The following is a 72,089-nucleotide window of genomic DNA, read 5'->3' on the forward strand; positions in this document are numbered from 1 at the left end:
CCCTGGGGACTCTTGCTACCTCTCAACAGAGAGAGGGATTGTTAATTTACCGACAAATAGCAAAGCGTAGTGTAATAAGATTGGGGTGAATGTGCATTCTAATCCCAAAAACACCACTTTGAAATGAGCCCAATCAGAGGTTTATCATCTTCTTTTTATGTAGATGGAACCCAAAAAACCCTTTTTGCTTTGGTTGGGGGTGATTCTGGTGCACACCCAAGAAACATCATGTGTATTGAAATAAGCCCAATCAAAGCTTATTCGTCGTCTTTCTATGCATATGGAGGCAAAAAGACGGTGTTGTGTTATTTTGGTCTCATTACACACACTTTGCGATTTCTGGGTCAATGCGCATTAACACCAAAGAACACGACTTGAAATAAGCGAAATCCCAGATTCTTCTTTCTATGTAGCTGGAACCCAAAACAACCTGTTTGGCTTTATTTAGGCTTATTACACTTTGCTTTGCTATTTGTGGGTGAATGAACACCGAAAGAACATTCCAAGCTTATTCGTCCTCTTCCTATTCAGATGCAACCAAAGCACGATTTTGGCTGATAACAAACATTTCACTCTGTGATTTTGGGGTGAATGTGCATTCTAACCCCAAAAACACCAATTTGAAATAAGACCAATCAGAGCTTTATCCGCTTCTTTTTATGTAAATGGAACCTACATCTCTCTCCAACCTACATCCAATCACCTACATCAGCAAGAAGTTACTGCCTAGAGAAAAGCACCTCTCGATGATTGAGAAAGAATCATTGGACATTGTGGCAGATGCCTTATCCTGAAAACCAGAGAGTGAAGGATGAACAAAGACAATCAATCATTTGCTTGTTTATGCATGTGTGTGTGTATATATATATATATATATATATATATATATATATATATATATATATAGATTAAAAAAACACACATACAAAACTGTTTGATCAGGAGTGCAACTTTAAGAAGTTAACCCTCCTGAATCGAAACTTCTTAAGGGGGGAGGTATGTGACGTTACCATATATGAGAGAGTGCTGGAGGGGAAATAGTTAAATAGGTTGCACAGACAGGACCCAGGGGGGTGGAATCAGTGGGTCTATAAAGGAGTTCTTGGAGGAGTCTGGGAGTTTGTTCATTGGGAGTTGTGGGTGGGTAGTTGGTTGATTTGAGTGGGTTGGCTGGTTGGGAAAGGCAGTTGGTAATAGAGAGACAGTTAGGGCAGTTGGTCCTTGAGTGTGGGGTGGTAGCAGAGATAGAGAGAGGAACATAAGACTAAGGAAGTAAAGAGGAACACTGTTTGGAATGCTGTAATAGTTTTGTTTTAAGTCTGAAATAAAATACACTCTTCTTTATGAATCAAAAAGCTGACTGAGACTGAAGTGATTTTACCAGGGAGGACCTGGTTGGTGGCAGCGGATTAGTGGTGTACGGGTCAATAGTTCGTGAGATGACTGGGGGCTCTGTACGAACGCCACAAAGGGTTGGTTGCAGGTGTGAGTAGTTTGGTGGCGAGCACTGGTGCTCGTGTGGCAGTTAGGCATTGGTTCAATGTGGAGGGGAGGGGAGGTTGTCACACCTGCCCCTCCAATGCGCGGAAGGGTATTCCGTTAAAGGAATCCAGCAGCTTACCTTGTTTTTGTCTGATCCCCTTCCAGGGGTTAGCGCCACGTTAGAGTCCCTGGGAGCATTTGGGGTGAGCTTGAGTCTTAGCCAGGTCCACAATGCTCCCCCACAATGTTTTCCCTTACTGACCTCTGCTGGAGTCCAGTTGTCAGTGCTGCCCTGCCAAGGTCAGGTGCAGCTAGTCGGGAACCAATGCCTAAGCAAACCACTCACAATCTGTAATCAATAAGTTGTGGCCAAAATTATGCCAATGTGTCAATTGTGTCTTTATTTATTGGGGGAGGTCTTGGGATCTTAACATGCAATGTAATAAATAAATAACAAAAATAATTTACTGAGAATTTTTCATTTACTGGTGCTGCTCCTATGTTCACTGCTCTTATAAGAAAAACTGCACTGTTGGGAAAAAATGTTTAATATCTGAGGGTATCTAGAATAAGACCTGCAAGGCTGACCTTTCCATTAGCTTTTTATAACCATCCTTACCAAGGACTGTAGATCTCATTTTGGCTATTATTATGTAGTTCATCCAGCTTTTCAGGGTTTTTTATTCAAGCACAAAGACTAGCTGCTTGGGATGAATTTCAATTGCTGTCTCTCTCCTGAGCTTTTTCTTAAATATTATATTTCCTGCTTTGCGTTAGAAGACTCTTCTCATACATTACAGAATGCCAATCAAAAATTCCTCAGGGCATTGAACAAGCTTTCCAAAGACCTCTTTCCCAAAGCCAAAAAGGCCTCTGGTCCACAGCATCCTTCCCCAGCACTTCGGATCAAATGATGGGCTGATAACTTAAATTGGAGGGTTATATTACTTGTCTTTGTTCCTGGAGATTGACGCTGAAGATTCTTACCCATTTGACACACACCAGAAGTGAGAAAAAAGAAAAACAAACACTGAGCTCAGAAAAAAGAAACTTTGGAAAAACATAATTCAAAATTCAATTTCTGTAATCTCAACTATTATCCAAGTAAAGAATTCAGTTTAACAAATAATCATTTGGTTTAATGTGCTGTGTTAAGGGCACTAAAACTCCAAAATGCAGGAAAATTAGAGGTGTTAAGGCAACCCCCACAGGTGTGTTCTGCATCAGGGATCTCTTACCACCTGAACAATTTTCAGCTGGTCATTATAAGAACTATTATTTTGGAACTTGTGCCTGAGTTTCCCTTACCTTCCCTGACCTGCTTTCCTTATGTGTTACATCTTTTATATTGGGCAGGAACTATCTCTGCAAGTAAATCACTGTGGAAGTCTTTTTGGCTGAATAAGCTATGAAGAAGGAAGGAAGGAAGGAAGGAAGGAAGGAAGGAAGGAAGGAAGGAAGGAAGGAAGGAAGGAAGGAAGGTTAGGGTTGTGGCTAGATGCTGCCGGAAAGAGAGTGCTGGATTCAGCAGCTCTTGGCATGATGCAGCAAGGCCATCCTTTCATTCCAGTAAGCAAATGTTTTAGCTTAATAAAATAAATTTTAGCAAAAATAATGAAGCAGGGCAGTTCTCGATTTATACCTCTAGATTTCTGCAGCATATATGGTTCAAATATTGTATCTTTTATTTGGTTATTCATAAGGTGTTTCTCAGCCCTGCTCCAAAAAAAATAATAATAACAGATGGAATATTTTCCAACATATAGTTTTGCATGGCAGATAAAATGACACTTTTATTTTACATTCTAGGTAAGAGAGATTCTCCCACCTACATGTTGCATCCATTGCTGGTGAACTTGTTTTAAAAGACTTTCCCTGTTCGGTTTCTATTTGTGCATTATAAAAGATGCACTTGGAGCTTGATTTATATGCCAAGGTCTACCAGAATTTATAAGGAGTCTTCTTTACATTTCTGTGTATGTCGTCCTTTCTCATTAGATAGAAAGCTTGCTTTATTTTTAAATGTACCTTTTCCTATCGTACTCATCCCTCCTTGCTCAAAGAACTCTAAGGATTTTTTTTTTAAAAAAAAGAAATGTCCTTTTGTGGTGCCCACCTAATATACTTTTCACCAGTTTTGGTTTTTTTGGCTGCCGCTGCTCATGTAATATAAAATGAAACATCAATATCCAAACACAGGGGCTTCATCAGGGCTGAAGATTCTTTCTCTTCTTTTTCAACACTCAAGGGGTCATCTCTCACATTTTTGAACCCACATTAACTTCATATTTCAAACTGTCTCTTCTGAGATAATAAATTAGTTGTGATTGTGATTAAACCAGGATTAGGGAGTTTTAAATTCACAGTGTTATGTGTTTTCCCAACTTTGGTATTTTGCAAGGCTTTTACTAGCTGTTTTTCCTTGGCTTTAGAGGACAGAATTCTGGTTTAGTGTAAGGTTACCAGATTTCTTTCTTTCTTTCTTTCTTTCTTTCTTTCTTTCTTTCTTTCTTTCTTTCTTTCTTTCTTTTCCCACAATGTATCCGGGGACACTTTAAATAAAAAAATACTACACATTCGGGACACGGGTGGCGCTGTGGGTTAAATCACAGAGCCTAGGACTTGCCGATCAGAAGGTCGGCGGTTCGAATCCCCATGACAGGGTGAGCTCCCATTGCTCAGACCCAGCTCCTGCCCACCTAGCAGTTCGAAAGCACGTCAAAGTGCAAGTAGATAAATAGGTATGACTCCGGCAAGAAGGTAAACGGTGTTTCCGTGCGCTGCTCTGGTTCGCCAGAAGTAGCTTAGTCATGCTGGCCACATAGCCCGGAAGCTGTATGCCAGCTCCCTCGGCCAATAAAGCGAGATGAGCGCCGCAAGCCCAGAGTCAGTCACAACTGGACCTAATTGTCAGGGGTCCCTTTACCTTTACTACACGTTCAGAACACTGATGCTGCAGTGATGGCGGTGGCAGAGGGGCGGCTACTGCCTTGACCTCAACCGCCATCTTCCCCCTTCCTCTGAGGCTTCTATCTCCTTTCTCCATGAGCCTAGGCAGCCCCTGAGTTGTTGGTTCTTTGGTGGAGGTGGTGGGTCAGGCATGGAAGGTGGAGAAGGAGGGCCGAGAGTGACGGTAGCGAGGCTCTGGCAGCATGATGCCTCCCTTCCCATCAGAGCAGCCCCAATCCCATTCCTACTTGCGTGCAAGCAGGAGGGGGTGGGGATCCCTCAGCTGGGAAGGGAGGCTTCCCGTTGCCTAACTGAGAGATCCCTGCCCCCTCCTGCTTGCACACAAGCTCCAATAGGCAGCATGAAGCCTCCCTTCGCAGTTTAGTTGCTGGGGTCAGGGAAGGTGGAGGCAGCCCGGAAGCTGCATCTTAGAGCCCCTGCGCCACCATCCTATGGGGACTTCCGAGCAGCTCCTGAAGCCAGCAAGAGCCAACTGCTCCAGACTGCTGAGACTGCCGCTGCTGCATTTCTGATGTAATAAATTCCAAAAGTAAAACCCTCTCTAATGCTTATCGCTTATCATCTCCTCCTCGACTGGGAAGTCGAGGAGAAGGAAGTTACATCAGCCATGATAAAGTGGTCATGTTATAACTTTGAGTATGTTATAACAATGTCCCAATGGGAGAACCTGTGGAAGAATAGCTGGAAATTTACTACGTGCTATGCCATAAAGGAAAACTTGTTTAAAATGCAACACCAGTGGTATTTAACTGCATGGAAATTAGCCAAAATGTACAAAGGAGCAAAAAGTAATTGTTGGAGATGTGGAGACCAAACAGGCTCACTGTACCATATATAATAATAATAATAATAATAATAATAATAATAATAATAATAATAATTTTTATTTATATCCCGCCCTCCCCAGTCGAAGCCGGGCTCAGAGCGGCTAACATCAAATGTATAACACATTAACATAAAATCAATCAATTAATCAATTAAAATACATCCTCAAATCAGATCAGGATCAGAATAAAATCCAATCAGATGGCAACCCGCAGATTAGGGTTGGGGACCTTAAATGCTCACCAGGCCCAACTATTTGTGCTGAACTTATATGGGCCTGTGAGAAAAATTGGGAGGCCACTTTCATGCAAGTTCTTATGAAAGGGGAGAGAGAGTCAGACTGAACCCTGACCAAAGGCCTGGCAGAACAGCTCTGTCTTGCAGGCCCTGTGGAAAGATGTCAAGTCCCGCAGGGCCCTAGTCTCTTGTGACAGAGCGTTCCACCAGATTGGAGCAACAGCCGAAAAAGCCCTGGCTCTAGTTGAGGCCAGCCTAACCTCTCTGTGGCCTGGGACCTTCAGGATGTTTTTATTTGAAGACCATAAGTTCCTCTGTGGGACATACCAGGAGAGGCGGTCCCATAGGTACGAGGGTCCTAGGCTATGTGGGTTCTATGTGGGTGATGACCATGCTTTCTGTCCTCAGCTTGGGGCACTGTGGAGAAAAAAAGCACGTGACAGGCACTATGATCATGATGACCACCACTGGAGACTTTTGGAGAAGAAAGGGGTGGAGGGCATGCAGAATCAGGGTGGGCTATGGAAGGGCCACCTCTTGACCACCCAAGGCCTATGTGCTCACTGAGGCCTGATGTTTGCTTTCTCATAAGGGAGTGTCCTGAATATTCTAACTATTTCATTCTGCTTCTATGCCATGTGTTGACACCCACTTTGCCCAATGTAGGACTAGACTGCTAGGACTGAGCAATGTAGGACTGAGTGCTGTACCACTTCTCTTTGGCTTAGCTTAGTTGGCACCTGCACCCGTGAACAGATTTAGATTTAGGGCAGCACGACCAGCTCCTCTGCATGGGGTGTCCCAACTATGATGTAGTGATTTGAGCAGATGGAAGGCAGGGAGATGGTGGGCTTGCACAGGGTGCTGTGGAAATTTGAAAGACTGAAGTCCGCCCCTGCTGTGAAGAGGTTTGGTCTTGGAGTATAAAAGGGCAGGGTTGTTGTTGTTTTTAAAGTCATTCTAATGGCCTTTGGAAAAGAAATAATATTTGCTTTCTATTTTGAAATATATTGCTGCTTGCCACCCTAATCTCCCAGTGGTAAGAGATTCCAGGGGTTCCAGGCACTTCCCCAGGGATTGTGTTTCCTTTGAGGAATAAGGCACAGCAGAGACAGTGGTATCTTTATGATATATGATTTATTCACACCTGTATACTACCTGAGCCTACAATGCAGGGGTTCACAGCATTAACACCCCCAAGAGGTGCTTCTCCCTTGGCCACAGCCTTGGATCCAAACAGACATCCAGCCTTGTGCTCTGCCTGCTGCTTTGTTTTTCTGCTAAATAACTTCTTACTCTAACCTCTCTAAGCTCTGGCTTCATCTGTGGAGGGAAAGTGGCCCCATCACTTTGCCATCTGACATGGATTCCCTTTTGATCCATCATCCAGGCTCCCAGCTCCAAAGGAAACTAGCCTGGTTTAATTGCAGATTCTAGCACAATTTAGCAACCCAAGCCTTAATTAAATTCTAATACCTACTGGAACCAAGAATTTAGGGCACTCGTTAACTCATAACAAGATACATAAGTTGTGGTCCTTGGTTGCTATTGCAACTCTCTTTCTCTTTGACACTAGCCAGGTGTCATCTGTGAACCTGTCATATTCATTGATTTTCTGGAGAAAATATACCCATCCTAACTCTCTTGTCTGGTCTCACATTGCAACAATAGACAGACAAAAATTCACACGAAAGGTGGTTACCATTCTCCCCAGTCCTAATAGCTAGAAGTATTTTACAATCAATACATTCTGTTATATAAATGTCTAACGCTACAGGGTCTTCCAAAATTGCAACCACTCATAGATAATTTTATTAAACCACTGAGAAGACTACAGTGCATGGAAACCAATTCTTTGAGAAAAGAAAAGTGGGGAATGGTTTTGAAGCCACTAACATTTCATCTTCTTTTCCACCCTCTTATTGAAAATAAAACACAAAGGAAGTTTCTTGGCTCTGAAATTCTTCAACGTATAACAGTAATTAATTGGCCTTGATCGTGAAGCAAATGTGAGAAGTGATTGTTTCAATTTGTAACAGCCTGAGTGGTGTTTTATGCCATTCAATAAAAAATGGATAATGGTGTGCTTCGCTTACATTGTTAGCAAACTGCATTGTTATAGGGGAGGAGGTATAGCTCAATAGTAGAGACATACAGAAGGTCCCATATTTCCATGTTGTCAGGGCTGCCACTCAGTCCCAGCTCACATAGGACCACGCTAGCCAGCGTTCAGGTTAAAAGAGTCTTTATTGGATTACAGGTTCCATTTCCAAACTGCAATGTGCAGCCCTACTTCTTCTAGGTCAGACCGGCGAAGACCCGTCTGAGTCTCCGCCTCTAGCACACCAGCTTAATACCCTAGCCTTGCTCCACCTCCTGCGCCTTTCCTTCCGTCTCTGGGTCCTTCTGCCCCCCGGGGTCTCTTCTTTCCTACTCTCTTCTGACGTGGACCCCCCTGACCCTTCCGCCTCCTTGCGGCGGGCTTTGGGACCTGGCTCACTCTCTGGGCTGCTTACTGCGCCAGCTTCCGCTACATTTGAACTTGGCGCGCGCGCCCAACTCTCCACCTTCCTCTTGATCATTTCGTCGCTCCCCGAGGTGGGCGTGACTACTCCTGACTCATGCCCTCCCTCCTTCTGAAAGCCTCCGGAACCCGATATCTGGTCCCCTTCCTCCCCGCTGCTCCCGGCTGGGTACGTGGGTCCCGATCTCCAACTGCTGCTCTCTGATCCCTCTCTGGACCCTTCTTCCTGGGGTGTCCCCCTGTTTTCCCCCCTTGCTCTGACCGCTGGCGCTCCCTTCTGGGAATCCTCGGACTCACTGGATAAGCTCGGCGATCTCGGTTCGTCATCCCCACTCATCTTTCCTTCGTATTCCTCCCCCTCGCTCTCTGTCTCCTCCCTTCTCTGCATCTCTGCTCCTGAACCCCTGACATCCATCCCCCCCTCGAAGCCCCCCCTTCCCCCCTCCCCGCTTTCAAGGGTGGTTGCTGGGTGCTCCATCATCACAGGAGTGAATGCCGGATACAGTTCGCTCCTCGTCGCTGGCCGCCAACTGAAGATCTCCGAGTCTTCCTCCTCGCGTTCGTCAACGTTGAGCTGCTCCGCCTCCATTTCAGTGCCGCCGTGCTCGAAACCGAGATCCTCCCCGCACACGTCCATGTCAGTCTCTGCGTCGGTCGCTTGACCTGGCATCTCCAGCCACCTCCGGCGCCACTGCTCCTCTGGCCGATCGTCCCACCAATACGAGGTGTCGGACGCCGAACCCTCCGGTGACCCCTCTGGGGAACGTGTGCGCTGTGCGGGCTCCCCGTCCGAGTCGAAGCCATGGAACGTGCTGGAGGAAAGTGTGGGTGTGAACAGCCAGTCGTCGAAGAAGCCTGCTGGCATGGGTCTGTGTGGGAAAAGGGCATGAAACTCGTCCTTGAGCAGGGGTTCCTCCAAAGCGTAGTCTGGCACCCAGCTATTAGCACTGGCCCGGGTGCCCTCTCTGGCTAGGAGGTATTCCACTCCGTCTTCCCCCCATCTGGAGTCCAAAATCTCCGTGACTTCGTTGATGGGGTCCTGCTGTGGCAATCTCCCCGCCTCCGTCCGCTCCTGAGACGGACTCGGTGCTGTTCCTGGTTCCTGGAACCTGTGAGGTGTCCTGTAGGGAGTGAGCACCGACCTGTGGAACACCGGATGCATCCTGGAACCCTCCGGGAGCACCAGCCTGAAAGCTACTGGGTTGATCTGCGCTTCGACTTGGTATGGACCGAGTTGCTTGTGCCCCAACTTCTTTTTGGCTAACGATCTGGTCGGCACTGCGTGGGCTGCCAACCAGACCCAGTCTCCCACTCGGATCTCTTCGCCAACCCGCCTGTGCTTGTCCGCTTGCACCTTGTAAGCGTGCCTCGCTAGCTCCAGCTGCCGTCGGAGTTGATCGTGGACCTCCTGCAACTCAGACGCGAAAGCGTCCGCTGTCTGCGGTTCCCCTTCCCCCACTCTGTCCAGTCCCGGGAAGGTTCTGGGATTCCTCCCATTGTTGGCGAAGAACGGCGTCACCCCTGTGGACACGTGCTTCGTGTTGTTGTAGGCGAACTCGGCGAGCGGCAGGTAATCCACCCACGTCGCAGGCTGTTGATTGGCATAGCATCTCAGGTACTGCTGCATGATGGCATTGACCCTCTCCGCTTGCCCGTTGGTCTGCGGGTGTCTCGCTGATGTCAGGTTGATCTTGACGTTCAGGAAGCCCATCAGCTTCTGCCAGAAATTCGAGATGAACTGGCGACCGCGGTCGGACAGTATAGACCGCGGCAGCCCGTGCACTTTGAACACGTGATCTATGAACAGTTTGGCTGTTTGTTCTGCCGTGGCCACCTTCGCACACGGTATGAAGTGTGCCATCTTGGTGAACAAGTCCACCACCACTAGTACAGCTGTCTTGCCTCTCGAGCTGGGGAGATCTGTGACAAAGTCCAGGGCCACCCTCTCCCACGGTTCAAACGGCGTTTGCAGCGGTTCCAGCAGTCCCGCCGGTGGTTTGTGTACTGGTTTGGCCCTCTGGCAGGTGTCGCACCTCGCGACGTAGTCCGCGACTTCCCCTCTCAGTCTGGGCCACCAAAAGTCCCTTGCGACTAATTCCACCGTTTTTTCCGTGCCAAAGTGCCCGGCCGTGGGTGCGTCGTGCAACTGCTGCAGTACCTTGGCGCGAAGTTCATCTCCCGGCACGTAGATGGCCCCTTTACGTAAGAGCAAGCCATCCCGTATCTGGAACTCGTCGCTCTTCGCTGTGCCCTTGTGCACCTCGGCCATCTTCGCCTGCGCGAATGAGTCGTCCTGCAACGCCCGCCGCACCGCATCCAGGTCTACTGTGGCTGAAGCGCACGCCCACGCAGCTGGCGCGAAGATGTGCATGGCTGCCGCTGGCGTCGCCTCTTCGAGGTATTGCGGTTTTCGGGACAGTGCATCCGCCATGATGTTGGTGTCGCCTGGGACGTACTCTATTCGGAAATCGAAGTCAGCAAAGAACTCCGCCCAACGTATCTGCCTCTGGTTCAGGAACTTCGCCGTGCGCCAGTGCTCCAGATTCTTGTGGTCCGTGCAGACCTGCACCGTGTGCTTGGCGCCGATCAGGAAGTGTCTCCACGCCTTGAAGGCTGCATGAATGGCAAGCAACTCCCTGTCCCAGATGGTGTAGTTCTGCTCCGACTTGGTGAGCTTTCTGGAGTAGAACGCTCCCGGCCTCCAGACCCCCTGTGGGTCCCTCTGCAGCAGGACAGCTCCCACTGCTCTATCGGACGCGTCTGTCTCTACCCGCATCGGTCTGCTGGGGTCGATATGCAGCAGTTGCTCTTCCGACGCGAAGAGACGCTTGAGTGCCTGAAAGGACTGCTCCGCCTGCTCTGTCCAGATGAATTTCTTTTTCTTGGAGCTTAGCATGTCCGTAATAGCCGCCGTCTGCATCGCGAACCCTTTGATAAACTTGCGATAGAAGTTGGCGAAGCCGACAAACCGCTGGACCTCCTTCCGGTTGCGCGGGCTCTTCCAATCCAACACCGCTCGAACCTTGGCGCTGTCCATGGCTAGCCCCTTGTCCGACAACTTGTAACCCAAGAAATCCACCTCCGTCGTGTCGAACTGGCACTTCTCCAGTTTGGCGTACAGTCTATGCTGCTGCAACCTCTCCAGCACCTCCCGAACATCCTGGTCATGCGCTTGCTGCGACTCGGAGAATATCAGGATGTCATCCAGAAAGCAGACGCACTTCTTGTAGAGGAGTCCCGCCAACACATGATGCATGAAAGCTTGAAAACAGTGAGAACCGTTTTGCAATCCAAACGGCATCACTCTGTACTCGTAGGTTCCCAGAGGCGTGAACATGGCTGTCTTCCACTCATCGCCCTCCCTCATGCGGATGAGATTGTACGCCCCTCGCAGGTCCAACTTGGTAAACACGCGTCCCTTGCGCACCGTCGCCAGTAGGTCGTCAATCCTGGGCATGGGGAAATCAGAGGGCTTGGTCATCTTGTTCAAGAGGCGAAAATCCACCACCAGCCTTTTTTGGGGCGTGTCCTTCTTCTTCACAAAGAAAACAGGACTGCCCCCTACTGCCCTGGACTCCCGGATGAAACCGCGCTCCAAATTGTGATCTATGAACTGTTTGAGTTCCTGTAGTTCATCCTCCGACATGGAATACAGCTTCCCCTTCGGTAGCGTCGCCCCTGGTAGGAAGTCAATCTTGCAGTCATATTGCCTGTGCGGTGGTAACTTGTCTGCCTCCTTCTCGCAGAAGACCTCCAGAAAGTCTGCGTATTTGTGGGGGACTGCTTGCAACGTTCCCAACTGCAGTTGTGATTCCTCCTCCTCTCCCTCCTGTTCGGGCAGGATGCAGTGTTCTGCGCAGTAAGAGGAGCCGAAGATCAGCTGTCGCTGGTACCAAGCCAGTGTCGGACTGTGCCTGTCCAGCCAACTCATGCCCAACACAATGGGTGTGTCCGACAGGCGGGTGACGTTAAAACTGATGACTTCCCTGTGGTTGCCAAGGCGCATCACCATTGGCGGCGTTTGCTTCACCACCTGCCCCCCCAGCAACTCTCTACCATCCACTGTGACGACTTGCAGGGGCAGAGTGGCCGGTAATAGCTGTATAGCGTGCTGCTCCACAAAATCCTGTGCTATAAAGTCTGCGTTGCTTCCAGAATCCACAGAAAGCGGCACTTCGATAGTGACGCCATCGGGCAGCTGGAGAGATGCTGTGAGTTGCACTACTGGTTTGGGTGGGAGGGGGTCCGTGGGTTGCAAGATTGCTGGGGACTGCTTCAGTGATGCGTCTGGCTGGGCCCCAGTGCCTCTGTCTCCAGCCAGACATCGTCGTTTCCCTGCTGTTGTTCGCTGTGTTGCGTGGCCGCTTTCACCGTTGCGGAGGCTGCAGTGTGCTTGGAGCTCCTCTGGGGACACTCTTTCGCCAAGTGTTGAGAGCTGTCGCATATATAACACTTCCTGGTCCCTCTAGGAGGTTTAGTCTTGACTGCCGCCGGTGCAGGGGCTCTGGTAGCTGACTGAGCCCTGGCACCTCCCACCTTCATAGGTTCCATCCCCCCTCCTGGCGGAGGTGTGGATTGCGCACGCGCAGCTTCCCTGGGAACGAAAGAGAAACTTCTCGCTGCTTCGCGCCCTCCACGTCCTTCGTCTCTGCACCATGGACGTTCTTCCAGCCTCACCCCCACAGTCAGCGCCCTTTGGACCACCTCCTGCGTGCTCCGGGGCCTCTCCCCCCTCGCAATTTCGTCTTTAACAGCACTGCTCAAACCTTCCCAGAAGAGGTCTCTGACTGGGGGCGAATCCCGGTCCCATTCTAAGGCACTGACCAGCGCAAAAAAGCGGGCGTGATACTGGCGTACGCTCGCCCTCCCTTGTTTCAGTCCATGAATCTCCCGTCGGGCAAGATCCACGTCAATGGTAGATAAAAAGCACGCATCCATCGCTTTGATAAAGGCATCTGCATTCTGAAGCGCCGGATCTTTATCCCTCCACAAATTGCGTAGCCACGCTTTCGCATCCCCATGCAAATGGGAGAGTATAAACCCCACTTTCTCTTCCTCATCCCTAAAGTCTTTCGCCAGCAGTTGCAGTGCGCACATTACGTCTGCTCGAAAATTGGGGTACTGTTGTAAATTCCCATCGAAGTGAGCCACAAGCCCTCCTGCTCTCCGTGCCAACCCAACCCCCTCCGGTCTGGGTCCTGGCTGCCCATGCTTAACCAATGCTTCAAACCTGGCGTGGAGATCTCTGTAGGCGGCTGCCGCATCCTCCTCCCTTTTCTTGGATGCCTGTACCTCCGCGTTCAATTGGGTCACTGCCTGTTGCAGCGCTGAAATTTTCTCTGCTTCCGTCATCTCTGCCAACCGTTGTGAGCTCGCTCCCAAACACCAATTTCCTCCTCTCGCTGCTTCTGCCTCCGCTGCGAGGTATCAGGTGTCCGAAGCTTTAAAGTGACGGGTGTTACTGTCAGGGCTGCCACTCAGTCCCAGCTCACATAGGACCACGCTAGCCAGCGTTCAGGTTAAAAGAGTCTTTATTGGATTACAGGTTCCATTTCCAAACTGCAATGTGCAGCCCTACTTCTTCTAGGTCAGACCGGCGAAGACCCGTCTGAGTCTCCGCCTCTAGCACACCAGCTTAATACCCTAGCCTTGCTCCACCTCCTGCGCCTTTCCTTCCGTCTCTGGGTCCTTCTGCCCCCCGGGGTCTCTTCTTTCCTACTCTCTTCTGACGCGGACCCCCCTGACCCTTCCGCCTCCTTGCGGCGGGCTTTGGGACCTGGCTCACTCTCTGGGCTGCTTACTGCGCCAGCTTCCGCTACATTTGAACTTGGCGCGCGCGCCCAACTCTCCACCTTCCTCTTGATCGTTTCGTCGCTCCCCGAGGTGGGCGTGACTACTCCTGACTCATGCCCTCCCTCCTTCTGAAAGCCTCCGGAACCCGATATCTGGTCCCCTTCCTCCCCGCTGCTCCCGGCTGGGTACGTGGGTCCCGATCTCCAACTGCTGCTCTCTGATCCCTCTCTGGACCCTTCTTCCTGGGGTGTCCCCCTGTTTTCCCCCCTTGCTCTGACCGCTGGCGCTCCCTTCTGGGAATCCTCGGACTCACTGGATAAGCTCGGCGATCTCGGTTCGTCATCCCCACTCATCTTTCCTTCGTATTCCTCCCCCTCGCTCTCTGTCTCCTCCCTTCTCTGCATCTCTGCTCCTGAACCCCTGACACATGTCTTACTTTGCTGCATATTTTGTGATTTTAAACCTCTGCTGGGGTTCCTTCACCAAAGAGTACTTGCCCCAAACTTGGATCTTGGCATCCAGAAATTCTCTTTTTGTGGCTATCTTTTCATTGCCAACCAACATTTATTCCCAGAAAAACAATGACCTACGATGAGACTTTATTTTTATAAATGAAAAGGTGCTTGATGTGGCAGAAATTATTCTGCATGGAGGAATTGCTGATGGAATTCACATGAAAATGGTTTGTAGCACCAGAGGACTAACCCAGTTCATCATTCATTGTAGCACTTGTATCAATAACAATCAAAGTGAATAAGCTTACTAAATTTATTGAGCATTAATCCTTGCTCGGGGACATGTGGGAGAATGAGCTAGAGACAAGAGAGAAAGTGTTGTAAGGCAGAGCTGTTTCAGTTTCTGTTTGGGAGAGAGGCATAGCCTGGTGCCCAAAGCTGTCTGTCACACTTGTGTTCCACTCTGTTTTGACAAAACAAAATCCTTAAAAAAAAACCCTGCCAAACAAACCAATATAAAAAAATATAAATCAAATAAACAAAACTATATTTGGACTATATACAGGCAGACAAGGTGGTGCAATATTGTGTGTGGGTGTCCCTCTTGCTGCAGACTGAGGCCTCCTTTGTTGTCAAGCCACAGGACATGATTGTAAACTCCTTCTATCACACTCAGAAGCCCAGCACTATTCACATTCTTCTTCTTCTTCTTCTTCTTCTTCTTCTTCTTCTTCTTCTTCTTCTTCTTCTTCTTCTTCTTCTTCACATTCCTGCTTTACAGCCCCTTCCAACTCTATTATTATTATTATTTCAATTTATATACTGCTTAATAAGAAGAGCTCTGTCAGATCAGATCCAAGGCCTGGAGGAGCAGCTGCCTTGATGCTGGAGGCAATGTAGACATCAGGATTAGTAGCCACTTGTCTTATCCTCCATGAGTTTCTTTAGCTATCCCTGTTCCTATATGGCAGGGGTGGCCAACTCCTGACGGACTGTGATCTACTTTCAGAATTAAAATCTGACCTTTTTTAGAGGTATGAAATACCCCTTATTATGCCCATTTTGTTAGGGTTCCGTTTTTTTTGGGGGGGGCTTTTAAGGGGGAATGGGATTAGTCACTCACCAAAACAGTGCTGTGAAAGCATTTTGCCTCATAGCAAAAACTCCATCTTATGTTACAGATATCAGGAGAAAATCAAGGCAGGGAGAGAGGGGCCGGGGCCGGGTGCTCTTAGGCAAAAGCAAAGGAAAATGAGTCCGTGATTGACAGCGATCGACTGCTCCTCCTGGGAATCGACCAGTCAATCCCAACCGATCTGTTGGACATCCCTGCAATATGGGACTCAGTGTGCAGTCGCTGTCAGATACAGGGTGACACATTCATAGGCTTCAACGGTCAGGATAGCTCAGTTGTTAGAGCATGAGATGCTTATTAATCTCAGGGTCATGGGCTCGAATCCCAAGTTGGGCAAAAGATTCTTGCATTGCAAGGGGTTGGACTAGTTGACCCTTGTGGTCCCTTCCAACTCCACTGTAGTAAAGTTATAACTGTCTAGAATAATCATTCCTTGGTCAAGTAAAAGAGTGTGGCATTGTGGGTATTTTATCAGCCGCAAGGACCCTGGGAAAGGGAGTTTTGTATCTTTAAACTCTAGACTCTCTGTCTCCCTGATCTGAGAGGTTTATGTGAGGAAAGGAATCCTTGATTTAATGAAAGGCCTGACACCTGGGTTTGGGAGTGTGAACCTCTTCCCCCCTCCCGGAGGTTATTTGTCTTTAAACTGTTGAGAATTGGGGATCTGGTTAATTTCCACAGATGGGAGGAAGATTCTTTGATTAGGGTTCAAACCTAAAATTGACCCAGCTGCAAAAGAGTAAATTAGGACTTTTGATTGGCTAGAAAGTTACGACGCCAAGTAAGAGTTGTAAATAAAAGGATCAAGGAATTGTTTGTGAGTTGCTCTCTGCCATTGCTCTGCAACTGCAAAGATGCCCGGCTGTAACATCAACTAATAGCCGTCGTTTCGTCCTTTGAGATGGAAATCTTCAAACACCTTCAATACGCAGATGCTTGAAAAGACTAATGACTATCCTAACTGTGTGTCTTTGTGAGTATGTTAAGTTAGTTATATTCCGCAATGTTTTTATTTTTTGTTTGTAAACCGTATAAGATGTGCCTGTTGATTTCAACATGTTTTCTGTTATCCTTTTAAAATAAATTTTTAAAGAAGAACCTGTTTGGTATTTGTGCCTTTTCCGAGGGAATAGCTAAATCCTAGCCTTCCGCTTAGTTACGCTCTACCGTGAGAATTTCTGTCTGCAAGTCTGTGGATTCAGCTTGTAGAGGGGGGGAATTGCCAGGTTAATGGGACACACCCTTCTCCCTGGATTGTGTCTCTGGGTTCCCCTGAACAAAGGGAGTGGTGGCAGCCCTACCGGTGTTATTTCGGCCTGTGTTTTTGAAAAGTAAACCTTTGCCAGCCAGTCTGCTCAAGAAACCTGTTCTTGCCGGAGAGCAAGGACAGGTGAGGGAGGGGCAACTGGGGGGAAGGGTTTACGCCATATTACTACATCCACAATTCTAGGATTCTATGACTGCCAATCCTATTCTCTCTTTTTAACAATTTTTATTGGTTTTTAAACAAATACAATAACAATAACAATAACCATTAAACACGCATCCAGCAATACATCTAGTGGTGTTTATTTTATTCATTGTCTCTAGACATACACTTACACATTCAACATTCAAACATACAAGAAAGTTCTGTACCTTTCTGTACACTCACCTATAGGAAAGAAAGGAAATAAACTAAAGAAAGAAAGAACAGAAGAAGAAACGACAAGCTTCCGGTTTGCCTGCAAAGGGAAATGGCGGCGCGGAACGGATCTTCTGCTTAAGGGACGACTGTTTCCAAGCTATCGGGACCTTAGGGGTGTGTGCTAGGGATAAGCACCCCCCTGAAAAAGCCCCATGGACATGTGGGGTCTTGAGGTGACCAGCTGGGCGCTATGAATCTCGCTACTCTCCTGGAACCCTGCCTCACCACTATATCTTAACTTTCTTTTTTTTAAAAAAAGATATTTATTAAGATTTTCAAAATATTACAAAAGAAAAAAAGAAAAAAGAAAAATACAAAATAAAAATAGTTAAAAACAATTCAGTCTTTCAATCACTTATCTTTCATTTGCTTATTTCCCGGACCTCCTCACGCCTCCCTTTTCTGTATTCCAATTCAGTTTGTTAATTCAGCAAATCCCTCCCCTCATTATTTATCCTAATCTTCAATCTTAAAGTATTGTAACATTAGATTTTTACCTATTAATAGTCCATTCTTTCATATTCCCTTATAACATTACAGCTAGAAACCACTTAGTTTCTATCCAACATCATTCTAACATTCATTAATTTTACAATATTTCTGTAAATAGTCTTTAAACTATTTCCAATCTTCTTCCACCGACTCTTCTCCCTGGTCTCGGATTCTGCCAGTCATTTCTGCCAGTTCCATATAGTCCATCACCTTCATCTGCCATTCTTCCAAGGTGGGTAGATCTTGTGTCTTCCAATACTTTGCAATAAGTATTCTTGCTGCTGTTGTGGCATACATAAAGTTCTATCCTTCTTTGGCACCAATTGGCCGACTATGCCCAGCAGGAAGGCCTCTGGTTTCTTTAGAAAGGTATATTTAAATACCTTTTTCATTTCATTATAGATCATCTCCCAGAAAGCCTTAATCTTTGGGCACGTCCACCAAAGGTGAAAGAATGTACCTTCGTTTTCCTTACATTTCCAACATTTATTATCCGGCAAATGATAGATTTTTGCAAGCTTGACTGGTGTCATGTACCACCTGTATATCATTTTCATAATATTCTCTCTTAGGGCATTACATGCCGTAAATTTCATACCTGTAGTCCACAACTGTTCCCAGTCAGCAAACATAATGTTATGTCCAACATCTTGTGCCCATTTAATCATAGCAGATTTCACCGTTTCATCCTGAGTATTCCATTTCAACAGCAAGTTATACATCTTTGACAAAATCTTAGTTTTAGGTTCTAACAGTTCTGTTTCTAATTTTGATTTTGCCACCTGGAAGCCAATTTTCTTGTCCAAATTGTATGCCTCCATTATCTGATAATAATGACGCCAGTCTCACACTTTATCTTTTAATTTCTCAAAACTCTGCAGTTTCAATTTGTCTCCTTCTTGTTCCAAAATTTCCCAATATTTCGGCCATTTGGCCTCCATATTGAGCTTTTTCTGAGCCTTTGCTTCCGTCGGTGACAACCACCTTGGGGTTTTATTTTCAAGTAAGTCCTTATATCTTATCCAGACATTTAACAATGCTTTCCTAACAATATGGTTTTTAAATGCTTTATGTGTTTTAACCTTGTCATACCACAAATATGCATGCCACCCAAAAACATTATTGAAACCTTCTAAATCCAAAATGTCTGTGTTCTCAAGAAGCAGCCATCCTTTCAGCCAGCAGAATGCTGCTGATTCATAATAAAATTTAAGGTCTGGCAGGGCAAATCCACCTCTGTCCTTCGCATCAGTTAATATTTTAAATTTTATTCTGGGCTTCTTGCCCTGCCAGACAAATCTAGAAATGTCTCTCTGCCACTTCTTGAAGCAGTCCATTTTGTCCAAGATTTGCAATGATTGAAACAAAAATAACATTCTTGGCAATACATTCATCTTTATAACAGCAAATCGACCTAACAAGGAAAGCTTCAAGTTTGACCATATCTCTAGGTCCTTTTTAACTTCTAACCAACATTTCTCATAGAATCATAGAGTTGGAAGAGACCACAAGGGCCATCGAGTCCAACCCCCTGCCAAGCAGGAAACACCATCAGAGCACTCCTGCCATACGGTTGTCAAGCCTCTGCTTAAAGACCTCCAAAGAAGGAGACTCCACCACACTCCCTGGCAGCAAATTCCACTGTCGAACAGCTCTTACTGTCAGGAAGTTCTTCCTAATGTTTAGGTGGAATCTTCTTTCTTGTAGTTTGGATCCATTGCTCCGTGTCCGCTTCTCTGGAGCAGCAGAAAACAACCTTTCTCCCTCCTCTATGTGACATCCTTTTATATATTTGAACATGGCTATCATATCACCCCTTAACCTCCTCTTCTCCAGGCTAAACATGCCCAGCTCCCTTAGCCCTTCCTCATAAGGCATCGTTTCCAGGCCTTTGACCATTTTGGTTGCCCTCCTCTGGACACGTTCCAGTTTGTCAGTGTCCTTCTTGAATTGTGGTGCCCAGAACTGGACACAGTACTCCAGGTGAGGTCTGACCAGAGCAGAATACAGTGGCACTATTACTTCCCTTGATCTAAATGCTATACTCCTATTGATGCAGCCCAGAATTGCATTGGCTTTTTTAGCTGCCGTGTCACACTGTTGGCTCATGTCAAGTTTGTGGTCAACCAAGACTCCTAGATCCTGTTCACGTGTACTGCTCTCAAGCCAGGTGTCCCCCATCTTGTATTTGTGCCTCTCATTTTTTTTGCCCAAGTGCAATACTTTACATTTCTCCCTGTTAAAGTTCATCTTGTTTGTTTTGGCCCAGTTCTCTAATCTGTCAAGGTCGTTTTGAAGTGTGATCCTGTCCTCTGGGGTGTTAGCCACCCCTCCCAGTTTGGTGTCATCTGCAAATTTGATCAGGATGCCCTTGAGTCCATCATCCAAGTCGATAAAGATGTTGAATAAGACCGGGCCCAAGACAGAACCCTGTGGCACCCCACTAGTCACTCTTCTCCAGGATGAAGAGGAACCATTGATGAGCACCCTTTGGGTTCGGTCAGTCAGCCAGTTACAAATCCACTGAGTGGTAGCATAGTCAAGACCACATTTTACCATAATTGTCTTTAAATAGGTTTAAGTTCTTAGCGGTCATATTAACCCCCAGGTATTTTACTTTCTTAACCAATGTTAAACCTGTCTCCTTCTGAAACCTCTCTTTCTCAATCGGTGTTAAATTTTTCTCAAGCACCTTAGTTTTTAACTTGTTCAACTTAAATCCTGCCACATGACCAAATTCCTGAATCAATTCTAATACTCTTTTAGTACTAGATTCTGGCTCCTGTAACGACAATACTAAATCATCTGCAAAAGCTTTCAATTTGTGCTGTTTGGCTCCGACCTGTATACCTTTGATCAGACGGTCCCTTCTGATCATATTTAGCAGAACCTCCAGGACCGAAATAAAAAGCAATGGGGAAATTGGGCAGCCTTGTCGTGTCCCTTTCTCTATCTTAAATTCCTCTGTCACCACATTGTTAACTATTAGTTTAGCCTTTTGTTCTGAATAAATTGCACTTATACCATTTTCAAACCCTTGACCAACCCCCATCCCCTGAAGATTTTTCTTCATGAAACTCCAAGAAATATTGTCAAAGGCTTTCTCCGCATCTACAAAAATTAAAACAGCTTTAGTATTAATATTCACTTGCAGCTTCTCTGAAATGTTAATTATATTTCTCATGTTGTCAGACAAGTGTCTGCCCGGGAGAAAGCCAGCTTGGTCTTTATGTATCTCCTCCACTAATACTTTTTTTAACCTTTTAGCCAAAACATCTGCAAAAATTTTATAATCCACATTAAGCAGGGATATGAGGGGGTAGTTCTTAGTTGTGTCTTTTCAGACTCATTTTTCAGTATTAGTGTAATATAAGCTTCCTTCCACGACTCTGGCGCTTTCCCCCCCCTCCAAAATTTCATTACAAACCTCCTTTAGTGGTTGAATTATCCAATCCTTCAAGGATCTATAATATTTTGAGGTTAAGCCATCTGGCCCTGGAGATTTGCCCAACTGCATGTTCTGGATGGCACCTTCCACCTCGTGTTATTTTGTAGTTCAACATTAACTTATTTTCTTGAGAGATTTTTTGAAGTCCATTTGTTTTTAAGAATTGGTCTAAATCAAACTCTTTCTGTGGCACATGTGTATATAACTGTTTAAAGTACCTCTGGAAGCATTTTCTAATTTCCACTGGATTCTGGATGTTCTTATCTTCCACTTCCAAGTTGGTAATTGTGTTAAGTTTTTGTATTTTTTTCATTTGCCAAGCTAACAGTTTTCCACATTTATTGGCCGATTCAAATGTCCTTTGTCTCATCTGTTTAATTTTCCATTCTATTTCCTGATTCATCATCTTTATATATTGAACTTGGTATAACTTTATTTCTCTCAGAATCTCTTGTGACTTTGGTTTCGCTCTCAGTTTCTTCTCACCCTCTTTTATTTTTTTCCAAAGTTTTATCTTTTTTCTCATTTTGAGTTCTCTTCTTTATTACATTCTGTTGAATTAGAAACCCCCTCATAACTGCTTTGCTTGCATCCCAGATTACTCTTTTTTCGATGGTAGTGTTCATATTTATCTCAAAATAGTCTCTCAATGTTTTTTGGGCCTTCTTGGTAACTTCTTGATCTCTAAACAAGGTGTCATTCATCCTCCATCTGAAGGAACCGGTAGGTGTTAATTTCATCTCCATTTTCACAGCATTATGGTCGGAGCAAGTTTTAGGGCAAATTTCCACTTTTCGAGTCTTAGGTGCCAGTCCTCTAGTTATCCAGATTTGGTCAATTCTTGTCCATGTCATTTTGGCTTCAGAGAAGAAGGTTCCCTCTCTGCCCAAGGGATTCTTTATTCTCCAAATGTCAATCAAGTCCATATTGTCAGTCATCTCAAAAAAGGTTTTTGGTAGTCTGCCATCTTTAGTAACTACCTGTCTCTGCGACTTGTCCATGTTTGTAGATACCACTCCATTCATATCTCCCATCATGATAATGTTGTAATCCATATAGTCTAACAATGTCTCATGCAACTTCTTTAAAAATTCAGATTTCCCCTCATTTGGTGCATATATTCCTACTGTCAAAAATTTTTCTCCTTGTGTTTGGATTTCAATTGCCACATATCTTCCTTGGTCATCTTTAAAAATAAATTTCGGTGATAGGCTGTCTTTCGCGTAAATTACTACTCCTCTCTTTTTAACCTTGTCCGATGAAATAAATTCTTGACCCAATCTTTTATTAATCAATACTTTCCTATGAAGCCTTATCACATGTGTTTCCTGCAAGCAAATCAAGTCCAATTGTTCCTTTTTCAATAGATGAAAGACTTTTTCCCTTTTCTCCGGGGAATTAAATCCATGAATATTCCAACTTAATAGTTGCAGGGACATGGTGTATTTATTTCGCTTTTCCTTCAACTGCGCCAAGTAATTGTTCTTGTTCTGTCGGTGGTATCACCTCTAACTTGTCCAATCCCAAAGGTAGTGGTACTATGTCTTGTATTCCTGGTTTTAAGGCTCTTGGCTCTTCTTCAGCTTCTTTTTGCAGGTCTTCTCCGTGTTCTTTCAGAAATTTTTCTTTATCTTCCACTGATCTTATTTTAAACTTTTTCCCTTGCCACCATATCTTAACTTTCATCGCCTACAGAGAAAGGCTCCCACCCTGGCTCACCCCTCTCTTCTCACAGCCTCTCACCTGTGAGATCTCTCCTGACCACCTCTCACACGGGGTCCAAACTGTCCTTCCCCTTCATCTGTATACAGTTCTTACTGTCCTAGGATCAAACAGCACTCTTGCCACATTAAATGTCAATGGGGTGCCCTTCAAATTCCTCATCTTTTTGGTCATACACACTCCAGCTCTTAGTAAGGGGCAAAGGCAAAGCTGGATTTATTAATAAAGCAATTTAAGTATATCCCAAATGCCACAAATTTGTAAGGCCTAAAAATCTAGGTCCTGTGCAAAAACTTAGCTGAATGTGCCCACTGGTAACTCCTATGGATCCCACAAAAGGTCTCAGTAAAATGTCTCCTCAAATATCCATAATATATAAGATAAGGAGCCACATCCTCACCATTTTGTGTTTCTCTCTCTTTTTCTGCTCCTTTAGATGTGGCCAGTGGCGTAGCATGGGTTGTCAGCACCCGGGGCAAGGCAAGTAATTTGCGCCCCCTAACCCGTGGATTTGCGCCCCCTAACCCTAACCCCCAGATGTTGCGCCCGGTGCGGCCGGCCCCCCCTGCACCCCCACGCTACGCCACTGGATGTGGCGGTCCTTTTGTTTTATGCCACATTCCATGGCAGCTATTTGTGTTACGCCACACACACACACAAAGCCATTTTGTGACTGGCCCAGAAAGGTTGGCAGCCCTCACCTCAGGGAATGAGGACTTCTTGATCATCCTTTGTATCTTGCTGGGGAAAGTACACACATTCACACAATTAAGTGTGATTTAACATGTTAAATAAATTGGGGTGGTAAATTGATATGACATGATGATGATGATGATGATGATGATGATGATAATAATAATAATAATAATAATAATAATAATAATAATAATAATAATAATAATAATAATTTATTTATACCCCGCCCATCTGGCTGGGTTTACCCAGCTACTCTGGGTGGCTTCCAACATAGTATTAAAATACAGTGGTCTGTTAAACATTAAAAGCTTCCCTAAGCAGGGCTGCCTTCAGAAGTCTTCTAACGAAGGAATGGGTTTCTGTGTAGTTAGTTTAAAAACTAACTCAACCCCCCTTTTGTTCTTTCCAAAGAGAGCAATTTTAAATGCGTAAAACTTGAACTGTTGAGCAAAACCATAATAAGGACACAACTGCATAAACAGTTCTGTCCTTTATCAGCACAGGCAAGGGATGGCCTTGGCTCTCCAGGGGAACAAAGAAAACATGTCAGAACTTTATCTTATGTGCTGACCATAAAATACGCACAAGACCAATGTCCGGGAAAAACGCCAAAAGCATGTTCCCGGAGATTATGAAAATCCTTTTATGGTTGAGAGTACCAGAGCAGGAACATATGTGATGTCAACCTGCGTATACAAGTTGACGTGGCTGGGGAAGGGGGAGAGGATGCCTGGAGGGTATATATACTGCATGAAACTTGTCATTTCTTTGGACTTGCTGTGGATTCACCACGCAAGTGCCTTCTGCTATCCGGAGAGCAGAATAAACTCTTTCTTTGAACCAACTTGGTGTCATTTTGACTTCCTTCCTCCTGTCACGGAGCAACGCAGACCCAATTGGTGAACTCCAATAAGGCTACACTAAAAGTCTGGTAGTTGTTCTTCTCTTTGACATCTGGTGGGAGGGCGTTCCACAGGGCAGGTGCCACTACTGAGAAGGCCCTCTGCCTGGTTCCCTGTAACTTGGCTTCTCACAGGGAGGGAACCGCCAGAACTGGACCTCAGTGTACAGGCAGAACGATGGGGGTGGAGACGCTTCTTCAGGTATACTGGACCAAGGCATGAGATCATACTCAGAATAAGGGTCTCACTTAGGAAAGGGACTCTAACCTGCATGGCCATAAATCTGAGCAGGGCAAAGGGAAAGATACCTACCCCGCATAATGGTGCAGACAGTAACTGGGAACCTCCTCTTCTCACTGTTCACCATGGGAAGCACACTTGTCATGTGCTTGTGGATCTAGTAGACACAGTTGAGCAGCCAATGGTGCCTCAAGTTCAACTCAAAAGAAATCCACTTAACACAGCAGGAACACCATCTGGGGAGACAGCTGACCTCTTCCTGCCCCCTCTTTCTCCATGCCAAATGAACATGATTATAAGCAACCAAATGCATGTAAAAGACTTCAATGATCCCAATAATTATTGCCCTATTTCAAATGAAGAATGGGGAGAATAAAAAATCCCTTCGCTTCACGCAGCACAGAATCTTAAGGCGGAGTCTTACAGTGTGATGAAGGTGAACACTTTTGCTTCTCTTCTTTCCCATTTATCTTGGAAGATAATCTCTCCATCACAGCTACCTCTCCTCTTAGACTCCTGTTTCATGTGGAGGGACTTCATAGTTTGCTCTCAAACAAGATTCAGGAAATGAAGAGTGCCATAAGGTTAGCGATTTAATCAGGGTGGGGGTGACTGGAAGGGGAGATCTGTGTGCTGTGTTTGAATTCAAATCTGACTTTATGTTGGTTTTCTAAGAGTCATTGGAAGTTGTGCAGTTGAGCTCTGTTCTGGCCGAGGCTGTGAGAGGAAAACTGACAGACAGGAGTTTTGTAGCAGAGCATGTGGGAGAGCATGTGGGAGAGGATGTATGGCAATTCTAATCTTCAGATAAGCCTTAGCAGGGTCCTCTATTGACACCTGCTGGGAGTACCCACTAGTCGCAGAGTTATCTGTGCTGGCTGCTTCACATATACAAATTGCTCCTTCAACCTTGCAAGGATACATCAACATTGTCAAGGCTGCTGATGTGTGATTTATGTAACTGTAATAATACAGAAGTCCCAAGAACATCTGTTAGCCAGCCAGGTGCTAGGAGTCATGTCCATTGTTGTTCAGAGGGGTCCCCAGCACCCAAGAAAGGGACATAACCTGTCTGCCTTTGCTTGGCTTTGCTCTTTGTTACTCCATCATATTAATAAAAGCTGTTTATCAAATAACAGACCAGGTGTGCTTTGTTGCCCTGTCAGAATCCCCAAAGCACTTCTGCCCTTGGGTGGAACAGAGGCCTCTAGGAAAGCAGATGTTCCTGCACTTCCAAGTTCTTTGTCTAGTGTGACTTGCAGGTCAACATGTTTATGCAACAATAATCAAACCACATGATGGAGAAGCAAAGCAGAAAGAGACAAGAATATGAGGGAGCACATTTGAGATAATGTATAGTTTTCCTACAGAAATTAATTCCTCTTGGACTACTGCAATGCGGACTACTACAGGGGGCTACCTTTGAAGGTGACTTGGAAGCTACAACTAATACAGAATGTGGAGTACTCTCCCTTCAGTTGTCAAGATGTCTGATGTCTTTCAATTTTTTATATATGCTATTAGCTGCCCAGATGGGTGGGGTAACAACAACAACAACAACAACAACAACAACAACAACAATTCCATGGAATGAAAAAATGAAACTGATGATAAAAGTGTTCCCATTAGTTTCATCCACTTCTTCATCCAATGTACTTAGTTGTGAATTAATTTGTTTACATGGGTTTTGAGGGCCAAACTAGGGTAAGTTGTATATGTATAGGTTTTTGCTAATGGGGCACACAGCTCTACTAGAGGAGCTGGTTTTCTTTAGGAAAATGGTTTGTGTGTGTGAATGTTCTTCCCTTGTGCTGATGTCCCTTGCCTTTAAATCCATAATCTTGTCTAGTATGGCTCTTAATGTGTGCTCCATCTCCTTATCTCTGGCTAGGAATGTTTGAGAAATGTGATCTTAGGAAATTCTGATGTGAACCTACCAGAACCATATGTACTTCTCTTAGTCTAATGTCTGGATCGGAACATAATTATCCTTTGAATGTCACATGTCTCCAACTTTTGCGGTGTAGTTTTCTCCTCTCAGAAACCATGCCAAAATTTATGTTTTTACAACACATTTAAAAATGAATACTTTGTAGGAAAGCGTTCAAAATAAGTATTTAAATATCTATTTTGTGCAGATTGAGTCAAAACCAAACATTCAAAGCAGAAACAGGACTGAACAGACTTCTTAATGATGATACAGACCAGGAAAAATCTGAGCCATCCATCACTATCTCTGGTTCTGCTCATGTCTCTCTTTAGTTCTTTGCTGCTTTCTTTCAAAAGACAAATGGGAAGTTCATGTTTGAAATATACTCGGAATCGAGAGTGGATTTAATGCTCTTTATTCAGCTCATAGTGGTGAGGAGGAATGGAAGTTCCCCCAGAATGTCCACTTTATATACATTTTTTACACAATGGGCCCCATGGTTAATTCTGGGATTCTCCTGTAGGCCAAGCAGGTTGCGGATTTACTTCCACCCAGAGCTGGATTGGGTGGCTCCTGTGGACCAATCAGACTGCTGCATTTTGGATCCTATTCAACTCAGTACATAACATCCCTCCCCTCTAAGTTCCAGTCCTGCCCGGGAGGTTGCATTCATAGTCCTCAAGGTACACTGGCCACCTAAGTGTGTGTTCGAAGGATGCTGGCCACGATGGGGCTGTTTGGTCTGGCGCAACCAGCTTTCTCAGTCATGGCTCTGGTTCCGGTGTCCTCTCAGCCTCGAGGGTCCTCTCTGTATTTACTGATTCTGCCTCCCCTGCTGGCCCCTCCTGCTCTATGGGCCTCACTGCCCCACTGTTCCCTTGGGACTCCTCTGACCTGTCCTCCTCCTGGTTTTCTCCTGGTGCCCTTGGGGGATCTGGGTGGGATTCTTGGCAGGCCTGGCAGTGTTTGACCCAGGCCTCTATCTCTCTGTCAACCCCCGGCCACCACACATAACTCCTGGAGAGGGCCTTCATTCTCACTACCCCTGGGTGTGTCTCGTGTAGGGCTGTGAGGACTCTTTTGCGGAGGGGATGTGGAACGATGACCCTGCTTCCCCACAACAGGCACTCCTTGTGGGCCGACAGTTCATGTTTACGGGTTGTGTAGCCTGCGATTTCTGGTCCAGGGCTGCTGCTGGGCCATCCCCTCCACACCCAGTCCAGGACCTGGGAGATGACCTTATCTTTTGTGGAATGGTGCGTAACTTCTTGTGCCTGAATGGGGCAGTCGGGAAGCAGCTCCAGGCTCATAACCTCTTGTGCGGGCACTGGGTCAGGGCCTGTTTCTGGTAGTGCTAGCCTACTGAGGGCGTCCACGTGGCCCATCGCCTTCCCAGGGTGGTGAATCAGTGCATACTGGTAGCCGGCAAGGAAAATTGACCACCTGAGGACGTGAGGAGACAGCACTTGGGGCGTCTGCTTTTCAGGGGCAAACAAACCAAGCAACGGTTGTGGTCAGTCACCAAGATAAAGGGCTGCCCGTACAAGAAACCATGGATGTTTTTTTACTCCCTTCACGATTGCCAGACCCTCCTTGTCAATTTGCGAGTAGTTCTGGGAAAAGTATGCTACCGGCACCTCTCTTCCATCCGGGAGTTGGTGTCCCAGGACAGTACTGATTCCGTAGGGCGAGGCATCACATGCTAGCACCACCGGCAGCCTCTCGTCGAAGTGTGCCAAGACTGAGGGACTTCCGGGTTAGCGCCTCTGGCAATGATGGATTTCCTCTGCTTGGGAGGAATCCGCTCCATGGAAATCAGGGTCTGGACCGCCACGGCGAGGCGGAGACCCACTAAAAACCACAGGCAGGAGAAGCCTGTGGACGTGGGATTCGGCTGGCACCTTTTGCGCGTCCCCTACTCGCGGGGAAACCCGGTTTCCCGGGGATCCGGAGCAACGTGGGGTGAGGGCGCGGTGCTTCGAATCGACTGCTTCTTTCACGGAGTGAAGCCGCATTGCTGTTGCTGGAGAGCGCTGACTTTTTCCTGTGGACAATTGGACTCTAAACAACTACCCGTGAGTAGAACGGAAAATTGGATTTCTAAACGTCTTAATTTGGCATCGAAACGGGAAGGTTTCAAACAGGAAGTCCATCTTCCTCTTTTGTAAATAGATTGAAGCAAAGATGTTGCAAGCTAAAGCCTGGAAAGTCTTTTGTAAAGGATTAAATCTCCATCGGCCAAAATTACTAAACCCCCCTTGGAAGCAGGAGAGGAGGGGGGAAATTTTAGATAATTTAAGCCTGCAGGAGAGAGAGTGAAGAAAGATAAATCACCACCGTTTCGAACCTGGGAACGGGCTGCCAGTAAGATTGACGTTTTGGGAAAGTTCATTGACTGTGAATAAAACGTATGTTGACAGATAGTTAAATAAGAGAAATATATTGTTTCCATTGTTTCCTTTTGCACTTAAAAAGGAGCAAAAAAGTAACTGAAAATCGAAACTAACTCTGTTGCTGGATCTGTGTTCAAAAGGATGGATACAAATAGAAATTGTTTCCCCTAGAGGGAGCTTTTGAAACTGTTGCAGGAGTGGAGCTGGGGAATTTTCCAGCTGCAGAGATTAAAGATCGTGAGAATCAGAGACTGACCTTGGACAAGAATGTTGACAGAATAAGCCTTAGTGATTGCATTTTGCAAGACAAGTGCTTTATTGGAACAGCTTCAGGAGAAGACGGATGTGATGATTATTAAAATTGACAATTTGGGACAAAAAATGACTGAGTTGGGACAAAAAGTGAATACCTATCAGAAATTACTCAGGAATTGACTCAGGAATCTGTTTTGACATGGCAAGCTGTGGAGAAGTCAAAGGAGAAAGTTGTTGTTGAACCTCAAGTAATTCAAGTGGAGAGAGCCCCGGCCTCACAGAGGCAATTTGATGAACATAAGCTGTTGCCCTTTATGACCGAATCTAGAGAAGGCCAGATTTGCTGGGATGGAGCCCTGCTTGGATTGGAGAAGGAAAGTTGGATAGATCCTTTTATGCAGGGATGCTCTGGTCTTTGGGATCTGGATTTGGGTCAGGGGGAGATTGGCACTAAAATATTATTTTTTTTTAAAAAAGAAGTGTGCCAAGACTGAGTTTGAGATGAGCAAAGGGGTCCGCTTGTCCCGGAGTCTGTGTAGGGGCTCCGCTACCTTCCTTATGGGGGAGGAAGGCTGGCCTGAGTCTGGGACCCCCACTAAGGCACAGTTTCCTTAAGGTCCTTGCCGAGATTATGGATAGAGTTGAACCCGTGTAGATGAAGGGAACGCAGTGGATGTAGCCTACCTTGATTTCAGCAAGGCATTCGACAAGGTGCCCCATGATATTCTTGTAAAGAAGCTGGTAAAATGCGGTCTTGACTATGCTACCACTCAGTGGATTTGTAACTGGCTGACTGACCGAACCCAAAGGGTGATCATCAATGGTTCCTCTTCATCCTGGAGAAGAGTGACTAGTGGGGTGCCACAGGGTTCTGTCTTGGGCCCGGTCTTATTCAACATCTTTATCAACGACTTGGATGATGGACTCAAGGGCATCCTGATCAAATTTGCAGATGACACCAAACTGGGAGGGGTGGCTAACACCCCAGAGGACAGGATCACACTTCAAAACGACCTTGACAGATTAGAGAACTGGGCCAAAACAAACAAGATGAACTTTAACAGGGAGAAATGTAAAGTATTGCACTTGGGCAAAAAAAATGAGAGGCACAAATACAAGATGGGGGACACCTGGCTTGAGAGCAGTACATGTGAAAAGGATCTAGGAGTCTTGGTTGACCACAAACTTGACATGAGCCAACAGTGTGACACGGCAGCTAAAAAAGCCAATGCAATTCTGGGCTGCATCAATAGGAGTATAGCATCTAGATCAAGGGAAGTAATAGTGCCACTGTATTCTGCTCTGGTCAGGCCTCACCTGGAGTACTGTGTCCAGTTCTGGGCACCACAGTTCAAGAAGGACACTGACAAACTGGAACGTGTCCAGATGAGGGCAACGAAAATGGTCAAAGGCCTGGAAACGATGCCTTATGAGGAATGGCTAAGGAAGCTGGGCATGTTTAGCCTGGAGAAGAGGAGGTTAAGGGGTGATATGATAGCCATGTTCAAATATATAAAAGGATGTCACATAGAGGAGGGAGAAAGGTTGTTTTCTGCTGCTCCAGAGAAGCGGACATGGAGCGATGGATCCAAACTACAAGAAAGAAGATTCCACCTAAACATTAGGAAGAACTTCCTGACAGTAAGAGCTGTTTGACAGTGGAATTTGCTGCCAAGGAGTGTGGTGGAGTCTCCTTCTTTGGAGGTCTTTAAGCAGAGGCTTGACAACCATATGTCAGGAGTGCTCTGATGGTGTTTCCTGCTTGGCAGGGGGTTGGACTCGATGGCCCTTGTGGTCTATTCCAACTCTATGATTTTATGATTCTAAGCTCCATGCGGCATGGGGCCCCCTCTCTCTGTACCTCTGCATGAATTTTCTCTATGTTGGGGTGGGGCAAGTGGTATACCTGGCAGTCCGTGATCTCCGTCGAGTTGCCTTGGTACGTTGGGCCCTGGGACCTAGGGCTCTTGGATCGGTCATCCGATGCCTGGCGTCAGGTGGGCCGAGTCCGACACACCTGGGCAATGTGTCCCAATTTTCTGCACTGCCTGCACTCTACGTTGTGGAAACAGCAGGTCCTCCTCTCTTGACTCTCCCCACAGCTTGCGTAGTTCCCTCCTTCTCATTGAGGCAGCTGTGGTCTGTGTGCTGCTTGAGTGTGTCACTGAACTCGGTGCACCTCCTCCCTGTCAGATCCTGAGTTGTCGGCGAGGTCTTCATGATGGACCCTCAGTTGGGGCGGCAGGCTCTGCCGTGCTTCCTGCGTCAACCTCTCGGCAGCTTCAGTTGCTAGGGCCTCCTCCAGAGCGACCTGGAACATTAGGTCCTTCTTGGCGTAGTGGCGTCATTGCAGCTTCTCATCCTTCAGGCCACTGATGAGGTGGTCATGAAGCATGTTCTCCACCTCTGAGAAGTTGCAGGTGGGTCCTGGGCCCGGGCGGCTTGGCGGAGGGAGGTCACAAACCCAGTTATGGTTTCCCCAGGGGCTTGCCACTTTGCATAGAAGGCATTTTGACGAGACACCACCGAGGGCTGCGGCAAGAAGTGCCCCTTTAGCCGTTCCATTATTGTTTTGTAAAGAACAGTAGCAACATCTTCAGGCGCAAGGAGAGCCTGGGCGATTTCGAACATCTCCTCTCAGCAGATGCTGAAGAATATCGCCCTCTTCTTGGCGTCTTCTTCATTGGTGACCCCTTTGGCTTCTAGGAGGAAGGTGAAATGGGAGGCGTACGCTTCCCAGTCTCAATAATGCTGTGTTGAACGGTGAGAAGCTGCTGTCGGTTGCCATTCTGAGTTCCTTGCGGTCTGGAGCTGAAGTCTGGGTACATGGTGCAAGGCAGCGGTGTGGCAGATGGTGGTGCTGTGGTGCTGTGTGTGGCGGTCAACTCAGCGGGATCCCACCTTTGTTGCCAGTGAAAAATACTCGGAGTCGAGAGTGGATTTAATGCTCTTTATTCAGCTCATAGAGTGAGGAGGAATGGAAGTTCCCCCAGAATGTCTGCTTTGTATACATTATTTACAGAATGGGCCCCATGTGATTGGCTAATTCCGGGATTCTCCTGTAGGCCAAGCAGGTTGCGGATTCACTTCCACTGGCAGCTGGTTTGGGTGGCTCCCGTGGACCAATCAGACTGCTGCATTTTGGATCCTATTCAACTCAGTACATAACAATGTTTCTCTTGAGTGGAAAACTCCACATGTGCCTCAACATTTTGCTTCAGGTACAATTTAGAGGCTGCACTGGTGCCAAGTCGTGTCAACTTTGCTCACTGCATGGAGTGCTTCTTTGCATGCTGGTAACATGCATTATTATATTTTTAATGGGAATGCACCAAACTCTGATAGGGATTTTCACTAGACCTATTCCATGGAGTAGTGGAGAGGAGTGTCCTGCCCCCGAAGAAGAGCAAAGGACAGATCTTGCTTGCTCTGGCAAGCGAATTACTTGATAATGCAGCCTTCAAGTTTGTTTGTGACAGCTTAGCAGAGAGAAACTCAAAGACTGAGAGAAATAATCAAGCAGATGCTGGAAATGTCTTTCTTTTGTTTGATGGGTTCCTATTTCACACAAGCTCTGGAAATGGTAATAGCTTATTTGCAAGCTTCTTTGCATTTCAAATTAAAAACTAAAAGACTTAATTTCATCTGGCTGAAGAGCCTTTGTTAAATCTCAGTGACAGAAGCAATAAGATATCATAAGACCACGTTACACCCTGCCCCACCAGAGCACCATAGGCCAGGTCAGGTGGTAAAACTGAGCTTTAAAGGCCAAAGCCCTGACTGAATAGAACAACTTTGCAGACAGCCAGTGTGAAGGGAGCAAAGTAGGTTTCCCTGCACAGGGAGTTGCAGAGTCTGGGAGCAGCAGCAGAAAAGGCTCTGCTCAGCCACCTCAGCAAAGAACAGGCATCTGGGTGGAAGCTAAGGGTGGGCAGCTGAGAGTCCTGTGAAGGGGCTCTGTGATTAAACATGCTAAAACAATATATTTTTAAAAAGAACCTAAGGCATTCTTCTTCATTCACCTCTGTGGGTGCTCTGAATGTGCAGGTGATCCATTATGAGAGGAGCCCTGGTTCAGGTTGCACATTGCAGTGCAGTTTGCATCATGCATGCCTTTAACTTACGCAACTTCAAGTAGAGGCACTCGGAGGCAGATTCTGCAAAGGTGGTGAGAAACACTTTTTTCTCCTTATCACTCTTCTCTACTAGGACCCTGCTACCAGTTTAAGGAACTGTCGGACCCTTTTTCTTCTTCTGCCTCTTTAGGACCTGCCTGAAAGATGGGGAAGACTTTGCCCTTTGCCTGCCAGCACTTTCCAAGGCCCCACCAGCTGGAGGAGAAGGTGGGGAAGCCCTGATTCATTCAGCCCTGGCTTTCTGGCCACACAAAGATGGAGAGGGAGGCACCAACAGAAAGCACAGGCTCCTTTGCAGCTCAGCGGACAAGGGATAGTGAGTCAGAAGACTCCCTGGATCCCAGGGTCACCTTCCATTGGGAAGGGGAGTATACTTTATAGACAATTTAAGGTAATTTGGCCTATGCATGATTTTTGCCTTATGCACTGACTTCAGAACCCAGATGCAACGCTGCTCTAGTGTGCAAAACAACGCTTTAATTGTTCTCAGAAACAAATAGGAAGCCAGTGCAGATGTTTCAGCGCTGGAACAACCTGCTCCTGAAACCTGGCTTTGCTCATCAGCCTAGCTGCTGCATTTTGTATGAGCTGAAACGTCTTTTTTCAAAATGGCATTATTTGTTTGTTTGTTTGTTTGTTTACCTCATAATATTTATTATGCTTAATTATTTTTTTAAAAGCCTCAAAGCAGTTTACAAAAAGATAAAAACAACAAAATCACAAAAATTTTACAACGCTGCTTTAAAACATAGAAAAGTTAAAATGCTAAAACAGATAAAATTACCTCAACTTTCTAAGCACCTATGACCTTTGGTGGCAACTGTCCTGTGACCCTTGATTCTTCCCTTGCTATTCCAGACCAGCTCCTCTTCCCATTGGTGCTAAATCTCCCAGCATATCAGCCTGCCACATCCCCTCACAGATGGTTTCCCTGGCAATGGCTGTCCTTCTTGAAATTGTGTTGCTCTTCTGCCTCAGCCCTTTGGCACTGACCTTCCGCTTGGCTGGACATTCCTGGTTTTGACCCTTTGGTTTGTGCCACAGCTGTTCTGTTGGGCATTCTCTATATGATTGAATCTGCTCCTGCCAGAACTGACATCTGGTCTCGTAACTTTGGTAAACTGTCCATGCCTCGGCTGCGACAGGAGCGTACAGGTCTGTTCAAGAGTACACCAAATGACTGCTGGCACTGTGATTCCATTCTCCTCCTTCTTTTCATGTAAGTCTCTGTTTAAATTTTTTATTTGGCAAGGATTGAACGTTGGCAACTTCTGTACTGTAAGTGAAACTGCTGAGACACCAATTAACATTTCATTGCTAAGAGTCATCCATTTGTTATTTGTAGTTGTTGCCAAATTTGGATGTTTGAACTTTAAAGGCTTTGTTTGCATGGTCTGTAGCACACCAGAAATTGGCAAAAAAAATAACCGCTAAATCCTCTTTAAATAACATGGACTAGAAATTGCCGGCCTCATCGTCAACTAATGTGAAGCTTTCCTGGTGAGGATGAGCTGGAGCCTTCAAATATTGAAAATGCCTTGCTCTATTAATTTCCATATAATTAAAATTTGTAGATGTTGCCAACAGATCAAAGAAAAATAAATAAAAAGAATGAATACCTTTTTAAAAGAAATGCAGAAGTTGCATGCAAAATGTCATCTCAAAATAAAAACAAAATAGAGATAATTTGGCTTTAAAGCATTGTTCTCTTTAGAATTCAAAATTAGATTGCTTTTAATTTCTTACCAAAGAATAATTTTTTTAAAAAAGCCTATCGCAAGAGAAAGAAGTAATCAAATAGCAAACTGGTATGAGAGATAAAGAAAATAGATGGGGGGGCTCTTTTGGGGGGAGGAGTGTTTATTTGTGAGTTGTTGGTATCAGCTTCCTAATTTGTACTTTCCCCTCTGCCTTCTGTTATACAAAAATGTAAACCAGATTGCAGTTCTTATTTAGTGCATGGATTCCCTAATCTTTTATTTTGGTGAAGTGTAATGCTGCATTTGATGTGCATCAGTTGTTGATGTGTTGATATAGAAAATCTATTGTGACTGTTTACATTCAACTAGAAATATATTACCCTATTTTTCCGTGTATAACACGTCCCCCATGTATAAGATGACCCCTATTTTTTTGGCCTGCAACAAAATTTTTTTGGGAGATTGCCCAGAGTTGTTGAGCGAGTTTTTTTTTGGGGGGGGGGAAGATTGCTGCGGTCACCAGTCATCTGCACACTCACTGCCAAAAGCCCACTTGCCCGCTCGATGCAAACACAGCAAATTGCACACATGACTTGCCACTGCTGTAAATCTCCCACCTAATTACTGCTGTCAATTGCCTGCTGGCTGCTGCCACCAATCGCCCATCCCACCACTGCTATCCATGTATAAGATGACTCGCAATTTTTGCTGATTTTTCTAAGGAAAAAAGGTGAAAAAATATAATTTTTGGATTAGATGGTTGACTGTCCACATTCGTAAATGTACAAAAAAAAAAAAAAATTCCCAAGAACTGCATGTACAGCAGGTGGATTCATGTAGTAGAGAGGGGTACAGAGAAGAAATGCTGTGGATCCTCCTTATCTCCTGAATAATAATAATAATAATAATAATAATAATAATAATAATAATAATAATTTATTATTTGTACCCTGCCCATCTGGCTGGGTTTCCCCAGCCACTCTGGGCGGCTTCCAACAAAGATTAAAAATACATTATTTAATCCCTCCAAGGACTCAGCTACATTAGTAGAAATAAAACATTACCAATGCATTACAGTGGTACCTCAGATTTCGAACAGCTTAGTTCCCGAACAACTTGGAATCCACACACTGCAAACCCAGAAGTCAGTGTTCCAGTTTGTGAACTTTTTTCGGAAGTCGAACTTGCTCCATTCTGAGTGTTACACTTCCGTTTTCGGTGCCACACTTCCCTTTTCTGAGTGAGGGAAAGCCAGGCTGGGCAGCAAGCAAGCAGGCAAGGGATGTCACTGGGTCTGCCACCGCCACCGCCACATCCTCTGGTACCGGGTGACGCCTGTGACTGCAGCTTCAGGCACCAGAGCAACGCCGAGTGGCTCGGCCCCAGCAGTGCCTCCCTTTCCTTCCCCGCCATGTAAACTTCCCCTCCCGCATCCAGTTAGCCACCTCCTTCCACACACGAACCCTCCCCCCGTGCTCTTCATCCCTCCAATGGCAATGGGTAGTTGAAGTTGGACATACCTTATAGCTTTCATTTTATGGATCAATGGTATTGTTAGATAGTAAAATTTATATTACAGTGGTACCTCGCAAGACGAATGCCTCGCAAGACAAAAAACTCACTAGACGAAAGGTTTTTCCGTTTTCGATTTGCCTCGCAAGACGAATTTCCCTATGGGCTTGCTTCGCAAGACGAAAACGTCTCGCGACTTTGTTTTCTTTGTCTAAAAACAAAGACATGTTTTGTTTATAAAGTTAATTTATTTTCCCTTCAATTTTTGAACTGCTCTTTACAGTATGTGTGACTTTAAAGAGCAGTTAATAAACTGTTGTTGTACCAAATTTGGCTTTGTTTGGACTTTTTTTGACCATAGGAACGCATTAATTGATTTTCAATGCATTCCTATGGGATTTCGTGCTTCGCAAGACGAAAAATTCACTAGATGACAAAAATTGCGGAACGAATTAATTTCGTCTTGCGGGGCACCACTGTAAATCGCTGCTTTAGGGGTTGTTTTTAAAAGTCTGGAAAGGATTAATCCATTTTGCATTACTTTCTATGGGAAAGTGTGCCTTGGTTTTGGAATGCTTTGGTTTTGAAATGGACTTCCAGAACAGATTAAGTTTGAGAACCAAGGTACCACTGTATAACACTGTGACACCAGATGGCATTGAAGAGCTGAAATCATTATGAGCTTTAAAACGGTTTTCAGAGCATTTCAGAATGTTTTTTATAACTGTGTAGATGCAGCTCAAGTCACAATAACCCCAAAGCTACTACTGGCTGCTCATGTAACTACAAAATCATTCTCACCTCTGACTGCCTTCATTGCCACTTAGTAAGGGTTGATTATTATCATTATTAATAATTCTGAATGGATTCACAGCTACTTTGTGCAATAATTTTATTGCTTATGAAATTATATTTCTGTTCCTGCAAAGAGCACTTGACAAAAATTCAGAGGCATTTATTACTATTATTATTATTATTATTATTATTATTATTATTATTATTATTATTATTGAAATGCAGCATGACTGAGTCTTCCATTTCTATTTCTTACTCAGCAGGAACCAGTTTATCTATTCTGTGCTCCTACCACATTTTGAATTTCTTCATAAAATCATACAACGCTCTCTGTCTTGATATTATGGCAATGTGAAACAGGATGTCATATTTTTTAAAAAACAGAGCAGAGACTATATCAAGAGGAACAGGAGATTGACAGCATCACAGCTTGTCACCCCTGAAGGCAAACATAATGCTCTTCTTTATTAATGTGTGTCATGGACATGCTAAAAGGCATTGCCAGGCCCTGGATCAGAGCACTGAAGGGTAACTATGAGGCTGGAAAGTCCTCTTGCTCAAAAAAGGTCTCTGTAAGATACAGACAGTCTGCCCTTCCCCAGCTCACTGTTGCCTCTTATATTGTACATCCCAGGCATATATACTTTGGTTAGTGACATCTGCTATGCACTGCATTTCTTGATGTTTGTACTTGATGAAGGGAACGCAGTGGATATAGCCTACCTTGATTTCAGCAAGGCATTTGACAAGGTGCCCCATGATATTCTTGTAAAGAAGCTGGTAAAATGCGGTCTTGACTATGCTACCACTCAGTGGATTTGTAACTGGCTGACTGACCGAACCCAAAGGGTGCTCATCAATGGTTCCTCTTCATCCTGGAGAAGAGTGACTAGTGGGGTGCCACAGGGTTCTGTCTTGGGCCCGGTCTTATTCAACATCTTTATCAACGACTTGGATGATGGACTCAAGGGCATCCTGATCAAATTTGCAGATGACACCAAATTGGGAGGGGTGGCTAACACCCCAGAGGACAGGATCACACTTCAAAACGACCTTGACAGATTAGAGAACTGGGCAAAAACAAACAAGATGAATTTTAACAGGGAGAAATGTAAAGTATTGCACTTGGGCAAAAAAAATGAGAGGCACAAATACAAGATGGGGGACACCTGGCTTGAGAGCAGTACATGTGAAAAGGATCTAGAAGTCTTGGTTGACCACAAACTTGACATGAGCCAACAGTGTGACACGGCAGCTAAAAAAGCCAATGCAATTCTGGGCTGCATCAATAGGAGTATAGCATCTAGATCAAGGGAAGTAATAGTGCCACTGTATTCTGCTCTTGTCAGACCTCACCTGGAGTACTGTGTCCAGTTCTGGGCACCACAGTTCAAGAAGGACACTGACAAACTGGAACGTGTCCAGAGGAGGGCAACCAAAATGGTCCAAGGCCTGGAAACGATGCCTTATGAGGAACGGCTAAGGGAGCTGGGCATGTTTAGCCTGGAGAAGAGGAGGTTAAGGGGTGATATGATAGCCATGTTCAAATATATAAAAGGATGTCACATGGAGGAGGGAGAAAGGTTGTTTTCTGCTGCTCCAGAGAAGCGGACACGGAGCAATGGATTCAAACTACAAGAAAGAAGATTCCACCTAAACATTAGGAAGAACTTCCTGACAGTAAGAGCTGTTTGACAGTGGAATTTGCTGCCAGGGAGTGTGGTGGAGTCTCCTTCTTTGGAGGTCTTTAAGCAGAGGCTTGACAACCATATGTCAGGAGTGCTCTGATGGTGTTTCCTGCTTAGCAGGGGGTTGGACTCGATGGCCCTTGTGGTCTCTTCCAACTCAATGATTCTTTGATTCTATGATTCTATGATTCTACTCAGTCTTTTATGCTGAACATGTAATATCATTAATTCAGTTATTGCCATATGATATTGTTGTACCCAGTCATTTTGCCTTCCTAGATTCATTTCCATCTGTATTAGAAAAATGTCCATCATTGTGACAGATAGGACACAGAAGGAAATTGCACTCCCTCTATGGGATCCCTCTTGGAAGCCAAGCCAGAGATGGCGCGGGGAGGGGTTGGCCTGTCACAAGGTGGTTGAGGTCTGCATCATTCGGGGGGGGGGGTGAATGGGAGCTCTTCAGTTATGTTAGATACAGTAAAAGGTAGCACTGAGTGGGAGGGAGGATTAACAACAATATCCAGGATGAGATTCAGGTTTGACCTCTTTCAACTTAACAACCACCTCTCCCTCCCTCATGAACTCTTCCAAAGCTGACTCTTTGAATCTCTTGTCTCACCTCCATCTCCTCAGTAGATTGCCCCACATACTTTCACCTTCTCCTCAGAACCACCAATTCCCCTTTTCCTATGATTTTCACTGGGGTCAAATAAACACATTTTTTTCACGCCCTGTACAGGGGCTTCACTTGCACAGGGCTGCAATACTTTTAAAGTGAGGAACCCCTTTACTAACCAGTCAAGGACCCTCACTGTCCTTTAAACTCTCTGTGAAGGTCCAGGAGGCGAGTACTCAAAAGGCCTGCTTTGCCACTGAGTTGCTTATTTAAATTTGGACCCAGATTGAACCTGGTCCATCTTTCCTGCAGACTGGCCAGATCCTGCACAGGACCACCTCCTTCTTCTTTTTGTTTTTTAATTACATATTGTCAGGGGCTCAGGGACAGAGGCACAGGGGAGAGAGGAGATGGAGAGCGAAGGGGAAGGATCTGAGGGCAGCATAGGGGAGTATGACAGTGACCCGAGAGATTCCATGAGCTTCTCCAGCGAATCAGAAGATTCCCAGAAGGAGGCGTCGATGGTCAGGGCAAGGGGGGCCAGCGGGGACTCCCAAAGCAGCAGCTGAAGATCAGGGCCAGCTTTCCCACCAGAGCGTAGTGGGGGGGAGGAGTCCCAAGTGTCAGGTCCAACAGCCACTCCAGCAGGGAGAGAAGATGAGTCGAGACTGACCACGCCTCTATCGGAGAGTGGGGGAAGCAGTGACAGGAGCAGTGTAACGGTCAGGAGGAAGGTTAGCGGCTGGGCGCGCGTGCCAAGTTCAAATGTACAGGCGCGCGGGACAGCAGAAAGCCCGGATCGGGAACCAGGTCCTAAAGCCCGCCGGAAGCAGGGAGAAGACTCAGGGGAATCAGCGTCAGAAGAGTCTAGGAAGGGCGAGACCCCGGCTGACAGATGGACCCAGAAGAGGAAAGAGCAGAGGAAGAGGTGGAGCAAGGCTAGGGTCTTAAACTGGTGTCTGGGGGGAGGAGACTCAGACGGAGCTTCAGCGGTCTAGAGTTTCAGACGTAGAGCTGCACGCTGCGGCTGTGAAAACGAAAATGAACTTCAATAAAGACTTTTGTATATAACAAAGCCATTTCCGAGTCTAGGGAGGAGAGGGTGTTGCGGGCTGGCCCCTCCCACAAGCGCGGGGCTGGAGTTTAGCCCCGCGAGAGCCAGGGAATCCCCGGGGGCGTGCCTCTCCGCCTTCCCCCTGCCCGCAAATAGGCGGGTTGGGGAGGCGTGGCCTGGGCTATTTAAGGCCAGGCACGCCCCGGGATCTCCCTCTTTCCCCTCAGCAGCAGAGAAGTTTTTCCCAGCCCACCCACCCTTAGGTTAGGCAGTCTTGACCTTGCTATGGACTTCGGTTGGTCGCCGCAAGGGGCCTGGTAGGAATTTTTCCAAGTTGGCGACTTTGCAGCCTTTTGGTTTTTTCGCCTACCTCGTAGCAAATCGTCACAACTTTCACGGTTTTGGCGGTTAGGCATTGGCAGGGGTCTATTGTGATGCAAATGGATGGGGGGGAAGGACACGCCATCACCTTCCCCCGAGAAAAGGGTAGTCCGGTAGAGGACTCCGGGGGCGTTTGCCTTGTCCGAGACCTAGTAAGGTGAGGGCCGCCGGCACGCCCACGAGCGGTGACACCCGTGGGGGTCCTAGCTGGCGTACTCCAGCAGGGCACCCCCACGGTTAGTGTTCAACCCTTCCCGGTTCCCATGCCGGGTAGTCATAGGAACCAATGCCTAAGGCCAATACCTTCAATTCTGTAATCAATAAAGTTGTGGCCATTTTCGCCCATTAACCGTAACTAACGTGTCCTGTGTCTTCATTTCTTTGGGGGAGGGAACTTGCCATGCAACGGAGTGGCGTTGGTCCTTTGTGAGCTGGGAACTAGGGCAGCTCTGACACATATACAAATACATATACAAAATGTTTACATAATATTACATGCACATTATACTTGTAAATTCACATTTTTCATTTCATTATTTATAAACATTTAGTCATTTCTTACTTGCATTTTATCTTTCCCCTATATCATAACCTGTTTCTTCCCTCCACCCGTGCATGACTTCCTAATTTTTATATTATAATTTTATTATTGTGATTGTACTCTTATATCTTAATAATTTAAACATACATTCTTGTATTTCTGTTTATATAAACTGTGAGATCAATCTATACATATCAATAATTTTTTGTTGGAGCATCTTTTAACCATGTATTCGTCTACACACTTCCATTCCTGTTTGAGATTTTGGTTAGATTGCATTCTAATTGTTGTCGTCAATTTTGATAATTCAATCAATTAAAAAAAATACATTGCCAATCTGCCACTGATGGTACTCTTCAGATTTCCAATTTTTGGCAACCAGTAACCTAGCGGCAGCTGTTGCAGATAGAAAAATTCTCTTCATGTCTTTGGGGATGTCATTTGATACGATTCCTAGAAGGAATACGTTTGGCTTTTTACCAATTGTTATTCTAAACATTCTTCTCAATTCCTCATGTACAGTGGTGCCTCGCAAGACGAAATTAATTCATTCTGCGAGTTTTTTCATCTAGCGAATTTTTCGTCTTGCGAAGCACAAAATCCCATAGGAATGCATTGAAAATCAATTAATGTGTTCCTATGGTCAAAAGAAGTCCAAACAAAGCCAAATTTGGTACAACAAGAGTTTATTAACTGCTCTTTAAAGTCACACATACTGTAAAGAGCATTTCAAAAATTGAAAGAACAATAAATTAAGTTTCTAAACATGACAGAAAAACATTTAAAAATCAACAAAGTGTACAGTACATTTTCTAAGACTCTGGGGGACCACTTGAAGAAGGTTCCTCTTCCACTCTTTGCTTCTTGCTGAAGAACCTGTCCATGGTCTGCTGCTTCATCCGCCCTTTCAGCACCTCCCTAAAAGGCGACATGACCCTCGTATCAAAAGTGTTCACAAAGTCATGTGCCACGTGCTTGTCAGGGTGGTGCCGCTGTGCAAAAGCCTGCACATCCTTCCACTTCATGCAAATGTCCCTCAGTTTTTCGGAGGACAGGCGTTCCTCAGTTGCTTCCTCCTCTTCCAGCGAGTCCTGCTCCTGCGCAGCCTCTGTCTGCAGTTCGACCAGCTCCTGGGTGGTCAGCTCGTGGTTGTGCTCCTCCACCAGCTCGCTGACGTCCTCCTCTGTGACCTCCAGGCCCATGGTCCTCCCCAAGGCAACAATGTCCTGCACCACTGTTGACTCTGGTGCATCAGAGTCACTTGGTGCCACACAGTCCGGCCACAGGCTGCGCCAAGCACAATTAAAATTTCTCTGGCTGATCCCGTCCCAGGCCGTGGTGATCATCTTCAAGCAGGTGACGATGTCGAAGTGGTCCTTCCAGAATTCCCGCAGGGTGATGGTGGTGCAACCAGTCACCTTGAAGCATCGCCTGAAAAGCTCCTTGGTGTAGAGTTTTTTGAAATTGGCGATGACCTGCTGATCCATCGGCTGGAGCAGTGGCGTGGTGTTAGGCGGCAGGAACATGATTCTGATGAAGCTGAACTCCTCCAACAAGTCCAACTCAAGGCCTTTAGGATGAGCAGGAGCATTGTCCATCAGAAGCAAAGCCTTCAGCGGCAGGTCGTTGTCCAGCAGGTACTGTTTGACAGCAGGGCCAAAAGCAAGATTGACCCAGTCCACAAACAGCACACGTGTGACCCAAGCCTTACTGTTGGATCGCCACATGACACTCAGCTGCTCCTTGTCGACCTTGTGTTTCTTGAAGGCCCGTGGGTTCTCCGAGTGGTACACCAGCAGGGGCTTGATCTTCAGGTTGCCGCTTGCGTTGGCACAGAAGATCAGGGTCAGACGGTCCTTCATGGGCTTGTGGCCAGGCAACTTGGCCTCCTCCTGTGTGATGAAAGTCCTTTTGGGCATCCTCTTCCAAAACAGCCCGGTCTCGTCGCAGTTGAAGACCTGCTGTGGAACGTAGCCCTCCGTCTTCACAGCCTCCAGGAACTCCGCTGCAAAGTCTTCAGCCGCAGGAACATCAGAACTGGCAGCCTCTCCATGCCTGACCACGCTGTGGATTCCAGATCTTGCCTTGAACCGGTCAAACCAACCTCTGCTTGCCTTGAAGACTTCTGGCTCGCCTGAGGTTCCTGGCTGTTCCCGGATGAGGTCTGTGTGCAAGGTCTTGGCCTTCTCACAAATGACGGCCTCAGTCACTGTGTCCCCTGCACGCTGCTTCTCTTCTAACCAGATGAGCAGCAACTTCTCGACCTCCTCCAGAACAGCTGGGCGGTTCTTCACGATCCTGGTGACTCCCTTGGCTGCATCAGTCGCAAGGATCTTCTCCCTCATCTTCAGGATGGTCCCGATGGTCGATGGATTCCTCCCGTACTCCTTGGCGAGGTCTGTCACACGCATTCCACCGTCGTGCTTCCGGATGATCTCCTTCTTCATTTCCAGCATCACCTTCTCCTTCTTCCTCTCGCCGGCCTCTGCAGCAGCAGTCTTCTTGGGTCCCATGGCAGCACAGCTCCTACCTTCGCAAACTCAAAAAAAAAAAAAAAAAAAGAATCTGTGCTTCACATCCAAAAAATTCAAAAGCACCCAGCCACCCACCACACAGAAATTCAAACCCAGAACCAAGTCCTTGAATTCCAAACACCCAACCCAAAATCCAACCCCCCCCCAAAAAGTTTTAAAAGTTTAACTTACCAAATGGCTGCAAAAGAAGTTTTGGAAAAGCTTCAAAAATCACCAAAGTCTTCAAAAGCCTCAACTGTTCCCCCAGCCACCCACCCACCACACAGAAATTGCAAACCCCTCCCCAACTGTTGCTAACCCCTCCCCAACTGTTCCCCAGCCCCTCCCCAACTGTTGCAAACCCCTCCCCAACTGTTGCAAACCCCTCCCCAACTGTTCCCCCAGCCAGCCACCGCACAGAAATTCAAATCCAGAAATTTTTTTTGAAAAAAACAACAACATGGCCCAATGGTCACAGAAAATCATAAAAATGCAGAAAAAACCGCACAAGCTCCCAGATTCTTGCAAACCCCTCCCCAACTGTTCCCCCAGCCAGCCACCACACAGAAATTCAAATCCAGATTTTTTTTTTAAAAAAAAACATGGCCCAATGGTCACAGAAAATCATAATTTATTTTTTTTAAAAAAACACACAAGCTCCCAGATTCTTGCAAACCCTTCTCAACTGTTCCCCCAGCCACCCACCACACAGAAATTCAAACCCAGAATTTTTTTTAAACAGCAGCAGAGTGGCCCAATGGTCACAGAAAATCATAAAAATTTTAAAAAAAACCACACAAGCTTCCAGATTCTTGCAAACCCCTCCTCAACTGTTCCCCCAACCACCCACCACAGAGAAATTCAAACCCAGATTTTTTTTTTACAAAAACAGCAGAGTGGCCCAATGGTCACAAAAAATCAGAAAAATGCAGAAAAAAACCACACAAGCTTCCAGATTCTTGCAAACCCCTCCCCAACACCAAGTCCTTGAATTCCAAACACCCCAACCCAAAATCCAAAACCCCCCAAAAAAGTTTTAAAAGTTTAACTTACCAAATGGCTGCAAAAGAAGTTTTAGAAAAGCTTCAAAAATCAGCAAAGTCTTCAAAAACCTCAAAAAAGGCTACCACACCACGTGGTATGAGTTGCTCCTCGAAGTCAAGTCGCAACTGCACCTCTTCAAGCAATGCACCCTGGGTATTAACGGTTTTACGAAAAAGGAAACACACTTGCAAGACGTTTTCGTCTTGCAAAGCAAGCCCATAGGGAAATTCGTCTTGCGAAGCACATCAAAAAACGAAAAGCTCTTTCGTCTAGCGAGTTTTTCGTCTTACGAGGCATTCGTCTTGCGGGGCACCACTGTATATTTCCCCATTTATTTATTTATTTATTTATTTATTTATTTATTTTCTCACATCCCCACCAGATGTGATACAAAGATCCCCCTGATACCTTACACCTTCAACATAAATTTGATGGTAATTTATAAATTTTGGCTAGTTTTAGAGGGGTTAAATACCACCTATAAAACATCTTCATAATATTTTCTTTGATAGAGTTACATGCAGTGAAATTAGTATCTGATTTCCATAGTTTTTCCCATAGGTCTAATGGAATCGCGTATCCAAACTCGATCATTACTTCTTTAATTTGTTCATCTTTGAGTTCCCAATCGAGTAATAAATTATACATTTTTGACAGATTCCTTTTGGAATTATTCAAGAGTTCTAGCTGGAATTTTTATTCTTCTTTTTGGAAACTGTTAAGTTGTGGGTAGACATAGCAGACGACACAGCGTTTCTTCCAAAGCAGCTCTTTATTTGGAAGCTGGAACAGAACTGACTGAGGAGCTCAGTCAGCCTGCTTATATAGAGCTCCAGAACAATGTAACTGTTGCCATTTTCTAAAACTATCCAATCACTGAGCGCCACTTTCGATCCTTCATTTGCATACAAACTATCCAATCACTGAACGTCACTTTCGATCCTTCATTTGCATAACTATCTACAGTATCCCCCTGCTGGCCCAGGGTGAGAACTTCAGTACATAACAGAAACCAATTTTATTATCAGAGTTAAATTTGTCATATAATTGATGATGTTGTAGCCAAGTGGTACAAACCTGTTTAACTAATGTAAAAACACGCTGATTCTCGGACCGTCTGCGGGCTGGATTGAGAAGGTGATTGGGCCGCATCTGGCCTCTGGGCCTTAGGTTGCCTACCCCTGCTCTAAATCCAATAAATCAGTATTTTCTAATAGTATCCAATATTTAGTCCAACAGAGACAACAGGCCTCATAATATAATTTTAAATCCAGGAGACTAAATCCTCCCCTTTCTCATTTGTCAGTACAGTGGTACCTCTGGTTGTGAACGGGATCCATTCTGGAGCCCTGTTCGCAACCTGAGCAGAACGCAACCCGCGATTCGCCGCAACCCGCAATTCACCACTTCTGCACATGTACGTGACGTCATTTTGAGTGTTGCCGCACGTGAGAGCGGCAAAACCTGGAAGTAACCCTTTCCAGTACTTCTGGGTCACTGTGGGACGCAACCTGAAAACACTCAACCTGAAGCGTCTTTTACCCAAGGTATGACTGTAAGTAATACACACACACACACCCTGCCATATAAATTTTAATAAATTTCTTCTCCATTTTTCAAAGCATTCCATCTCTGCAATTACAGGAATCATTTGAAACAAAAATAATATTTTTGGGAGGATGTTCATTTTTATTGCTGAAATTTCCCCCCAGAACGATAATTTTAATCTATGCCAAATTTCCAAATCCTTTTTAATCTGTTTCCATAATTTATTATAATTATCTTCGAATAGATTGATATTCTTCATTGTGGTTTGTATTCCTAGATACCTTATTTTATTGACAATTTCTAAACCTGATTCTTCTTGTAGATACTTTTTCTGTTGTTCATTCATATTTTTCATCATTAATTATGTTTTGGACATATTGAGTTTGAAACCAGAAACTCTTCCATAACATTCCATTTTTTCTAGAACTTTTTTAACACTCATTTCTGAGTCTTTCACCATTAAGACTACATCATTTGCGAATGCTCACAACTTAAAAGATTTATGGCCCACGGATATGCCTTTTCTTTCTTTCTCCTCCCTTATCTCTTGATCGAGAATTTCTATGGTTAGAATAATAATAACAGGGAGAGAGGACACCCCTGAGGACCACCTTCTTTTTCCTGTCTGATAACTGAAACCCTAGATCAATCTGTTCCAGTCCTTGTTCAGCACCTCATGGGCTTGAATCAGCCTGACACAGATACTTAATCCTGCAACCAAACTGAAAATTGTCTTCCCATGGCATCATTTTTCCCTCAGAGTCTCTAAAGTGGGAACCATGGCATACTTCCATGACTATCTCCACATGTCGTCCCATAACTCACTGTGCAATCCAGGGGATTCTCTCCATGCTATGGCAATCCTCAACCTCAGTTTCACTTTTTCTTTTTCAATCCTTAACATAACCACAGTGTTTCATTTTCTTTCTTTCTTTAGCTATAAAACACAAAGGAACACCCAGAAGCATCCATTTGGCTGTAAATCTCCAGACTGGGCTTTTTCGTTTTGTTTTTTGACATGATGTGCAAATTCAAAAGGTTTCAAGTGGAACCAGCAGGTGCTCCAGCCTGGCGCTTCTGGGAAGGCATCAAAACCCTTTGAATGACACCGAATTTCTATGGTTTAATATAATATTAGCTAAAAATGCAAAAAATGATTTGCCATGAGTATTTTTTTCTTTATTGTAATAATAATGATTTAAATGGAAATATTTGGTGTTCCTTAATGTCATACTTCCCACCTTGTTAATTCTTTATATGCTTCAAATGTAATGTAGAAACATATTTAACAGAAGGCTTTTGTAGTGCTCTGGCTAGGGGACTTTTTAGTGCTTTGAATGCATATACTTGAAGAAACAGCAAAATTTGAAAGCTCTTTGCATTTCATGACAAGATTAACAAAAGCCAGAGGTATTGGTCAACTCTGGATTTGAGTGGTGTTTTTTTTATGGACCAACCTGGCTCCCTTTGCTTTTTATAACCCCCAAGACACAGTAGTCCACTGTGTGTGTGTGTGTGTGTGTGTACGAGCAATTCACCAGAAACCTCTTTGAGATCAATGGGAGCAATGTAAGAACGCAGGAGAGCTCTTGCCCAGCTCTTTCTGATTTTTAACTGTGTTTATGCACTAAAACAACGGGTGGATTTTGCCCTTCCTCAGGGTCAAATGGGATAATCTTAAATGCAATGGCACCAATAGAATTTTCCTTTCTGGGACTAATAGCAGCTCCGGAGAAGGGGATATTTACTGGAACCACAGCAAAGCAGGGAAAGATCATCTTTGTGAATTTATTCTTTGTGAATTCCTATATTGGATTACCTGATCCACACCACTTAGATGAATGAGCAGATGGGAATGTAGCTATCCATTGGATTTCACACTTTTTGTTATGAAGTTCTTGGCAGGTTAAATGTATCAAAGTGCATACTTATATATGTAGTTTGAGAGAAAATATGCATTTGAACATATATATTTTTAAGCCCACAGATCAACACAGAAGTGGAATGGAACTGTGTCCAAACACATACAAAAGTGACATGCACAAGGAATAGACAGATTTACCCATCTCTGGGTTCTCGCCTGCCCCTATCATGTACTCTGGTCTTGATCCTTATTTAGGATATATATCATGTCTAGTTTGGCTCTCAGAGAACCTCCAGAGCCAGTCCAGTTGTTGATATCATTGTGATTGCTTTATGGTTTCCAACCTTCTGTAGGCAACTTTCTCCTTCTCAAATTTTTCCTATTCACATGGTTAGTAGAAACAGGCATCAAAATAAAGAGGACCGTCAAGCAATGTGTTTGAGAGTTTGAGGGCAATATATGTTTAACCACAATTCTTCATTCATTTTTGTAACCCTGGAAGCCACCTGAAGTTATTCAAACAGAAAAGGCATGGATAATTAAGAACATGTGGTGTGTAAGAAAATGGAGACATTTCACTTAAGGAGGGTTTATAAAATGATATAATTATTTAGAGCAGGTTAGAAAGGGATATAATTTTGAAATGTGGGAAGAATTTGAAAACTACTTATATTGCCATTGATACTGTTGAACCACCAGACCACTCACAAACCTATGCCCACCTGTATAAATTAACACTGTTGTGTATCATATTCTTGGAGAATCGTTATACTGGACGAGGGGGATGTGGAAGCAGAGTCTTGACATTCCAAGGCAAGAGATAGGAACACCATTAAAGGACATAAATTTGTCCCTGGATCTGGGGATACTATTGTTCCAGTGTGTGCGTGCAGGGTTGAGGATCAGAATGGTTTGCTTATCGCCATTTTCCTTAGATCTTCCACGTATCCCACTTTCCACCACCTTCCTGTCAGTCAAGACTATAACTACTTTTAACAGCCAGAGCTCAGAAATGTTCCATGTACCATGAATTCAATGTACATTAGGTCAATGTACAAATAAAGGAGTGGCCAGAGAAAAATGGGTTCATCTATTGAGTGCTGATGCCACAAATGCCATTCATGCTGCCTTGAACTTGTTTCCTGTTGGTGTTCTTTGGTGTGTTTGTGTTTGGGGAGCCATTTCAGAGACTGTTTCTCATAGATTCCCGAAACAGTTATCACTCTACCATCTGTCTTATCTTTCTTATGGTTTCACAATTTTCTGCACTGCTGAAATAGTTCAGGAGGAGAAAAGTGGAAAGACATGCAGCTATCTTGACAATTATTCTAGAAGGAGGCATTTTAAGGAGGAAATGCTATTCTGGATTCGGTCACTGTCGGAGACGGGATACCTGAACAAGATGGAATATGGGCAATTGGTTCTGTCTGAAATGCCTAGGTTGTCAACAGATGATTGATGACGCTAGCATACATTTCCAGGGTGCGCCAATTTCCATTCTGACATTTGCTTTAGACTCCCTAAGGTGAAAGTTCAGTGAGCTGAAGATGTTAAGTAATGTCAGGAATAATTCATTAGGTAACACTCTGACATTTAAGGAGCAATCTAGAGAATTTTAGCACTCCTCTTTGGAATGGGTCCCACACCCCCTCCCAAAGCTCCTCAGCTGTCTGTGTCCCTGCTTGACTGGCAAAAACCTCTGCCACATTTGTATGAGAAATGAAGAATAATGAGCTCCAAGATGGTTTGACTACTGGATTTTGTTCTTCTGACTCTCCTTATATCCACACTCAATGGAAACAATCTTTAGAAAGATTTCTTTTTTTAATAAATTTTTTATTAGTTTTACAAAATTTTTAAAACAATACAAACATATAAAAAGACATACAAACACGTATAGTTTCATAACCTTTTTTTCGTAAACCTTGTTTCTCAGACTCCCCCATACCTCCCCTTTCTGCATCCCAATGTCCAAATTTTTTTAGCAACTTCTAAATATTTCTGTCAAGCCTCTGTCCTATTAATCTTTCCTTCAGTCTAATCTTATATCACTGTAACCCTTTCTTTCTCAAAACCTCAACATTCTAACATTCATCAAGTTTATAGTAATCCTTAAGATAGATTTTAAATTTCTTCCATTCTTCTTCCGCCGTCTCCTTCCCCTGATCGCGGATTCTGCCAGTCATCTCAGCCAGTGTCATATAGTCCATCACTTTCATCTGCCATTCTTCCAGAGTGGGTAGATCTTGTGTCTTCCAGTACTTTGCGATAAGTATTCTTGCTGCTGTCGTAGCATACATAAAGAAAATTCTATCTTTCTTTGACACCAATTGGCCGACAATGCCCAAGAGAAAGGCCTCTGTTTTTTTAGAGAAAGTACATTTAAGTACCTTTTTCAATTCATTGTATATCATATCCCAGAAAGCCTTAATCTTCGGGCACGTCCACCAAAGGTGATAGAAAGTACCTTCAGTTTCTTTACACTTCCAACACTTATTGTCAGGCAGGTGATAAATTTTTGCTAGCTTGACTGGGGTCATATACCACCTATAGATCATTTTCATAATATTTTCCTTTAAAGCATTACATGCCGTAAATTTTATACCAGTGTTCCACAACCATTCCCAGTCAGCAAACATAATGTTATGACCAATGTCCTGTGTCCACTTAATCATAGCCGATTTAACTGTTTCATCTTGTGTATTCCATTTCAGCAGCAAATTATACATTCTTGACAGGTTCTTAGTATTGGGTTCTAACAATTCGGTTTCTAGTTTTGATTTCTCCACCTGGAAGCCAATTTTCCTGTCTTGTTTGTAAACCTCCATTAATTGATAATAATGGAGCCAATCTCGTACTTTAGGTTTCAGTTTCTCATGACTCTGTAATTTCAATTTGTCTCCATCTTGTTCCAAAATTTCCCAATACTTTGGCCATTCGGCCTCCATATTGGGCTTTTTGAATGCCTTAGCCTCCAAGGGTGACAACCATCTAGGGGTTTTATTTTCCAGGAAACAATCTTTAGAAAGATTTCTGATCAAGAACCATTGGACCTCAGTCATGCAAGTGGGACAATTTCCTCATGAATTCAGAAACAACACAAGAGTCTTGCTGGATCAAACCAAAGCTCAAAGTCTAGCATATTGTTCTCACGGTGGCCAACTAGCTGCCTGATGGAAAGCTCCCAAGCTGGGCATGTGCACAACAGCAGCCTCCCCACTTGTGATTTCTAGCAAGTGGTCTACAGAGGTCTATCACCTTCAGTACTGCAGATTGCGCAGAGCCATCATGGCTGGTAGCCATTGATAACTTTACCCCCCACCATGAATTTATCTAACCCCCCTTTAAAGCCATCCAAGTGAGTGGCTATTGTATTGCTACATTTCATGGTGAAGAATTCCAGAGTTTAGCAACACACTGTGTGAAGAAGTACTTCCTTTTGTCTATTCTAAATTTCGCAACAAACAGCTGCATTGGATGTCCCTGAATTCTAGCATTATGGTAGAGGGGAAATTATCTTATTTCCACCCATTTTCTCCATGCCAAGCTGGCCAAGCATTGCATGTGCCACAGTCATGATTTGCCAAAGAGGTTAAAAAGGCTTTGAAAACTTAGATAGACTTGGATAAACTTTAAGAAATATATAAGTTTAATTCCTCCCCCCCCCCCCACCTTCGTAGCAAACCATCGCGGTGGCACAGTAATTCTCTTGGTCACCTTGCCCAGAATGCTTGGCTCTGAGAAGGACCACCCAGGCCCATCCTCAGAGCCCAGGCACTGACAGAGGGGCTAGGGAAGCCACCATTTGGCTTTGCATTAGTGGTATTGCAATAGTGAAGGGTTTTTTGTTTTTTTTTTCAAAGCAGGAGATGGACCAGGTGCGGCAGGAGGAAGATCTGTGGTGGTAGACCCACTGGCTGGACCATGTTGAGCACCCCTTGGTCAAGTGTTGGTCCTGATCTTCTCCCACCCCATGAAGCTTACTCCTGAGTCTTTGGCTCTGTTAGTTGCTTTTGGCTTTTAAAATTGTCTGGTGTATGTTTATATTGTGGTTTAAAATCTTCATACAGTGCTATACTTAAAGTTTAAATGATTTTTTTTTAAAAAAAACAACAAGAACAAATGACAACAAGAGCAGTTGACTGATATTGACCACCTGCATTTCTTCATCACTAGAAACACACACACACCCCACAGCCACAATGTAGTGAGAAGAGGAAACATTGCAGGGGTGACCCTTCTAGAAACAGGCAGCCCATGGGAACATAGAGCATTCCCTAAGGTATGCTAAAAGAAACACCTTTTTAAAGCAGCCATTCTCAACACTGGAACTACTGCTTGCTATAATAAGGCACTTTGCTAGTTTCTTATGAAAACTGGAGATCAAAGGAAAATAAGCATCTTGAGCTCTGTACTAAATAGTTCATAGTAGGTGCAAGTCACCCTGTGACACACAGAGTAGACTTTCAAGTAAATGCTGATTGAGTCACTGATGAAAAAGCAACATTGATTTAATTAAAAAGGAGTGAAAGAACAAGATGAAAGGTATAGAAGAAAACGGCTTTTAAACAAAATATTTGATGAAAACATCTTAAAATTAAAATACATATTCAACTGGATGTGAAGAGCACTAAGCAAATGCCACCAGACCTGGCTAGCTAAGAAATAAATGGTAAGAAGCACCTGGGTCCTCCCCCCCCCTTACATTTCTGTTCAGACACAAAAGCACTTTCCCCATTCATCCTGTTTTTCTGTGAATGGCCATCAAAACTTCATGGAAAATGAAATCTGTAGCAAATTTTGTGGATTTATTCACAGGCAAAACATATGAAGAACTGCAAGGGCATTCCAAAGAATTAGAATAAAGTTGCCCCAAACCCCACTGGAAATCAGAGTTCCAAATCAGGGCAGGAGTATTTCCTATGTGGATCCAAGATGTGCCCTCTCATCAAATCAGAGGATCCCAGGCATGTGAGGAGAGGCCCTGATATGGCCAGCGGGTGGTGGTAGAGCATCATCATAGCCCTCTGGCAGGACTGGAGAGCTCGGGGCATGCAGAGTAGGGACTGAGAGTTGTGCACAAAGCCTCCTTGCTCACCCCAGTGCTTTCAGGATGGTGGGTTGTGAAGGTGTCATGGCTCTTCTCTTCCCCTGCTACATCAGTTTAGAGTGTGACTTCTACACCTTCGAAATGTTCTAAAATATTCCGACAATCTGATAATGGAATGTCTGCCTGCTCCATCTAAAAATGAACATTCTAAAAGTGTGCAAGTAAAAAAAATGCAGCACTCCATTTATGTTTTAGGGTGGCATGCAACTGTATCATGCTCACAGGAGATACAGATGTAAGGCAAATGGTTCCAGTTGGTCTCTTCGGACTTAGTCAAATACAAAACTTCATTTATTTAACTTCATCATGGAACCCAAGGTGGATGCAATTGTCACACAGGCTCTGCACAGACCAAGACCTGGTGGCCTCATGTGCTTTCAGACCAGATTGTGGGATATTACCATTCGATTTAGTAATGGTAACCACAAATGATAAACTTCAGGTTCATTTCAGCCTCCTTATTTGATCTTGTTTGTCAGCAGTGGGCCCCATGGATTCTGCGGCCCTCCGTGGTTGTTCAGTAGCAGCAACACTGTTTTCACTTTTGCTAATGAAAGTAATGCTGGAAACACACAATATTATATTTAGAGAATGTGTGTGAACAGTATAAGGATGATTTACTTTAAGGGGAAAAAATACTTCTAATTGGCTTGTGGTGATTTTGGTTCAGGGTATTATTTTTCAGTCAGAACAAACAAGAAATTTTATATTGCCCAAGTTGATGTTATCTGCTTAGGAGAAAAGGGGATAATTAAAGCAATGATTTTTGTTAGGATTCCAATTGCTTTGTGTAGAGTTAAAGGCCAGAAACTGCAATTTGTAGACAGGAACAGCTAAGAATGCCCACAGGGACATAAGAATACCCACCCAGGACAAATATACTTCTAAATGTCTATTGATGTTCTGTGGCTTAAAATTTGTGGGATTTGTTTTTTATAGTAATTGACTCAGTTAATGGAGAACAGCTGATTTTTTTTAAAAAAACAACCCAGGTCAATCCTTGAAATTTACCATGCTTTATAAAAAGAAGGGAGGACCTCAATAATATATTAAATAAATAAACCTAAAAATAATGGAAAGAGTGCAGCTTCTGCCCCCCTCCCAATCTCTTTATTGTTGTTGGAAAAAGTTTGGCACTTGATATAAGCCCCACCTAATATAAACTAGTCTGGCACCACTTACAAACACAGAGAGGAATGATGTACAACTGATGATTTATTCCATTAATTGATACCGAAGGAATCTCCAAAGCTGAAGTAAACATTCAAAACAAGCATATAATTTGGGGGTCTGCTTAATTTGTTGCACTATTTGCAGAAGCTGCTTTGCAGCCTTTTTATATTTCAAGATCAGGTAAATTGTCATTGACAGCAATTCTTGGTGTTTTTGGATGGACCACTTCATCAGATCACTGTGATAAAATCCAGGAAAAATATTCCTGCATTGCAAAGGGTTGGACTAGATTACCCTTGTGGTCCCTTCCAACTACAATTCTATGATTCTGACTAAAGGTCTGACCAAGCCACAGTGTAGCATTTAAAATCCCATTGATTTTCAGCTTTAAAAGTTAAGTTATTGTCAACTTCAAGTATTTCACAATGTCTTCAAGCTTACTCATATAGGTTTCAAGGTTGAAAATGTGCTTTAAAAAAGCAAAAACTAAAATTCTTGTGTGTTAAGATCTGCACTAATTGCCATGTTAGCAAACAAGGAGTGTCAGAAACTAGGGGCTGTGGCAAACCAGCCTAAAGTGGAAATGGGGCAGCATTATGCCCCCAAGTCTTTGGATCATACATGACAGATAGCCCATCTAACCTCTGCTTAAAAACCTCCAAGGAAGGAGAGTCCACCACCTCTCGTGGGAGTCTGTTCCACTGCCTCATGTCCTGCTTTGAATTTATCTAGTTCTATGATGGTAGAAGTTCCATACAAGTGAATGGCTCCTGTGTGAGTGGATCTGAATGGTTTGAGGATCAGAACATAGGATTATAGGACAAAAGCCCTTAGCTGTAAGGGAAGACCACCTGCTCCAATACCATCCCACAGATCCAGTTTACACAATCTAGGCCACAGTTATGCTACATGTGGGATTCGGGTGGTGCTGGGGTCTAAACCACTGAGCCTCCTGGGCTTGATTTTCGGAAGGTCAGCAGTTCAAATCTGCGTGACAGCATGAGCTCCTGTTGCTTTGTCCCAGCTCCTGCCCACCTAGCAGTTCGAAAACATGCCAGTGTAAGAAGATAAATAGCTACTGCTGAGGTGGAAAGGTAAACAGCATTTGTGTGTTCAGACCCAGAGACCTCCCCCCTAAATAAATTGACACATGACTCAAATTTTAGTTTTGGTTTTTGGCAGAATTTAGGCCACAACTTTATTGATTATAGAAGGTGAGTGGTTGCATAGGCTCTGGTTCCATTAGCTCCCTGCATCCTTGTAGGCAGCGCTGACCCAGGGCACCAGCATAGGTCAGCCAAGGGTGAACACCTGGGAAGGTGAAAATGTTGGGAGTCTTTCTGCAAAGAAACAGTAAAGATGTTTGTAACTTTAAGAACTGTTTCTGTAAGTTCTGGGTGTGAGCTCTGGGCAGATTAGATACAGCTGATCATAACTACAAAAGAAGGAAAAGTTGCAGTTTGAATTTGCCTGCAGGGAGAAAACACCCACAAACTTTGTTGTTTTGTAATAAAACCTTTATTTGATTTGTTTTTACACCAGTGTCGTAGTTTCTGTCCTCTGCCACCAGAATAAAAAAACACCTCTAACAGGTTATGGGCACCAGTCCTGAGTGGGCAGAGACAGATTGTGTGAAAAGAACCAGAGACTGGAAGCAACTCAGCGTTTCTCAAGTAGCTGGCTGTGTGAAGGCGTCAGCAGAGAGTGTCTGTTTGAGACCAGGAGCCGAACAATTTATTCAAGCCATGTGTGAGTAAAGGCTGAGTGGAAAGCTGAAAGCTGGGTGGGGCCATGGCTGGACTTGGAGCTGGAGCTCAAGGGGGAGCTTCATATTTTCCAGTAGAGAAACTGGGAGAATCCAATTATATGTCATGGAGTTTCCAGGTGCAGGCATTTTTAAAGAAAGAACAATGTTGGACTGTTATTGTTAACCCTCCTGTAAAAGATGAGGATGAAGAAGTAGATGAAGCAGACCAAAGACTGGAGGACAAAGCATATGCCAATTTAATTTTGAGTTTAGAGAAGTCTCAGTTATCTCATGTGCAAGACCTTGAAACAGCAAGTGAGATTTGGAAAGCACTGAGAGTGATACACATTAAAGATACTGCTGGCAGCAAAATTACTCTAATGAGAGCTCTGTACCGAGCTAGACTAAGTGAGGGTGAATGTGTTTCAAAACACCTTCAAAGAATGTGTGATTTATTTTCACAGTTAAATGAACTTGGGGAACATTTTTCTGAGCAGAGAAAGGTTTCTATTGTGCTGTCTTCATGTCCTGATGACGCTGAAGGCAATTCCAGATAGCCAATTAACAATGCATTTCTTAACTGGGCATTTGCTTGATGAGGAGGAAAGATGCCATGAGAGGAAAGCGACAACCCCTCACCATAACTCTGGAAATGGGTGGTGGTCCAGGAAAAGATATGCCACTGAGGAGCGGCAACCTAAAGAGGTTGTTGACTATGCAGAGGAAGCAGCTTTCACACTCAGAAGAGGCTATCGTTGTGGGTAAACAAAGCACGTCAGTGCATTGTGTCTGTGAGGGTTAGAAAAGGGCGGCCTGTGATTGCTGGGAAGCAAGGAGACGGGAAGAGTCGAATCCAGTATGTTTCTGCAGCAGTTCGAGGCACCAGTCACAATGTTGGACAGGACTGGATTTTAGACTCAGCAGCGACATTTTTGTTAAGTCTGCACAAGCCCTTGTAGAAAAGCAACCTTGTAAATCTGTAAATGTAGTACCAGCTGATGGAACAGTACATGAGTCAGCTGGAAAGGGTAGTGCGAATATTAACTGTTTAAGCACCAAATTTACCAATGTTCTATGTGTACTGTCAGCTTCGTTCCGGAGCTGACAGAGGCTGGGAATGAAAGCAGGCAAAGAGAGATAAAGACACTGGGATGTGAGCTGGAATGTAAGAGGGAGGAGGGGCAGCCTAGTGGCATAGCTTCAGAGAACAGAGAGCAGGCAGCAGATACCAAAGATCCACAAAATACCAATCTTAGCTCAGAAACAGAAGGGGAGAGGCCAAGAATAGCTAGCCCAAAAACTCGAAGGCGCGAAAAGGTCAGTGAGAGGAGGGGGAAAGAGTGGAAGTGAAAGGATTTTTTCCCCGTTGGAAGAAGAGGAAGGGGCAGAGTTTAGACTCGGCAACTGCAAACTTGGAGTCAGACACGGAGTGAAGGAGCTCCGGAGTGATTTGTGTGTTTGAGCAATAAACCTGAGATAACTACTGCTGGTGTCTCGTTTCTGTGGGAGAGCCAAGCCATTATATGTACCAAGTTTAGAAAATAATTTGCTTTCAGTTGCAAGTCTTGTTAAGCAGGGGTTTAAGGTAACCTTCTCTGGTTCAGGTTGTAAAATAGAGAAAGCTGGAAAAGTGGTTACTGCGTCACTAAAAATGGTTTATTTGTTTTAAAAGACCAGCAAATAAGTGAGTCTGGGGCATGTGTTAAAGCCTGTAATAGAGCCTTGCATGATGAGTGCCAGCATCTGTGGCATCATTGTTTGGGGCATGCCAATTTCTGCAGTATTGCAAAAATGCCAGAATTAAGTAAGGGAATTAAAATGAAAAAATGTTCAGTTTTTCTGGACTGCAATACCTGCAAGGATACACTAAGGGAAAGGGTGATAAACAAGAATTATGTTTGTCTTATGTTGATGATTTGCTTTATTCTACAAAAAATGACAAGCAAGCAGAACAAGTATGTGCTGACACATGTAATCACTGATTTTCGTTATCGTGCTTATATGTTTGATTGCCAGTAGCTTTTGCTGCTGCAGTAAAACAAGAGGAGGAGGTTTACCCTTATGCTATTCATATAATCAGTTATCATTTATCAATATATTCACATATGCTCACATATAACCAGAGTTTTACAGTGATTTTTATAATCCATTTGAATCATAAAAGCCTAACAGCAAGCTGCTCGACCTTTCCCCCAGTGCTTTCTTACACCCTAGAGAAAGGGGAAGCTATAAATCAGAAGACCAAAGGGTGCTCATCAATGGTTCCTCTTCATCCTGGAGAAGAGTGACTAGTGGGGTGCCACAGGGTTCTGTCTTGGGCCCGGTCTTATTCAACATCTTTATCAATGACTTGGATGATCAAGGGCATCCTGATCAAATTTGCAGATGACACCAAACTGGGAGGGGTGGCTAACACCCCAGAGGACAGGATCACACTTCAAAACGACCTTGACAGATTAGAGAACTGGGCCAAAACAAACAAGATGAATTTTAACAGGGAGAAATGTAAAGTATTGCACTTGGGCAAAAAAAATGAGAGGCACAAATACAAGATGGGTGACACCTGGCTTGAGAGCAGTACATGTGAAAAGGATCTAGGAGTCTTGGTTGACCACAAACTTGACATGAGCCAACAGTGTGACGCGGCAGCTAAAAAAGCCAATGCAATTCTGGGCTGCATCAATAGGAGTATAGCATCTAGATCAAGGGAAGTAATAGTGCCACTGTATTCTGCTCTGGTCAGACCTCACCTGGAGTACTGTGTCCAGTTCTGGGCACCACAATTCAAGAAGGACACTGACAAACTGGAACGTGTCCAGAGGAGGGCAACCAAAATGGTCAAAGGCCTGGAAATGATGCCTTATGAGGAACGGCTAAGGGAGCTGGGCATGTTTAGCCTGGAGAAGAGGAGGTTAAGGGGTGATATGATAGCCATGTTCAAATATATAAAAGGATGTCACATAGAGGAGGGAGAAATGTTGTTTTCTGCTGCTCCAGAGAAGCGGACACGGAGCAATGGATCCAAACTACAAGATAGAAGATTCCACCTAAACATTAAGAAGAACTTCCTGACAGTAAGAGCTGTTTGCCAGTGGAATTTGCTGCCAAGGAGTGTGGTGGAGTCTCCTTCTTTGGAGGTCTTTAAGCAGAGGCTTGACAACCATATGTCAGGAGTGCTCTGATGGTGTTTCCTGCTTGGCAGGGGGTTGGACTCGATGGCCCTTGTGGTCTCTTCCAACTCTGTGATTCTATGATTCTAAGATGCTGGTACATCTCTCCCCCTCCTAGCTGAAGTTTCTATTCTCCTTTACCATCAACTGGGGAAAAGGTCAGACTGTACTTTGACTGTACAGACAAAGCAGAAGTTGGGAGTTGTACTCTACGCACGGTCAGGAGCATGGCAGAATGCGCACTTATTGGTTATTTTTCGCTGGCGTTCGTGATTGTCTCATAATCTGTGATGCTGCACTCAGGTATATAACTCCAGAACTCGAATTCTTTGGGTCCCAGTCTTTTGGAAAGGATTCCAACTGGGTCCATTATTGCTCAGCAATAAAACTTCACCTTCTTTTTCTCCAACTGCTGTGTCTGTCAATCCTTGCCTCCATATAAGTGGGTACCACTGCCAAAAATTTGCAACACAGTGACAGTGAACACAGCATATAAATGTGACGGACAAATAAATAAATAAAGCATACATCTACATTTATTGATCTGTGCCTCATTGGTTCTAGTATTAAAAACATAGAGGAAATGGAGAGAGAACTCTCTGGTGTTTTTTCAGAGTTGGGTTTTTCCCTGCAGGAAAAAATGACTTCACTCTATGATATCACATAGCATATAAATTCAAACATTGGAAGATTAATGGAGAAATAAGAATAGTTAAAAATGAAAATACTAGAAACAAAATAAAAATGAAATGTTAGTGGGTGGCTGATAAACCATCTAAAATAAACTGCTGAAACACGTATCCTAGATTTGACAACATGATTTCACTTTTACTTAGTTCAATGCTCTTTTTGTATGAAGTTACAATTTGTGGGGTTTTGTAGCATAATCCTGTGTGGTCTCAATAGGTTCCAGCTAACTGTGCATAGGATTGTAACCTTAAGGACACCTGGGCACTGCTGGAGAGAGAAGTGAGTGGTCCATCTAAGGGAAATCATTAGTGAATGAAGGAAAATGTGTTTACAAATCTTTTTTATTGAATTATTATGCAAATACAAAGGAAACAAAGAAAACAAACATTTCTACTGAATACACAAAGAAAGAAAAAACAAAAAACAAAGCAGAACAGAACAAACTCAAACAGTATGAAGAAGTATGTGGATGGCGGCTCGCAACATTATACAGGAGGCAGCAACGAAAACCATCCCAATGAAAAGGAAATGCAAGAAAGCAAAGTAGCTGTCCAACGAGGCCTTACAAATAGCGGGGGAGAGAAGGCAAGCAAAATGTGAGATAGTGAAAGAAATTGAATGCAGTTTTCCAAAAAATAGCAAGGAGAGACAAGAAAGCCTTCTTAAACGAGCAATGCAAAGAAATAGAGGAAAACAAGAGAATGGGAAGAACCAGAGATCTGTTCAAGAAAATTGGAGATATGAAAGGAACATTTCATACAAAGATTACCATAATAAGGGGCAAAAGTGGTAAGGACCTAATAGAAGCAGAAGATATTAAGAAGAGGTGGCAAGAATACACAGAGGAATTATACCAGAAAGATATGGATGGCTCGTATACCTCAGGTAGTGTGGTTGCTGACCTTGAGCCAGACATCCTGGAGAGTGAAGTCAAATGGGCTTTAGAAAGCACTGCTAATAACAAGGCCACTGGAAGTGATGGTATTCCAGCTGAACAATTTAAAATTTTCAAAGATGATGCTGTTAAGGTGCTACACTCAATATGCCAGCAAATTTGGAAAACTCAGCAGTGGCCAGAGGATTGGAGAAGATCAGTCTACATCCCAATCCCAAAGAAGGGCAGTGCCAAAGTATGCTCCAACTACCGCACAATTGCACTCATCTCACACGCTAGCAAGGTTATGCTTAAAATTCTACAAGGAATGCTCAAGCAGTATGTGGACCGAGAACTCCCAGAAGTGCAAGCTGGATTTAGAAGAGGCAGAGGAACCAGAGACCAAATTGCAAACATGCGCTGGATTATGGAGAAAACTAGAAAGTTCCAGAAAGACATCTATTTCTTCATTGACTATGCAAAAGCCTTTGACTGTGTCGACCACTGCAAACTATGGCAAGTTCTTAAAGAAATGGGAGTGCCTGATCACCTCATCTGTCTCCTGAGAAATCCCTATGTGAGGACTTCCGGGGGCAGAACGAACGGCAATGGCGGTCCTCTTTGCCTTGTAAAGGGGAAGCTCCGCAGAAACGGGTCGTCCGCTACGGCGAAGCGGAGACCCTTGCTGGAAAACCACAGGCAGCAATAGCCTGTGGCCGTGGGACTCAGCGGGCACCATCAGCGCCCCCTGAAACGTTGAAGGAACCCCGTAAGGGGCTCCGGAGCGCGAAAGGGCTGGCGCGGTGCTGTGAGTTGATCGTTCTTTCTGTGGAGTGAAGCCGCAAAGCTGCTGTCGGTGAGCGCTGACCCTCTTCCTGGGAACATTCGGCTATAAAACAACATCCCGTGAGTAGGGAGACCGATTGAATTTGGGACTAAATTTATTTGAGATTTGGCTGAAGCGGGAGACGCAACCAGGAAGTCCGTCTCCCGGTACTGTTTAAAGATTCAAAGCAAAGACTTTAAACTCTCTAATGCCTTTGAAGCTGTGATTCTTAAAAGGAACTAACCCATGCATCAATTGAACTGATTTTGCCTTGATACCAGTGGATTTTATCTTCTTATTTGTGGATGCCTTTTTAGAAGAAGAAGAAGAGTTTGGATTTGATATCCCGCCTTTCACTCCCCTTCAGGAGTCTCAAAGTGGCTAACATTCTCCTTTCCCTTCCTCCCCCACAACAAACACTCTGTGAGGTGAGTGGGGCTGAGAGACTTCACAGAAGTGTGACTGGCCCAAGGTCACCCAGCAGCTGCATGTGGAGGAGCGGAGACGCGAACCCTGTTTCCCAGATTACGTGACTACCGCTCTTAACCACTACACCACACTTTTTACCTCTTCCTCAGTGGATTTACAAATTTACCAAGAAACCCCGGTAGCCGGGCTGCCAGACTATTAGAACTGTCAGACTGTGGACTCTGTTACATTGGACTGTTACATTGGATTGTGATTTGAACTGATACATTGTTACATTGAATCTGGCACTCTCTAGAGACATTGTAAGTACCTTAAAGACTAACTCTGCAAAGGTTAAAGGACCTGGAGGACTGTTGGGACTTTGAGGCTGTTTGATATTTTTATTAACGTTTAAGGGATTTGGAGTAACTTGAAAAAATTCTGCATGAACAACAACTTTGCTTCCTCCCTTAAGATATATTTAAACTCCCTCTAGAGGAACTTTGGATTACAACTACTGGGGTTTTTTCTTCTTCTCTTCTTATCTGTGGACTTGTGGATTCCCATGGGAATTGCATACTGACTGACCTTGATACGTAGACAGAAGTGGGATGAGTGGGACTGGGAGAACAAGATCAGCCAAAGCTAAATCACAACAAACTACTATAATTTCACAGCTGCGCAGATCATCTGTCCCTATTGTCTCTGTGGCACAAGAGGAAGAATTAGAGCAAGTTAGGCCAGAAGGAATGGCTACAGGAGGGGATTCTCCTTCAGTACTAGATAAAATTTTTGAAAAATTGGAAGGCCTGAGTAAGCAAGTGGCTGAACAATCATCTAAAATTGACCAAAATACAGCTAGTGTTAACAAATTGACTCAACAAGTTGCTTTAAATGCACAATCAATTGGGAAATTATTGGAAGTTACTACAGAAAATCGTAAACTAGCCGAGGAGGCCAAACAGAAAGCAGAGGCTGTGCAAGAGGAAGTAAAACCTATGCGCAAGCAGATTGGCGAACACCAGGCATACCTGTCTATGATAGAATTAAGAAGTAAGGAAAATAACTTGAGATTGAGGTCAGTTCCAGAACTTGAAAAAGGGGATTTAGTTGAATATTTTACAAAAGAATTTACAGAATTTTGGCTTTTGGAAGAAGATAAAGACTTTAAAATTGTAAGTGCATTCAGACTTGGAAAAGGAGGGAGGAAGGGCAAGTTTAGAGACTGCCTGATCTCTCTGAGAACGAAGGAAGAAAGAGACAAGATACTGAGTGCACATTTTCAAAAGACCCTTGAAATTCAGGATTTGAGAGTGGAAATCTACAAAGATATTCCGAAACACTTACTGGAACTTAGATCTTGCTACGGAGATCTGGTGAAACTGCTGAGAAGTAACAGAATTGCCTTTAGGTGTGAGTTCCCCCAGGGACTATCTTTCACTTTTAGAGAGAAGAAAGTGAAAATCAAAACAGCTGAAGACAAGGAAAAGTTTTTGAGTGATCACGGAGAAGACCTCCAGAAAGGGATTGTAGAAGAACCAGGAGCCTCAGGATCTGGGCTATTAAGATCTACACCTACACCTCTGGGGTCCGAAGAGCAGGAGAGAGAGATACCACCACTACCAAAGGGAGAATAGAACTGTCCAAGATGTCTCTGCAATTACTAAGTTGGAATATTCATGGCTTTAACTCTCCAGAGAAAAGGAGGAAGATCTTCCACTTATTAAAAAAGGAACAATTAGATATCATTTGCTTACAGGAAACACATGTGATTAGGCTCCATAGGAAAGTGCTAATTAATAAGACATTAGGCCAATAATTTATTTCATCTGACAGAGTGAAGAAGAGAGGAGTTGTGATATATGCAAAAGAGAGCCTGTCACCAAAATTTCTTTTTAAAGATGAGCAAGGAAGAATCTTGGCAATTGAAATTCAAATACAAGGGGAAAAATTCCTGATTTTGGGGATCTATGCACCAAATGAGGGGAAATCGGAATTCTACAAGAAGCTGCATGACACAATGTTGGACTATATGGACTATAATAACATCATTATGATGGGCGATATGAATGGGGTGGTATCTACGAATATGGACAAAGCGCAAAGTCAAAGTATGACAAAAGAGGGCAGACTGCCAAAAACTTTTTTTGAATTAACTGACAATATGGACTTGGTTGACATCTGGAGGACAAAGAACCCCTTAGGAAGAGAGGGGACATTCTTCTCTGAAGCTAAAATGACATGGACAAGAATCGACCAAATATGGATAACTAGAGGACTGGCACCTAAGACTAGAAAGGTGGAAATCTGCCCCAAAACCTGCTCCGACCATAATGCAGTAAAGATGGAAATGAAACTAACCTCAACTGGTTCCTTCAGATGGAAGATGAATGACACCTTACTAAGAGATCAGGAGACTGTTAAGAAGGCCCAAAAGACCTTGAGTGATTATTTTGAAATAAATTTGAAAACTACAGTTGAAAAAAGAGTAATCTGGGACGCAAGTAAAGCGGTCATGAGGGGGTTTCTGATACAACAGAATGTGATAAAGAAAAGAGTTCAGAATGAGAAAAAAGATAAGATCTTGGAGAAATTAAAAGGAGAGAAAAAATTAAGATCGAAACCAAAGTCACAGGAGATTCTGAGAGAAATTAAACTTTATCAAGCACAATATACAAAATTGATAAACCAGGAAGTTGAATGGAAAATTAAACAAATGAGACAAAGGACTTTTGAATCGGCAAATAAATGCGGAAAACTGCTAGCATGGCAGTTGAAAAAAAGACAAAAATTGAACACGGTTACTAACTTAGAGATTGAAGGGAGAATCATTCAGAACCCTGTGGAGATCAGAAAATGTTTCCAGAGATACTTTAAAGAACTTTATACCCAAGGGCCACAAAAAGAGACTGAGATAGACCAATTTTTAAGAAACAACGGATTACCAAAACTATCTCAAGAAAATAAGATAATATTGAACCATAAAGTAACAGAACAAGAGATTGAAGGTGCCATTCAGAACATGCAATTGGGCAAATCTCCAGGGCCGGATGGGCTAACTTCCAAGTACTATAAGACTTTGAAAGACTATCTGATTCAACCATTGAAGGAGGTTTGTAATGAGATTATGGAGGGGAAGAAGGCACCGGAATCGTGGAAAGAAGCTTTCATCACACTCATACCTAAATCTGAAACTGAAAAGACACAACTAAAGAACTACCGTCCCATTTCCCTTTTAAATGTGGACTACAAAATTTTTGCAGATATTTTAGCTAATAGATTAAAACAAGTGTTAAATGAAGTGATTCATAAAGACCAGGCAGGCTTTCTCCCAGGTAGACATTTGTCTGATAATACAAGGAACATCATTGACATTTTGGAATTATTGCAAATGAATACTAATACAAAAGCACTGCTGATCTTTATCGATGCGGAGAAGGCCTTTGACAATATTTCATGGAATTTTATGAAGAAAAATCTTAAAGGGATGGGAGTGGGATGGGGGTTTGAAAATGGCATAGACGCAATTTACTCAGAACAAAAGGCAAAATTGATAGTCAATAATGTGGTGTCAGAAGAGTTTAAAATTGAGAAAGGAACACGACAGGGTTGCCCTATTTCCCCATTGTTATTTATTTTGGTCCTGGAGGTGCTCTTGAACATGATCAGAGGGGACCGGTTGATTGAAGGAATTCAGGTTGGAGCCAAACAATATAAACTTAAGGCTTTTGCAGATGACCTGGTTTTGACATTACAGGAGCCAGAATCTAGTACGAAAAGGGTGTTAGAACTGATTCAAGAATTTGGTCGGGTGGCAGGATTTAAATTAAATAAGCAGAAAACTAAGGTGCTGGAAAAAAACTTGACAACTTTGGAAAAAGAAAGGTTTCCGAAGGAGACAGAGTTAAATGTGGTCAAAAAGGTGAAATATCTAGGGGTTAATATGACGGCTAAAAACTTGAATGTATTCAAAGACAACTATGAAAAATGTTGGTCAGAAATCAAAAAGGATCTAGAAACTTGGTCAAAATTGAAGCTTTCCTTGTTGGGTCGAATTGCTGTTATAAAGATGAATGCACTGCCAAAAATGTTGTTTTTGTTTCAGACTTTGTACATTGTGGACAAGATGGATTGTTTTAAGAGGTGGCAGAGAGATATCTCTAGGTTTGTCTGGCAGGGCAAAAAGCCCAGAATAAAATTAACTGATGCTAAAGAAAGAGGGGGGTTTGCCCTGCCAGACATGAAATTGTATTATGAACCAGCAGCTTTCTGCTGGTTGAAAGACTGGCTACTTCTAGAGAACACTGATATTTTGGATTTGGAAGGGTTCAATAATGTGTTTGGGTGGCATGTATATTTGTGGTACGACAAGATTAAAGCTCATAAAGCTTTCAAGAACCATATAGTCAGGAAGGCAGTGTTTAATGTCTGGACAAGATACAAAGATTTATTAGAAAGTAAGACCCCAAGGTGGTTGTCACCAATGGAAGCTAAGGCTCAGAAAAGACTCAATATGGAGGCCAACTGGCCAAAATATTGGGAGATAGTAGAAAAAGATGGAGACACATGGAGACTGCAGAGTTTTGAGAAATTGAAGGATAAAGTGTGAGATTGGTTACATTATTGTCAGATTAGGGAGGCCTTTAATATGGATAAAAAAACAGGCTTCCAGGTGGAAAAGTCGAAACTAGAAACAGAACTGTTAGAACCAAAAATTAAGGTACTTTCAAGAATGTATAACTTGCTGTTAAAATGGAACACTCAGGATGAAACGGTTAAATCAGCTATGATAAAATGGGCGCAAGACATTGGCTACAATATTATGTTCGCTGACTGGGAACGGTTATGGACCACTGGTGTGAAATTCACGGCATGTAATGCCCTGAAAGAAAATATAATGAAAATGATATATAGGTGGTACATGACCCCAGTCAAGCTTGCAAAAATATACCATTTGCCAGACAATAAGTGTTGGAAATGTAAAGAAACTGAGGGAACATTCTTTCACCTCTGGTGGACGTGCCCAAAGGTTAAGGCTTTCTGGGAAATGATCTATAATGAATTGAAAAAGGTATTTAAATATACCTTCCCTAAGAAACCAGAGGCCTTCCTTTTGGGCATTGTTGGCCAAATGGTGTTAAAGAAGGATAGAACTTTCTTTATGTACGCAGTAACAGCAGCAAGAATACTCATCGCAAAATATTGGAAGACACAAGATTTGCCCACTTTGGAAGAATGGCAGACGCAACTGATAGACTATATGGAATTGGCAGAAATGACTGGCAGAATCCGAGACCTGGGAAAAGAGATAGTGGAAGAGGACTAGAAGAAATTTAAGGATTATTTGCAAAAGTATTGTAAATTGTATGAATGTTAGAATGATGCAGGATATAAAGATAATACGGCATTAGTGACATAGTTGAAAGGAGTATGCAAAAACTGGTTTATAAGAACAAAGGTGAAATTTGAATAATATTATGTCAAGCTTAAATAACTGATAACAAAGGGAAAAACTGGAGACATAATAGTTGAAATGTATAATATAAAATAAGATTTGAAAGAAGGTGAAGTATTGCTGAATAAGATTTGGTAAAAGGGAACACAGAAAAGGGAGATGTGAGGGAGTCTGGAAAGAGGGTTATGGAAATAATATTTAAGAAATTGAATCATTTTTATGTCCTTTTTATGTCTTTTTTGTTTTTGTTTGTTTCTTTTGTCTTTTTTGGCTTCTTTGATTGATTGTGATGGTGTTTTTCTTTTTCGGTTGTGAATGTGAAGTTTGTTTTATTGTCTAAACCTTTAATAAATATCTTATTAAAAAAAAAGAAATCCCTATGTGAGACAAGAAGCTACAGTTAGAACTGGATATGGAACAACTGATTGGTTCAGAATTGGGAAAGGAGTACGACAAGGCTGTATATTGTCTCCCTGCTTATTTAACTCATCATGCAAAAGGCTGGGCTGGATGAATCCCAAGCAGGAATTAAGATTGCTGGAATAAATATCAACAACCTCAGATATGCAGATGACACAACCTTGATGGCAGAAAGTGAGGAGGAATTAAATAACCTTTTAATGAGGGTGAAAGAGGAGAGCGCAAAATATGGTCTGCAGCTCAACGTCAAAAAAACGAAGATCATGGCCACTGGTCCCATCACCTCCTGGCAAATAGAAGGGGAAGAAATGGAGGCAGTGAGAGATTTTACTTTCTTGGGCTCCATGATCACTGCAGATGGTGACAGCAGTCACAAAATTAAAAGACACCTGCTTCTTGGGAGAAAAGCAATGACAAACCTAGACAGCATCTTAAAAAGCAGAGGCATCACCTTGCCAACAAAGGTCCGTATAGTTAAAGCAATGGTTTTCCCAGTAGTGATGTATGGAAGTGAGAGCTGGACCATAAAGAAGGCTGATCACCGAAGAATTGATGCTTTTGAATTATGGTGCTGGAGGAGACTCTTGAGAGTCCCATGGACTGCAAGAAGATCAAACCTATCTATTCTTAAGGAAATCAGCCCTGAGTGCTCACTGGAAGGACAGATAGTCATCCCAGAATGTCATTTCTTTACCTGAATACTGAACCTTCTCAGGTGAATCTCTTTCTATTATACTTTTGGTTTTTGGTTTTTGATTTTTGGTTTTTGGTTTTTGATTTTTGAGTTTGTAGGGCAGCAGTTGAAGAAGGAGCAAAAAGGGTTTTCTTGTGTGTGTGTGTTTCTTGTGGCTGATTAGCTCTTTTCCCTGTGTAAAGGTCAGAGGGGGCAGGGTTTCTGTTGAGGCAGGGGATTAGCTGTGGGAGGAGCTTATCAGAGTTTGTAGGGCAGCAGTTGAAGAAGGAGCAAAAAGGGTTTTCTTGTGTGTGTGTGTTTCTTGTGGCTGATTAGCTGTTTTCCCTGTGTAAAGGTCAGAGGGGGCAGGGTTTCTGTTGAGGCAGGGGATTAGCTGTGGGAGGAGCTTCTCAGAGTTTGTAGGGCAGCAGTTGAAGAAGGAGCAAAAAGGGTTTTCTTGTGTGTGTGTGTTTCTTGTGGCTGATTAGCTCTTTTCCCTGTGTAAAGGTCAGAGGGGGCAGGGTTTCTGTTGAGGCAGGGGATTAGCTGTGGGAGGAGCTTATCAGAGTTTGTAGGGCAGCGGCGCGCGCCAAGCGGCGCGCGCAGTTATATCCATCTTTTAGATTTAGGGGAGCTAGTCTCAAACGTTTGTTGGGGGAGACCTAGGTTTTTTTTTTTGTGGGCGAAGTTATTTGTCATGTCTTCAAGCTTTTTATGATGGAGGACCTCTGTAGCCACCCCCAACAACACGATCTCAAGATGGAAGGGGAGGGAACAGCTGCAGTCGCCTGCGATTCCTGCGCAATGTTTGCCATCTTGCCAAAGGTTGCAGGCAGCTTCACCTGCAGCAATTGCATGTTGATTGCCCTTTTAAAAGACAAAGTCCAGCAACTGGAGGAACGTGTAGCTACGCTCCAAAGAATTAGAGAGCTGGAGCTCTTCTTGGAAGCAACAGAGCACACCGTCCCCACCAAGGAGGAGACAGGGGACTCCCCTGAGAAGGAGGCTAGTTCATCAACACAGGAGCCAGATATATGGAGAAACGTGACTCAAAGAAGTAGGAGGCCCAGGGTTCACTCTGATTGTTTAGAAATACACAATCGCTTTGAGGTCCTCTCCCCTAGCATGGAAGACGAAGAGCAGACTCCATTTGAGGATCTCTCCCTCATTACAGTCGATCAGGTATATGAAGACGAGCAGCAAAGTCAGTCCTCAGGGAATGTGCAGGCGACCTTGGAACGGACAGCTCACGGAAGAACCCCGACCAAACCCAAGAGGAGGCGTGTAGTGGTGATAGGGGATTCCCTACTGAGGGGAACAGAAGCAGTGATCTGTGGGCCTGACAAGATGTCTCGGGAAGTGTGCTGTCTCCCCGGGGCTAAGATCCAAGATGTAACTGAACGACTGCAAGGAATCATAAAACCCACTGACAAATACCCCTTCCTCTTGGTTCATGTGGGAACCAATGACACTGCAAGCAATAGCCTCCAGAAGATCAAAAGAGACTACGAGGCTCTCGGCAGGAAATTGAAGCAACTAAATGCACAAATTGTCATCTCGTCTGTCCTCCCAGTTGAACGACGTGGCCCAGGGAGAGAGGGGAAAATAGTGGAAGTGAACAGCTGGCTTCGCAAATGGTGTAAACAGGAACGGTTTGGATTCTTAGATCACGGACTGCAGTTTCTTGAAGATGGACTTCTGGCAAGTGATGGGCTGCACCTCACAACGGTTGGGAGGAATGTTTTTGCCAAAAATCTCAGAAACCTCATCAGGAGGGCTTTAAACTGACTAATGTGGGGGAGGGAGACAGTGCTCCTGAAGGTAGGAGTCTATCAATTAATGAAGATGATCATCCAAATGTCATAGACCAAATGGAGCAAACAGCACGCGGACCTAGTGGTGGGAGGAAAAAATCCTTAAATAAGAGACACGGGGGAATGATTAATGGACTTCAATGTCTGTACACTAATGCGCAAAGCATGGGAAATAAACAAGATGAGCTTGAGCTCTTGGTACAACAAACTAAATATGACATAATAGGCATCACTGAAACCTGGTGGGATAAGTCCCACAATTGGAATGTAATAATGGGGGGATACAATCTATTTCAGAGAAACAGACCAGACAAGAAAGGAGGAGGAGTGGCGTTATATGTCAGGGATGTGTATACCTGTGAAGAGATCCAAGATTTAGAACCTCAAAGCCAATGTGAGAGCATTTGGGTCAAAATTAAGGGAGAGAAGAATAACAGAGACCTCATTGTGGGAGTTTACTATAGACCCCCAAGCCAAACGGAGGACATAGATGATGCCTTCCTGGAACAGATGGCCAAGCATGCAAAAGGAAGGGAGATAGTAGTAATGGGGGACTTCAATTACCCGGATATTTGTTGGACGTCAAACTCAGCCAAGAGCATAAGGTCAAACAGATTCCTCACTGGCCTTGCAGACAACTTCATTGTCCAGAAAGTGGGAGAAGCAACAAGAGGAACAGCCATTTTAGATCTGGTCCTAACCAATGTTGATGACCTGGTTAGTGGGGTAGAAGTGGAAGGATCATTAGGCGCGAGTGATCATGCTCTTCTGAAGTTTACTATACAGCGGAAAGGAGCAGCCAAGCATACTAGGACTCAATTTCTTGACTTTAAGAAAGCCGACTTCATAAAACTTAGGGAAGTGCTGGGTGAGATCCCATGGACAGCAATACTAAAAGGAAAGGGAGTTCATGATGGCTGGGAGTTTGTTAAGAGGGAGATAGTAAAAGCACAACGTCAGGCAATACCAATGAGACGGAAACATGGAAGGTGCCTAAAGAAGCCAGGGTGGCTATCTAAAGAACTTTTAACTGAATTAAGATTAAAAAAGGATGTGTACAAAAAATGGAAAAGGGGGGAAACCACCAAAGAGGAATTCAAACAAATAGCCAGCACGTGTAGACACAAAGTCAGAAAAGCTAAAGCACA

At 44.1% G+C, this 72,089-nt stretch overlaps 1 protein-coding gene across 1 annotated transcript; it reads right to left on the reverse strand.

Annotated features, from left to right (window-relative positions):
• Positions 1 to 31,347: 31,347 nt before the first annotated feature.
• Positions 31,348 to 44,367, reverse strand: LOC308589759 (tigger transposable element-derived protein 1-like; the record flags this gene model as incomplete). The annotated part of the gene is made up of 3 exons (XM_081199166.1): positions 44,318 to 44,367; positions 42,623 to 44,151; positions 31,348 to 31,497 (listed from the first exon to the last, which is right to left on the reverse strand). Exons 2-3 carry the CDS (start codon positions 44,123 to 44,125, stop codon positions 31,348 to 31,350), a joined length of 1,653 nt encoding a protein of 550 aa, XP_081055292.1. The 5' UTR covers positions 44,126 to 44,151; positions 44,318 to 44,367.
• Positions 44,368 to 72,089: the final 27,722 nt, after the last annotated feature.

This window comes from Podarcis bocagei (assembly GCF_964188305.1).
Source record: "Podarcis bocagei genome assembly, chromosome: 6".
NCBI lineage: Eukaryota > Metazoa > Chordata > Lepidosauria > Squamata > Lacertidae > Podarcis > Podarcis bocagei.